General features: G+C 45.6%; 1 protein-coding gene across 1 annotated transcript; it reads left to right on the forward strand.

Moving 5' to 3' along the window:
- Positions 1–4,275: 4,275 nt before the first annotated feature.
- ASB18 (ankyrin repeat and SOCS box containing 18) lies at positions 4,276–39,171 on the forward strand. Its single transcript, XM_077829383.1, has 5 exons — positions 4,276–4,516; positions 8,885–9,152; positions 28,997–29,501; positions 33,784–33,897; positions 38,986–39,171. The coding sequence occupies exons 1-5, from the start codon at positions 4,276–4,278 to the stop codon at positions 39,169–39,171; spliced, it is 1,314 nt and encodes a 437-aa protein (XP_077685509.1).
- The last annotated feature ends 16,115 nt before the right edge of the window (positions 39,172–55,286 follow it).

The raw sequence follows: 55,286 nt of genomic DNA on the forward strand, positions 1-55,286 counted from the left end.
ATAATTTTTCTGCCGGCACCAAACCAAATTTAAAAGACAGCAGGGGACACTAGTACACTATTATTGGAGATGGACAGGAATTTTCTGTTAAAATGTGTTATATATGTGTGTGTATATATGTGTGTGTGTATATGTGTGTGTGTGTGTGTATATGTGTGTGTATATGTATATATGTGTGTGTGATATGAGTCAAAACAGAACATTGTGACCTTATCGAAATGCTTGGATAATTTCCCTTCAAAAATGTTGATGAAATCAATATGTTCCCACAAAACCAGGCAACTTAGTCAAATCAGCATTTTCCAATGGAAAGCTGTTCCACTGGAATAATTTTGACCAGCTCTGTGTATTTAACCACACTGAGCAGAGGTCTTCATTGAGCAGCCTGCAATGACAGATCTCTTTCCTGAATTAATATGGTTACTTCCGAACTTTGTAAGGTGTACGAGTCATTTAAATTTTTCCCTCCAGTGTGCATTACTTTGCATTTATCAACATTGAACTTCATTTGCCATCATGTTGCCCATTCACTTAGCTTTGCTCGGTCTCTCAGAAGAGTTTCACAGTCCTCTCTGTCTTCCCTGACCTACATAATTGTGTGTCAGATCTACAGTCCAACCAAGGGTGTTGGTTCTCCCCTGCCTTGTACTTTGTGCCTTCATTTACATATCTCAGAGTGTGCAAAGTGCTCCCAAATCACACGATACAAGACAGCAGAGAACCAGTCTCAAGAACAATAAGTTTATGCTTGAGCTGGACAAATAATTTATAATTAATAATTTATTGGACAAACTTTGCCTTTTTCTCCATCGCAGTTGTCTCAAATTTATTTATGATTCAACATCATTTCCTAATAATGTTGGTGGTAAGTTCTTAGTCTATAGCGTGTGTGCAATCAATTGCAAGAACCCGATATGTAAATATGAGCTGTTTTAATTGGATATCTAAGTCACATGAGTAATTTCCACAGGTAAATAAGCAGCACAATAATTGTAAACATATCAAACGCTATTGCAATAAAGCAAACTGTCCCTGGGAATGAGAAAAGGGCCTTAGGGGAAAAGGTACCATGCTTTGTAACAAGATAAATGCATCCTCCCTCCTTGTTTGTTCACAAACAAAGAATGCAGCCCTGAAAAAGAATGGGTTCCTTCTTCCTTTCACAGGGTTATCCATCTGGGACAGAATGGTTTGAGAGAAAAAAAACAAAGTGAGGAAGCAGACCTTACAAAATTCATCCTTACCTGGAGAACACACTTAAGACATGGTTAGAGCAGACATGATTCTCTGAAATAGCAAGGAAAAGGGAGGCCTTGGTCAACCTGCTTTTCGCAAAGCATGATGGGAAGAGACGTCTAGGAGCCTATAAAATGCAGGCTCTTCTACCTCACCTTTAGTGTTGATCACAATAGTACTAATGAAAGAAGTACTGTTCTGATAAGAACGCTAGAAGGTAAGCTCTGAAGAGATTCTTCTACTTGAAAAATTTTAACTGTATGTTAATAATGCTCATATTTATGACTGTATGATTTACATGCTGAATATTTTCCAATATTTTCTCAATTTCTTGTTTCCACAAAAACTCCTGCCAACACTAGCACTTACTAGTACTTTCATGGACTACAAATATCAGAGCTAAGATCACAGTCAAAGAGCATCTTACCTCCTTTAAGAATTCGAATGAGATTCTTATCTCCTGTGGGGGGAAGGGTTGTTTGTTTGTTTTTCTATATTTACACAACTATGGATGAAATACTCATGTCTCAATTACAATTAGTTATTTACTTTTAAATTTGTTCATACACAATCATTATAGATTACACTATTAATCAGTGTTGACACCTCTTGTAACTATCATGTTTCTCATGCTTATTTGGAATTTTTCTTAAAATATGTAAAAATCTTGAATTTCACTTAAAAAATGTCTAGTTCTCTTGGTTGTGGAGCAAGGCTTCAAAACTTAACCAGAATACACCCTAAAGGTTTAAAAGTCATATGGAGTCTAAAAACCCCCAAATGTAAAAATCTCCTGATTTTTAAGCCAATCTTGTGATTTTGAATCCTTGGGTTTGACAGTATTGGAAGTTATGATTTGAAATCTATATAATGTTAGAAACTAACTAAGCTGTTATGTAGCAGCTTCAGGGTAATAAATTAGGAAACATGTTCTCAATTTACTCTTTTTAGTTTTGCATATTGTGCTCTTTCACTTGACAATAATGAGTTTTCCTAATAATGTGAAATCAGCTCAGACAATCTGAGTCATTATTAATAGACACACTTGATCTGAAGAAGTAAAATTGCTTAATGTTTTGTTAAATGAGGTGTACTCTACAAACATTCAGAAAGAAGGGTAAGATACTACAACATATTAAAGATTAATGGTTGTAATGCTATTGCTAATGGAGGAGGCATGCTTGTGTGCTGTACCTTTGTGGGCCCTATCCTGCAAATACATCCGTGAGTAATTTACAGATCTGAGTCAGTCCATTAAGTAGAGTTACTCACATGCATAATTATTGTCAGGATCAGGCCCTAAAACTAAAACTTGTTTATTAGTCTGCCCACCCAAAATAATCCAGTGAAACTATATATCAAGGACTTTCTCTTGAGGATTAGGAGGAAGGAAGAATGACAAAAACATTGAAACTAGGACGATCACTTTGGAACACATTGTGGTACCCTTAGTCGGGTAGAGAAGCATTTTACTCCACAACTAGTGCCATTGGTTCCAATGGAATGAGACATAAGTAACTTATCATTTGGGACTGTTGGGGATTGGTCCTGCTTTGAGCAGGGGGTTTGTGCTTCGTTACATGGTCCTCTGATTCTTTGCAGTAGCATTGATGAGGTGGCACAAGAGGCTATAGTGGCATCTATACTGCAGACATGGTAGCACAATGATACACATGGGTCTGTGGGAAAGAAGGTAAAAGGAAAACAAAGCAATACAGTGACAAACTCTGGGAAACAATGGAAAGCTGTCAAATTGTAAAGAACACCCTCTACAGAAACGCCAAAATCAGATCCATCCTCACCTACATATTCTGTCAAATATTCCATCCAACTAGTGACCCTATTTAGTTTGAGAGATGTAATAGAATTGCAACACAAGGCCACAACTCCTCCATTTTTGTACACTGTTTGCTGGCTTCTTTGGGTTGCAATTTCTTTACTGTCATTGTATTTTCTCAAGGAGATTTCTTTGGATATTTACTCTGGGGGGGTATGGACATGGATCTTAAAGTTTTAGATTATATGAAACCTATTAATTGAGAGGAATGTTCTTGTGCTTAAGCCATCAGACTGGGAGTCATGAGAGCCATCGTCGATTCTTGACTCTGCATAGTCATTCTGTGTGAGCTTGAGTATATTAGTTAGGGCTTGATCCTGCTCCCATTGTAAAACTCCCAGTGACTTCAGTGAGAGTAGCAGAACTGAAACATCCTTGAAACCCTATTGAAGTCTATGGAGTTTTGCCATTAATTTAAATGGTAACAGGATTAGGTTCTGTCTCTTTGCTATAAACAGCACAAGGATATTAATCCTTAGATCAAAAGGTGGTGTGAGTTTTTAATTCATTCATGTTTGTAAAGTGCTTTGAGATACTCAGAAGACGCTATTCTGAGCACGGCTTCTGCAGCACAGTATTATCACTTTTAATGTGAAACCCAATTGCATCTAATGGCTCTTTTGTGCTCAGAAGCATATGACAGTCGATAGCACTGGAAATATGGATCATAGTCCTGAAAAAAAAAGTCTCCCAGATAAACCACTTACAACATGTATTTTTACACAGACTCCAGAAGACTCCAGAAGTGATATAAATTCATTCAGCCAGGGAAAAATAGACGTTAAAGGCCTTGGGATGGGTGGTTTCTTTTATTATGGGGAAATTTTCTTCCCAGATTAAACTGGTCTCTTTCTCCGCCAACCTGCTGTCTGGAATTAAAATGGGAGTTTAATCACAGAGGTGCTGACACAAAGCTGCACGGTGAACATTTGACCTTAGCTATCACCTTGTGATTAAATACATATGTATATGTATATATATAACTAGGCAGGCTTGCTGTTGCTGTATCCAGAAGTCCATATGACCCTTACTGTATCAAGTAACCATAATCATCTGACCCCACTGGAGTTATAAATACAACAACAATAGAGCCCTAACTGGATTATAATTGGACAATGGTAACAGGACAATGGAAATAACTATAAAAGACCATCTATCCACACAGATAGGTCTTGTACTAAAATAAGTTGCAGTGCATTGCAATGGTTGAGCTGCCGGGACCCGTTATAGAGAAGCTACAGATCCTTCGGAAAGTAGAATCAGAGCACCCATTAATGGCTCATGCTCCAGCCGACAAGTACTACACAGCACTGGTCACGGGAGACCTGAGAAACCTTAAGGTCCTGACTGATAAATATTATGAAGACGTCAATCTGATTTTTGAGATCAGTAAAAATGAGCTGGAATGGCAAGTGAAAAGCCTGGCCTCTTTTGGATTGTCAGGTACTCTTGCTTTCAAGGACCAGTTTAAAAAGTAAACAGGCACTTACTAACACTGATTGAAAGAAAGGTGTGGTGTGTTTATATTAAATGAATTACGCTCTGTTTTTAAGTAGCCTGCTAATATGTTACAGAGGAGTCTGATTTCTTTTGAGATGATTGTACAATGTGCTCGGCAGATGCACCCTTTGTGCTAAATGTTTGCAGTGCCTCGCTGTTAGCAAGTGCTCTAGACAGGGAAAATGAAGGGCCTGATTCTGCAAATTTGCACTAACAGATCTAGGGTAAAATGTTCAGTGATTGAGGAGCCTAAAGTGCCTAACTTGTTTTTAATAGGGCACTTTGGCATGTTTGAACATTGTATCCACAGTGCTTATTACCAAGGGTAGTCCCATGGGACCAGTTTGTGCCGCTCACAGGTAGCTTTGCATCCGGGGCAGAGGGATAAAGGGGTGCAGAGCGACACTGCAGCAGGGGGCGCGCTGGAGATGTCCTGCCCTGGGCAGATGGAAGATTTCCTGGAGCATGCAGTGTGCTATATCCCTGCAGCATTTTACACCCAGGCTCTGCCTATTCTTAGCCCCCCATTAGCACTATGACCCCCCGGGAAAGTAGTGAGGGAGCAGAGCCTGCAATAACCAGTGCGCACAATGCCATTCTGCACAGACTGCACCAGCTCCCTCCCTCCCACTGTGCACCTACATAATGCCTAGGCAGAACCACCATGGGCAATGGAACTATATTCGCAGTGCCAGGGCTGGGTAAAAACATTGAACAAAACACTTGAGGGTCAGAAAATGGGGCTTCACTGAAAACAAAATCTCCCATGGGAAAGGAGAGGGCTTTTCACAGAATTTTCCATTAGAGAAAATTGAAATTAAATGTTTTCCTTCAGGTCAGTGTGCTGAGCTGCCACAGGCCAGATGGGAGTTGTACTTCTGGATTTCTTATGCTCCCATTCTCCCCTATGAGCCCATCTCACTGGCTGGACTACATTTCCCATGATGCACCACTGCCTCTCCATGGCGTTTCAACCTTTCCAAATCAAAGTCTTTCTGAACTCCTTACTGTGCCACAAGCTTGGTTATTTCAGGTTTTTGTCCCAGTTCAGGACACAAACAAATATCAATTTCCCACAGGATGGAAATTCCATTTTCCAATCAGTTCTACCCAACAGTAAGCACCGCACCCAGTGAGATCACGCCCCAGGCTGACTCCCAGGTCACCCAGCAGGCCAGGAGTAGAACTCAGGTCTCCCAAGTTCCAGTCTGTCCACTAGGCCACACTGCAGAGGGCTAAAGTGCAGTTCAGCTTGTGCCTATCTTTAAAGCAGGTGAGGTTGAACTCCATGGGGCTATTCCCCTGCTTGAAGTTAGGCATATGGCTGCTGAGGCAAGGCCTGAAAAAGCAGGGCTCCTACCAGTGTCACTGAAACGGCCTCAATAGACAAAAAAGTCATTCATGTCAGAATGGGCTAAGTTGCTTTAATGAGGTTTATTTTTAATTGCTCTGAGTACATTGTACATATTAAAATATGCAGAAACTGAGAGTTTGACTTTTAGGCTGAGCCCTCACCACCTACAAACGAACACACGACTAGTATGAATGTATGCCTCCACCTAGTGTCGTCACCACTCAGCTGTAGGTCACAGGCTTGCCCCTTTAGCTCAAGTGGCCTCTGAAGCAGACGAATCTGAATTCCCTTTCTGCTGTTGCCATGAAGTGCTAGATGTCCTGGCTCAGGGAGTGGTGACAGAAATAAGATTTGAACCGATCCCAGGGGCTCAAGGGGAGACATTTGTCTAAGCAGTTCTTTAAACGCTTTCCTGCGTTTAATGTGTCACTGTGTCCATACTGAATGGGATCGGTGACATTTCATAGCGCTTACCCAGCACCTCCTTTGGTTCAAGGGATGGGAAAAGCTGGGACAAAAGCAGTCCCAAAATAGGCAGTCAAAGCAATCACAAAATCTTCCCACCCAAAACTTTGGTCGGAAACAATAGCCTCCATCCTTCCTGCAATGGAAGGGTTTGGGAGAGGAGATACACCATACGTGCATGCATCATTGACTCCTGGATTTTAATATCCTGAGTCGCTACCACTGAAGGGAAGGGGATTAAATAATTTGCAGGATTTCCACCTGTGCATCGGGAGGAAGTCTGGTTATGTGGAACTACACCACTAGAGGAAAGCACTAGCCTGGGACTTGGGCAACCTCAACGATGCCCCAGACTCCCTGTGAGACCTGGAACTTCATCACTCCACACTTCATCTCTCTGCCTCAGTTGCCCATGTCTAAAGAGGGGACAATGCTTCCCGTGCCAATGCTTCACCAGCATGCTGGGGAAATCTATTTATGTATGTTTTGGTGGCACGACTTGGGTCTTATAGAGCTATTGGAGTACCTAGAGAGAGGGTGCACCGGCTCCCAAACTAATGTAGCTCTTGATCTACAGAAGGCAGCCTGCAGGGTTTGACCTGCTATGTGTCATGGCATATTGGCTTTAGGGATTGTGTGTACATAAAGCAAGCAGGGGGCAGTGGAACTGAGCAACCAGCACATTTCTGATGGCTAGCTTCATACAGGAGCTACGAAGCAGAGAAGCCAGCCTCTTGAATGGAATGCACACACATAGTTCTTTGCAAATCCAAACTCTATCCTTGCCAGAGCAGTTGCTATGTCCAGGGTCACTGTCGTATCAAATTCCTGTTTTGGCTCTGTTACTTCAGGCCCACTATGAGTCCAGCTAACGCAGGCTTTCCCCTGGATGAACAGTAAACTGCACACCCAGGGGTCAGGCACAGCCCTCAACAGGTTACAAATCTGTATTAGATGCAGGTGGATAATTAATAAGCTGTCTTTTAAAACTTCTCAGCGTGGGCTCAGGGGAAGAAGTTAAGTCTCTGAATAAGGTACCCTTTGCGGCTCATTACAGGCATGATATTGATTCTTCCATCATTATAAGACGGTATTCCTACCATGTGAAATCCTGCCCATTGATGTGCATTCACTGGGGAATTTTCTTTTCCCCTATAGCCACCACTGCTCAGAGTGGCTAACAACCTTAAACGGGCCTTTTGAAAGCCCCAAAGTTTTCAGAGAGTGAAAAAATGTACATGCACTGCCCTGTTTTATTCAGCAAAAGGGCACTGGCTGCACACACAGAGAACTAAAAAGGGCGAAAGAAAGAGACCAGAATTGTGTTGAATGCGGAGCCAGTAATCCTTTTTGAGAGCAATGTGCATTAAAGAGCTGCAAACACTCAGGCATTTTCTGCAGCTCAGAACTTTCTCAAATTCCTTTTCCTGTGCACTGTGTGCCAGGCAGGGGAGGGGGCCCGCAGGTGCCAAGTCTCTTTGTTTTGCTTTATATTTTAATTGCTCCTCTCTCAGACCTGGTCTACGCTACATAGTTAGGTCGACACGAGCTGCCTTACATCGCTGTGGAAGTGGCTTCACTTAAATTTGGCTCCCATCAATGTCATTTGCCTGTCTATGCTGATTTAGTTTCACCACCCCCCCGAGCGGCGTAGAGTCACGGTCAATGTACACAGGTCGACGCAGCAGCATTGTAGACACTGCGTTGCGTACGTCGACTTTTACTGCCTTTCAGAAGCCATCCCACAATGCCCCACATTGACAATACTCTTGATACAAGTGCTCCTGGTGAGGCTGCCCACCACCGACACCAGGAGCTAAGTGTGCACACACAAGCTATTTTATAACTGCCGGGGCTGTATGTCGACGTAAGTTAGGTTGACATAACTTTGTCGTGTAGACAGGGCCTTAGTTTGTGCAGCTGAAAAGTATAACATTTACTGTATGTCTTGTATAAAATAACAGACCACTTCACCTTGAATGGGCCCTTAGCATAGCATAAGCAGTTAGCCGCACATATTCTGTCTGTTCAATCTTGTGTTTAGCTGTGACACTCAGAATATCTTTCCCAGACCTGAAGAAGAGCTCTGTGTGGCTCGAAAGCTTGTCTCTCTTACCAACAGAAGTTGGTCCATAAAAGATATCACCTCACCCACCTTGTCTGTCTGGTGTAAAAGGGCAAAGTCTCTGACATCTGTGTCTGCCACTCACCCCAGTCATTTATTGGCTTCCCTCTGGCGCTGTAATGATCAAAGCTGGGCAGCTGCTAATGAAGTTATCCTCACCCCTGGGAGGAAGGGAAGCATGGCTACCACTTTGAGGATCAGAAACTGAGGCATTTAAAAATTAAGAGACTTGCCCAAGGTCACACAGGAAGCCTGTGGAAGAGCTTGGATCTCAGGAGTCCCTATCCTGTACCCTAATCACAAGTCCATCCTTCTCACATCTCTCTCTCTCTCTCTCTGTCTCTCTCTCTCTCTCTCTGCCCTACAGGCCTGTGGTCCCTGGAATACAAGAGGGAACTGACCACCCCACTGTGCATCACTGCCAGAAATGGACACACTACCTGTGTGCGTCACCTGCTCTTCTGGCGGGCAGACCCCAACATGGCTCCAGGAGGCCAGAGTGCTCTGCATGAGGCCTGCGAGGGAGGCCACACGGACTGCACGGAGCTGCTGCTGGAGCACAGAGCCAACCCCAACCTCCTGAGCGAGGAAGGCTTGGCACCACTGCATCTGTGCACCAACCAGAACACGCTGGGGTAAGAAGAGGGCTGTGCCAGGCAGCACGTACCCCCCCCCCATTCTCTCCCATTATTAACCACCACCACCCTTGCAATTGTAATGTTCATTTAACCTTCGCTGTGCAGTTCTTCTCTCCACCAGTCCATACATTCTTCTCTACATGGGCCTGATCGAGAGCCCACTGGAGCCTATAGAAAGACTCCTATAGAGCCTATAGCCTCTTGGAGATTGCTCAGCACTAACCTGCCCCAAGCAATGTGACTTTCCCCTATAATACTGAGTTCAAGGGGAATTAGAGTCAGAAAAATTTACATAAAATTGACTGCTTCTTACACGCCAGATGTACTTCCTGTGTGTAGTCAGCATCTCCTCTCCTGACTCTGTTAATGACTGGAATCGGTTTTTACTACTTGTTAGCCCTGCAGAGCTAATATAGCAACAGGGAACTGGATTTTAGCTTGGCTAACCTCCAGGCATAGACTCTTTCAGTCTAATGCACAGATGTGTCCACCACAATTGCAGCTTAACTACATATATCATACCCCTCTGCTTTATCTAGGTCAGTATTTCCCAAACTTGGGACGCCACTTGTTCAGGGAAAGCCCCCGGCGGGCCGGGCCAGTTTGTTTACCTGCCACGTCTGCAGGTTCAGCTGAGCGCAGCTCCCACTGGCTGATCATGGCTCCCACTGGCCGCGGCTCACCACTCCAGGCCAATGGGAGCTGTGGGAAGCGGCACGGGCCAAGGGACGTGCTGGCCGCTCTTCCCACAGCCCCCATTGGCCTGGAGTGGTGAGCCGTGGCCAGTGGGAGCCGTGATCGGCTGAACCTGAGGGCGCGGCAGGTAAACAAACCAGCCCAGCCCACCAGGGACTTTCCCTGAACAAGCGGTGTCCCAAGTTTGGGAAACACTGATCTAGGTGAAGAGAGATTATGCAACACCAAGACCAGTTAGCCTTTCCAGCTGACAGAATAAAAAGTTGACTTGGATGGAGTACATCTGAGCAAAACCGGGAAATGTTTACATTTTGCCACAAAACAAGTTTGATTTTCATATGTTGGAATAAGGAAAATTGCAAAGCTGTCTCCAGGAGAGATCTCAGTGTGAACATGTGGCTCTCTCGCCTCTAACATGCTGTATCAACTTTGCCTCATAAATCAGCCAGGCAGATGTGATACATGTGGGGGGGGGCATGCAGGATCATGTGCCCTCCGCCCCCCCCATTTGCTGCTTGGTTTGTACTGAGCGTGCTCACACAGACTGAGCATGCTCAGTAACACTGCTGAAGTCCTCTGCCCTTACTCTTCCCCCCTCCCACTATCAGCAGGTAGCAGTTGCCGCTGCAGCCAGGCAGACTCCTTTTAAAAACATCACGGTGCAGCAGTACGTAGAAAGCAGTGTTAATAACCACAGCCTACATATGCCACAGTCCTGGAGAGAAGAATAAACATGGAACACCCAGTGCCAAGTGGATGAACATGGTAAAGCTGTGTCGCGTCCACTGATTTGGTATTCGGTGGTTGTGCAAAATGGGTAACATACATGCCAAGGGAGCGAGCGTTGAGTATAGCAGGAAGAGCAATGGACAGCAAAAGATAAAGCCCCTCCTACTGCATCGTCTGGGTCATGCTGTAATTTCCATTCTGATGGAAATAACTGAAGCAGTTCCTCCCCTGGTGTCACGTTGGCGTTACATCATGTGACTGATCAAGATTTACCTACGTGCAGGGGTACCAACTCTGCATGCCCGTTGAACGTGTGATACTGTTACTCCTCTCTGACCCTTGACATAACTTTTCACTACTGTTTACACTCAAGCTGAATTTGGCCATGTTGGCAGGGTTCTGAGTTCAAGGCAAGTCCACGCTACTATCATGCCATTCAATTCAGTGGAATTACTCTTGATTTATTCTGTACTAACTGAAAGCAGAATTAGGCACAACCCTTTTCAGGCAAACTTCCAAAACAGTCCAGTCTCTTTTCCAGCAAGTAAGAGCTTGTAGGTTTCCAGGCCAGGCTCAGTTAGCGTTTCACTGGGACCCATCTGCACTGGCTCCCTGCTCAGCCATTGCTGCTCCCCGATAAGCCTCACCCATACCTGCTCCCAGCTGTAACACCTAGCACACACAGCCTTGTTCCACATACTGTTCCTGGGGATTCCACTTTGTGTTCAGCTTCTTTGCTGCTCCTGGCTCACCACGCAGGCCAGCTGCTGCTTCCCAACTAAGCCCAGCCACTTTCAGGACCTTTCTCATTACCTAGCCAGCAGAAAGGATGTGCTGTGGGGAGGGAACTGATGGGAGTTGTAGTCCCCTGCTTAGCAGATCCAGCACACCTGCTTTACCACACTTATTACTGCCATGCGATAGTGACAAAATCAGTCTCTTTCTTCTAACACTGAACAAGGAATTTCAGCAAAAATGCTTGTTTCCTCTATTCTAATAAAGTGACTCTGCTTCACTGTAGAACTTATGCCTACAAGCTTTGTCCATCTGCTGCTTCTAGCTTACTGCTATCAATGTAAAGATGCAGTACCCATAACTTCATGTCTTTCCCCCCACCTTTTTTCCCATAAGCAATATATAACAATAATTAATGTTTAACTAATTCTAGGTCAAATCCAGTCACAATTTAGCCTTGAGGAGGATTTTGTCCAGTTGACTCACAGCGATTATAAAATCCAAACAAGTGGAGACTCATGTTCAGTATGGTTAGGACTCTCCTCTGCAGGACTACCTCCCTCCACCCTGGCTGTGATGCAAGTAGGTTCACAAACGAGCTGGGTTTGGAACCTGCTGCAGATGCTGCCTGGTCCTTCTGTAGTGAGGACTCGGGCTGATGGGAAAACAGGAATTCTAGAGATGAAAAATTTTGAGGGTGTTGTCATTTTGTTTCCTTTTACACTTGGATAAAGTCAAGAGCTTTTGAATTTTTTCATGGAGCATCAGTGAGCCACCCCAGAATAGCCCTCTCGTAATCGCACTCACCAGAGATGTAGAAGAGCCAAGTTCAAGTCACTGCTCTGGTGACCTCACCAGAGCAGGACTTGAACCTGGGTATCACACATCCCAAAGGAGTGCCATTAAGCTATTGTCAGGCAGTGTTTGCCATCTTCATATACCAGAAATTCCACCATGGAGCTGAGAAATCTTCCTGATAAATTGGTATTTTCCGACAGTAAAACATGTCATCTAAGAATCCTGGACAGCTCTAGTGAGAACCTTAGTTGGTCTCTGTCAGGTGGATTCACATGGGGCCAAGGAATGGAGCACAGCTACATCCGGTGGCAATGGGTGGTGGCCAATGTTTTGCCTTATCCAGTCTTATCAAGACTGTAAGTGTCTTTCTTTTAAATGTCAATACGTTTTGAGCTACATGCCAGCAGCTGAGGAAGACAGCCTGAAACTTCATAGATCTGGCACCTCTCAGCCTTGCACACTTTAAGCGAGGCCATTTAGGATGATGATTTACTTTTTCACATTGGCTCAGAATGTGAGCCAATTGACCTATCATCAGCTGCCATGCCCTATCACTCAGCGGAGCTAATACAGGGACCTTTTGTATGCTCTTAGCTAGTTGTACTGCTCTCTCCACCAGTCAGTTCATTCTCTCATGGTGATGAGGGCTGGAATATGCATGAAGTAACACTGTTTCCCAAAAGCATGGAATTCAGAACTGGCAAACTGTGGTCCATTATCAGGGACTCTCTCTTTCCAGAATGCCATATGAAACAAGATGTTCTGACCTGGAGAGTTGTAGATCTAGTTAGAATGTTTACAGATGTAAAAAAATTGTCACTCCACGTAGGTGCATCCCTTTCACACAGCTCTGGTGCTATTCTTTCCCAAAGGCGTATGTAGTGTCTGGAACACGTACATGGAAGATGTGACGTTCTCTATAATTTCTTCCTGGTCATTTTGCAAGACTCACGTGATTCTATCTTAAATTTTAGGCTCTTCCCTGTGCTGGGCCACAACACTGCCATTCGGGCTCAATCCCAGCGTTATCTAAAGCCCTGGTATCCTTCAGGTATCCTTCAAGGACTGTTGGAGTAATATCACCATACTTAATCAGACCTTCAGCTTCAGAGCATAGATTTCATGAGCTAGGTGTGGGACCGTGGCAAATAACTTGGCCAACAATGTCTATTGCATACTATTGCGGGTGTGTGCCAACAGTAATGGCTATTTTAATCAGTTCTGTCCTTGGTGGTGGGTCTGGCAGCAGCCAGGTCTTTTCTAGTTATTAATAGCAAGAGCAGCTTGTGGTTGTGGGCAACTTGAAATGATCAAGACTGTACAAGTAGCATATTAAACTCTTGCACACCCCTACAGAGACAAACATTCTGTCTGGGGGACAAAGGTACCTAGAATAGGCTATAAGCTGCCAGCCATATCTGTGCCACTGGGAGTAGCAACTCACCAGGGGTGTAGCTGTTGGCATCTGCTGAAATGACTGTAGGCTTGGAAACGCCGTCAAATGCCAGTAATGGGGCTATGGTCAATAGAAGCCTGCTTAAGAGATTGTTTAAATCCTCAGGTGCCCCTTACCATTGTATCTGCACCACTCCCAATGCACCTGTGAGGTAGGGATGTATTATCTCCATTTCACAGATGGAGAACAGAGCCACAGAGTCTGAGGTTACACAGGAGGGTCTTGAACCTGGTCTCTGGCTAGCACCCTAACCACTGCACCATCCCTCCTCTGGTGTCTTGGCCCACATCCTTAGGGCTTTAAGAATCACATAAGTAGCTTGGCCTTTTGAGGTATAAATTTGCCTTCTTTATAACTAGAAACAGCATCAGCTCTAATACAGTCCTATAGCTTGGCTCTAGGAGTCCTCTGGCTCTTCCCTCATCCTCTATCAAGCACATGTCCTGAAACATGCCATTGGGTTTGCTTCAGCGTACACGCCTCATCACTTTAGCCAAGCAGCCACACAACTGCCTTGGGAACTTACTTCAACCTTAAGTTCTTCCTCAGAATTCCCACAGACAAAAACTTCATCAATATGAACTTCCTCCCTCCAGGTTCCACAGAATCACATTCACTTTCCCTTGTAAGATAGCTGGCTGTGTCACCAAACAAAAGGTGACCTCAGCCATTTCTGACATTTCTAGAGCATGCACCCAGTGGCTGAGCAAATCCCATCTGTCCTGTGTCCATCCTTACCACACCGACCATGTTACTGCCTACTGCTCTTCAGAGGCCATTTTTATGGCACTTCCCTTCCTTTACTACTTGTACCTTGCTTCCATGGAACACCCTGCCTCCCAGGTGAACTGCAAAATCAGTTCATTCTTCCATAATGCCTACAACAAAAAGTTATCCATTAATAAGATAGGTGATAGGGCACTTGGATATAGCTGGGGCATTTAAATATGTTAAATATGTTAAATGTGCATACTATGATCGCATCTCTCTTTCCACCACATTTATATTGCTTCTTGTCTTAACCCCCAATCCTGCAAATACTTACACAGGTGTTTCATTTTAATGGGACTGCTCATGGCAATAAAGTAAAGCATATGCATAAGTGTTGACAGGGTTAGGGCCTTACAATCCATGCTCTAAAGAGTCTGTCTGGTTGTCTGTGGCCAGTAGCCAGAACTAGGGTGCTAGCAGGATTCAAATAGAGCAGGTCAACATTTTTCAAACTTGGATTTTTTTGACCACATTTCATTGATTGTGAATTTAAACAGGGAAATAAAGCCCAACAAAAAAAGTGCAAAAAGTAAACTTTTTGACCCACTATCCAGTTATTTTTATTTATGAAAATATTTTTGAAGTTTAAACACAGTAAACATTTTTTATTAATATTAATTGTGAAAAAATTTTGCCAGCACTAGAAAAAAATTAAGTTGTGGAAAAAAAACCCCAGGTATGAAATTTTTACCAGCAGTCATTCCACAGAGAAGTGAAATTTCAGGAGGGATGGTATGACCACACTTTATGCAAACATGACTTAACTGATAATTTACAGAGGGTCATATATTGTGCTGCACAAATCAGAGACACCACCCCACACACAGCCCTCTGACACAGGGCATCTGGAGAAGACAAACAAATGTATTGGTCACAGACATTGCCACGCCATGCAGATATTGTGAATACTCACACAAAACCACATTTGTTGGGAGTAAAAATGCTCACTGTTTCAACACTGTTGCTCACCAAAGCACAGCCCTAAGCTAAATTCACCTGCCTACGGGTCCCCTGTAGAGGGGGAATGAGTGAGGGAAGGTGCTGTGGCTGCTTTTCACAGTCACAGCCTGTAAAGGGCTCCCCACCCACTGCTACTGGTGGCTGGGTCTGGGGATTTAGCTTTTGCCCCCTTCTGATGCTTACTTGCACTACTGCCCCCTCTCTCTCCTTGACTCAGTCCTCCTTCATTGTGACTCAGCTTTCCGGCCAGGTCACTATATAGTGCCCCCTTCTAGGATAACAAAGTCCCACGGGACAAGCTGTCCAGATACTGTTGCAGGCAGTCTCCTCTTCCAACTCCAGGTCCTGTGCTACTGTGAACCTGGTCCCACCTGTTACCCCCGGTCCCAGCCCAGGGACCCTCTCACTGGCAATCCAGGTCTGCTCAGTCTCCAACCTGGTTGCTGTTTCCCTGGACTCCTCCCTACCTCACCTCTCTATCTCCTTGCCTATCTCTGGCTTCACCCCAGGAGCTTCCTCCACTCCCCATGGCTACTTCACTTCTCAAGATCACTTGTCAGACGCTCTAGGCCAGGGCAGGACCCCAGGGCTTGATCTTCTCCTGTCCCTGGCCAACTCTTTTCCCTCTGGGGAAGAGGTTTTCAAACTGTGGGGCACGCCCCCCAATGCCACGCAGCTCGTTCCATCCCCATATGGCAGGGCCTGGGGCAGCCTCTATGGGGGGTGGGGAGGGAGCGCCACCTCCCCCCCAGACTCACCTCAGAGCCACCCGGCCTGTAGGTCAACATCAACATTCGCCGTGGCCACACCCATTTCTGCTCCAGGCAGGCTCTGCCCCCGCAGACCATCGCAGATGCCTTCCCGGGGGGCAGGTATTGGCCCTGCCCGAGCAGTGCCACCTGGCTGCAAGGTAGAAGCAGGCCACTGCTGAGGAAGCCTTGGCTGTTCCATTGGTAAGTAGTTTGCCTCTAGGTGCAGCAATCTTAGGTTAATGGGCCCCTCCAGGCCCACATTAACCCCCTCAGAGTTTGTGTGGGGCAGACTCCCATCACACAGCCTCCCCTCCATGGACTTTCTGCCACTTGCCCAGAGCCCCCAGAGGCAGAAAGTCCACAGAGTGAAGGCTGTGACTGTGGAAAGCAAACACAATACCTGCCCTCACCCACTCCCGCTCTGCAGGGGATCAGCAGAGCAATGGGGCAGGTGATGACCAGGGAGAGAGTATAGCCAGGATACCAGGGAACATGATGATGATTCAGTGCATCTGCAGGAGGGTAGTTTCTGCAAGTAGTGCACCTACGGGTCCTGGCAGGTGTTAAAGCAGCCCTCTGCTGCAATATCTCCCGTAGGGGTGTGGTGATGGAAACTCTGCATGTCCTCTTCCAGGAGCGAATTCCCTTAGCTTCTGTGAGGCCCTGTGAGTAGAAGGAGATACCCACTTCGTCAGGGTTGCAGCCCCTTCTGTCTTGCAACAAATACTATACTGATTCTAGTGTGACATAGCAATAAAGTAATGTCTGGAACCTCAGGAAGAGTACACATGCCACGTGTTACAGCAGAATAGATTAAGATGCTGGTATAAATGTTTAAAGAAACATTCATCCTGGTTGTGATCTATGTCAAGTTTCAGCCCAGTATGACTTAACGTGTCTGAATCATTAAAACTTGGAAAGCTTTTTATTTAAAAAGCAAGGCTACCTTGATATCTTGGTAACAATGCTTACAAGTGTAGTGAACTTTGTTGCCTGCTAGTTTCAATGAAGTGCCATCCTGGCTTCAAACCCGTTCCCGTTAGACAGATAGAGACGCTAAACAAAACTACGTTGAGAGTCTGGGGTAACACTACAGAACACAAATATGATGGGCCACATGTTGGACAGGTGTGTGAGTAAGGCTCTTAAGAAAAGAAGGTATCCGCTCAGGGGAGGCAGATTTCAAAACTACATCTCTCAAGCATTTCCTATAAATGTGAATCTTTGCAAAGCACCAAAAGATACTAATAATTCAACCAAAATACATGGGTAGATAGAACAACAACTTGATGATGCAGGGAAGCTCTTGTGTGACACAAACAAAGCAAAAATGATTTTCCAAGAGGGTAGCTGGATGAATATTGTGTTGTGACACTGAGCCACAATTGCTAATAAAGGACCTGATTTCTCCCCCATTCATCTCTATCAGAGCAGGATTAATCCCTACATTTCCCTTTTAATATTTTCTCTCTTGGAAGAGAAAGCTTGGTCCACAAGCCTATGACCTAAAATAATTGTTAACCACAGCCTTGCAATCAAAACTATTTATTTGCCCAGACACCAAATTCACTCTCCCATACCATAAAAATTACGGGAAGGAGGGTGACGGTTTTACTTGCTGGCATAAAATATAAAAGTCTCCCACACAGGATTTTTTGCTCGGCTCTTTTAGTCACTCTCCAGCCTTAGCTGATATACGTGTTTTTACAGGAATGGGGAGGCAGGGGTGAAATGGCATTTGAGCTGCCAACTTGTAATCCAAGTTACAGACAGAGGCAATGTGGAAACAGCTGAGTTATAAGCCCTTGAATATTGGGGCTTTATAATGGAAATTTTGGCAGACCCTTAACTACAGCAGCGCTACCGGGCGCCTCTACAATAACTAAGCCAACTACCTTGAAGGATCAAAAATTAATAGACATTTCAGACAGGTTTTGAGGTTTCGACCACTGCTTTTCAATTGCAAAGACTTTTGCTAAAGTTAGACACTGAGGAGGTCAAGCTTTTGGTAACATAAACATTTCGTCTGATTAAGAGAGACTACTTGTCCCTGGTTTTGAGTAGTAGATTTTAGGTCATCCTTAATTTTTTACTGACAGTAAAGAGCAGGTCATTGACCTACATACAGAGCTATTTTATTTTTCTCCCTCTTGATAACAATGGCCAGAACACCTATGTGTCGGGTTCTTCTGTATTCCCATATAGTCGGCAATTCACCATGGGGGCAGGACTTAAAACCTTTGAGCCTCTGAGTGACTGGGATAAAAAAAAATTACCTGGGCTTCCTTCCAGCCATTTGAGCTTCAGAATCCATGAGAATTCAACCCAAAAAAAAAAGCATATCAGAGCTTTAATCTAGGAGCTTTTTGAAGAGATTTAAAAAAAAAAGTTCCAGTAAAGTTCACTCTTACCTTCTTCGCTTTAGGAGCCATGCATGCCAACATCGCCCTATTTAGTAGAGAGTTCCTCTCCTTGACCTCCTTTTTACAGCAGAGATAATTAACATGGTGGGGTAAGACGAGTCGCTAAATTCACTGCACTCGGTCCTTTTTTCCCTTTTGCTAAAGGTGGGATGATTAAAAAGAGGAGAATGGAGTTGATTTTTCCTTTTTTCTTCTAAAGAGACTAAAATTGAGGGGGAAAAAAGGTTCTTTGCTTCTAAACTTTGTCAGTGGCTCCAGGAGAAAATAAAAACAGGAGCCTGGAAAGAGTCGGGTGTGCTGGTGCTGAACTACTGGGATCTGTGGAACATTTCTGTCTGCTTCAGACCGAGATGGAGACACATTTGTATGAAATGAAAAGATCCATTGTTTTCAGTGAGGAACATGAGGGTGAGCAATGGGCTGGCGTGCTCCAGGTGAACCTGTGCATGCAGTTAGGCCCTCCATTCGCACATCTCCTGCTTTCTACATGGACGGGAGAAGAGAGATTCTGCTGTGGCAATGCCTGACTCCATCCCATTGCTTCATACAGATGTGCTTCTGGAGTAGCTCCGTGGATTGGAAGCCAGCAATGGGAGAGGGTGGAGCAAGTATTCCCAGGCCCCTGTTCCAGCTCTCCTCCTAGGTTTCTGTGTGGTTCTAATGTTCTGGGACCCCAACCCATGGCAGTAGGGAGCCTTGCCAATTGCAGCTGATGGTTGGTGCCATCACAATCAGCTGCAGCTCCTCTGTCATGGTGGCTTTTGGAGATCCCCATGGTTGAAAACGGTTCAGCCTTCCAGAACCCACAGCACCCCTATGCTCCTCTCCCAGCAGTCGGGATAATACCAGGGAAATCCAGAAGAGAAACCTCCTAGGGCTGTTCGCCTCCTGTGAATCTCGTAAGGGTTTTCCCTGTTGACCTGGCCCAATGATAAGTAAATAACAAACAACTCTGTGCCACTTGGGACAGGTACCTATGTCTTAGTGAAGGGTTCTACCAAGGAGCAGGATGTCGTAGCCAACAAGATAGTGGATGGTGAGAGCCTGGATGGCAGCTTTGGCTGTCAGGTCTCAGCAATTTTAAGAAGGGAGAAGCATCACGATTTATACACAGGGCCTAGGAAGAGGGAGGTATCACAGATGACCTGTATGCTATGGGTCTGAGAGCAACGGGGGAGGATGGTGACAGAGATGGTGGGAAAGGATTGGAAAGCAGGATAAGGAGGTGAGTTTTGGGCCATGTTAAGCTGAAGTCAATCGTAAGGCACAGGGGAGGTTTTGGAGAGACAGGCTGAGGTGTGGATATGGATAGGTGAGGACAGGTCAGGAGTGGAGACCCAGATCTGAGGGACGTCAGCATGTATATGGTACCTGACAACATATATGAGCTGAAGATCACTCCGAGGTCTATAAAGGGGAGGAGAGAGAGGTGCCAGTGGAAGAGTCCATGGGGAACCCCCATGGAGAGTGGAGTAGTAGTCATTGAACAGTGATCCCTGTTACAGGGTCCCACCTTGTTGTAACCCTAACCAGGTACTGGGGCGAGAAAATAACACATAGTCTCTTACTGTCACCCCTGCGGGTCTCATGCTCTTGTTATATGGTGTCAGAAGTAAACTGAATCTTTGCACAAAGAGAGCAAGTTAAGCCACCTGAATTCCTCAGTCTGAAAAGGAACCTGGCAGCAACCTGGAAGCAGCGATTTTGATGCTTCAAAGTTTTCCATGAAATAATGTTTTCAAGAAATCAAAAGGGTAGAGGGTGCAGCTACTTAAGATCCATGTGTGAAATTTTCAGCACATATAGGAAACAGAATGTAAAATAGCCACTGAAACCACATGTGATTTCAAATGGCTTTTGGGCAAAGGCTGGTGAAGGGCTACCTGAATTAAAGGGGAAAGATAATCCCTTTGTAACAAACTACACCTGCCATTTTTAAGACTCAGCTGTTGCACAGACATATCACGTAGCAGTGCTACAAGAGCACATGTATCACTTCTTGCTCATGGAAACCTGGTGAGCTAGTAGAGAATGGCCCACAACTAGTTAATGGCTCATTTTAGCCTTTCTTTCTGAAATATCAATTCAAGCACACCACATCATACTCTTCTGCTAATGTATTTGACTGTGCATAGTAAGAATCATTACAAATAGCAAAAACAATCATTTAAATATCCCTGTCAAATTCAGGGGACCCATATTTAGCATTGCTGGAATATTGCAATACACTTCACAACGCCTTGAGATCCACCAGTTCATAGACTGGCACTAAGGTTTTTTATTCTTCTGCCTAACAAGGCCCTTGAGCTAGAAATAATTAACCCTAAAAAAGTTTCCAAAGAGCTCTGCAACAGGAAACTAGAAGAGAAGAAATATTACAAGAATGCCAAATAGTTAACCCCACCTCTTGCTGGAGAAAAAAGAATTTTAGACTCCAAACAGAGTCTCCAACAAACTTTGTGCACCAAGGTCCTACATCAGAACGATTCCTGAGATCAGTCCCAGAGGAGGAACAGCAAACACCTGAACAAAACCAAGGAGGATACTACCTATGCTTCTGGAGAGCACCCAGAAAGCCCCTGTCCATGCTTCTGTGCTGAGAACAGCAGTACACAGCAAAGAGACGTTCCAGGTGATGTAGTCAACTCAATGGCTAAAACAAGCCTTCGCAGAAGAAGCAGGACCACCAAACCACTGAATTTTGGAGTTAGTATTGACAGATGTCCACCAATAAAAGTCAGATAAGCCTCTCCTCTGTCAGGGAGCTCAGAGCATTTACCCTGACTTTCCATCCTAGATGTCTCCATATGTGTTACATTAATTAGCTGGAATGGCTGATTTAATTTACACAAGTTTTCTTTAAAGGCAAGATGTAACAGTAACCACTGGAGAAATAGGATGCTGAGCTCTGCTATGTGAAAGGGATGTTATCTAATATGGATCAGGATAACAATAGCAGGAACAGGAGCAGGAGGAAAACATTTACTCTTACCAATACAGCTGGTCAAAAAATCCATTTTTTCCCCTGAAAAAAAATTGTAAACAAAAATTTGCCATTCAAAATTTTGATTTTCTGTGGCAAATTTTTGGAAATGGTTTGAATTTTTTATTTTAGATTTTAAAATAATCCAATTTTTTATTTGTTTTTTATTTTTCACCACAGAATGAACTATGTCATTGAGTTTTTCCACTTTTTCCTTGATTTTTTCCATCCTCTTCCCTGTCTAACTTTTCCAACATTGGAGAAGCTGTAAAAAGTTAGCTTGGGAAAGAGAGGAAGAGTGTGTTGAGGGAAGAGAACTTTGACATTTTTCATGTTATTGCACCTTGTCAAAAAGAGGAGATTGAAATTCTACATTTCAAATATGTTTTGATCTTTAAAAACCTAAACAAAACTTTCAAATAGAAACAAAATGAAAATTCTCCTTGCCTCCAATTAGCGGGACAAGGAGAGTGAAGCAATATATCTTATTGTTGGTGAGAGAGACAAGCTTTTAGCTGACACAGAGCTCTTCACCAGGCTCTCTCACCAACAGAAGTGGGTCCAATAAAAGATATTACTCACCCTCCTTGTCCCTCTAATATTCTGGGACCAACATGGCTACAACAGCACTGCATACATTGCATTAAATGACATTTTCCCACAAAAATCTTCCTTTTGACTTAAACCCCATTTTCACAGTGGAAGGTATTTTCAGTCAATATCTGAGGGGAGGAATAGCTCAGTGGTTTGAGCGTTGGCCTGCTAAACCCAGGGTTGTGAGTTCAGTCCTTTAGGGGGCCATTTAGGGATGGGGCAAAAAAAATTGGGGAGTGGTCCTGCTTTCAGCAGGTGGTTGGACTAGATGACCTCCCAAGGTCCCTTCTAACCATGATATTCTATGATTCAAAAAATGTTGACCAGATCTACTTCCCCACAGTCTTATGTGTTACTTACCTTTATTACCAAAATAGTTACTAAAGGAGTGACTGGAGAGGTAGGAGGAAAACCAGGAGAGGAAGGAGTCACAAAAGCCAAAAGAGCACAAGTATTCAAGGAGTGTGTGATCAACAGTGTCATAGAGTCTTAGTGTACAAGGCCAGAAGGAACCACCAGACAATCTACTCTGACCTCCTTGTATGTGTCAGGCCACCAACATCCACCAGCACCCATAACCTAGCGGTCAAGGAGGAGAAGCTGGCAAACAGGCCCTGTCATCTAGCTACGAATATACATTGATAACATGGACCAATCACCACACATTGGTGCGCTCTCAGGGGAGGAGGCAGGGAAGAGAAGGGGCCGGGGTGGGGATTTGGGGAAGGGGTTGGAATGGGGGCAGGGTCGGGGGGCTGAGAGGGGTCGAGCACCCACCAGCGCTAGCAGAAGTCAGTGCCTATGGAACCGCCAGAGCAGAAAGCACAAGTCCCAACCCTTGAGTGAAAGAGCCTCAAGCTGAGAGCTTCAACACACACATATCCTCTGTGGATCAGGCATAGAGGCAGGTAAATAGTACAGTAAATCCTCACTTGACATTGTAGTTATGTTCCTGAAAAATGCGACTTTAAGTGAAATGATGTTAAGTGAATCCAATTTCCCCATAAGAATTAATGTAAATGGGGGGGTTAGGTTCCAGGAAAATTTTTTTTTTTGCCAGACAAAAGGCATTATATACATTTTAAACAAGCAATTTAATACTACAATCATCATTCCTGAGTAAGAAGCTTGGTTGAGGTGGTGGAGTCAGACAGTGGAAGAGGGTGGATTGTCCAGCTGCTCCTCTTGCTGAACTTTCTGAACTCAAAAAAAACATCTAGACATTGTTTTGCTTTCCTTTCCTTTTCTTGTAAATTTCTTTATAGCAAGTCATTAGATGACCAACTCCCCTAATCACTTTGGAGCTTCGTTCGCTGTCAGGATCATCATCACTCAACCTTCAACCTGCCCACTCCACCCCTTTCCCCAAGCCCCCACCCTTGACCCTCCTCTTCTCCCCCCCACCACCTCCCCCTTTACCTTGCATGCTGCGTCCTTGCTCCTCCCCCCTCCCTCCTGCCGGGGGCGATCAGCTGGCTTGCAGCGTTTAGCAGGCAGGAGGGAGGGGGAAGGAGTGAGGACTGGGCGTGCAGGCTCCCACTCCTTCCCCCCCTGCCTCCTGCCCGGGGCAATCAGCTGGTTTGCAGTGTTCAGGAGGCAGGGGAGGGAGGGGGAGCCTGCACACCGAGTCCTTGCTCCTCCCTCCTGCCTCCTGCAAGCCTCAAGACAGCTGATTACCGCCGGCAGGAGGCAGGGGGAGAATGGGAAGGCACTGATCCATGGGGTCTGCCGGCAGGCAGGAGGCTCTGTGGGAAGGGGGGGGCGTAGGGAGGCTGCCAGCTGTGGAGAAAGCAGACAGCCAAACAACGTAATAGTGGAGCATTGCACAGCTTTAAATGAGCATGTTCCCTAATTTGATCAGCAACGTAACAATGAAACAACGTTAACCGGGATGACTTTAAGTGAGGAGTTACAGTACACTAACCAGTGGGTTACATGCTTCCTCTGGAGAGAAGACACTCATTCTCAGGCCTACAGCAGTTCAAGTCCCCATGCGCCCTTGCTATGTGATAGCCACTATCTTGACTAACAGTGGAGATTGGACCAGGGACCTCCAGAGCTAAATATTTGAGTCTCTATAGATTGATCTAAAGAACCTGGGCCTGTAGCAGACTGTGAACTGGTTACAGAGGGGGACACATAACATGCACCAAACAGTGGTATACACATATGCTTAAGGGCTTTCCTAAACCAAGACTACAGTACTGAGGTTAGTTTGATTTTCATTTGTCCTTTACAGGTCATCTTCCACAACCAAAGGGCCAAATGGAGCTACGTCAATTTGGATGAGCTGGGGATCTAGCCCTTACCTCCAATTTCCATGGAAATATAACCATTTAATGAAAGAAAAATTAGAGAAGAGAGAAGAATTAAGTAGCTACATAACATGTTGTCAGAAGGGTATCCAAACAGATTTTTCATTAGGCACCTGGTAGTCTTTAACATGGTTACAACTCAGACTGTTCTAGGCACCAAAGCCAAATGGCAATGTATAAGGAGAGCTAGGGGGAAGAAAACCTGCTTGAAGTTTGCATGAGTCAATCTGGACCTGAGCAAGGTTCATTTCAGTTAAATATAAGCACTGAACATCACTAAACTCTGTAGAAGCATATCTGAGCAAAATAGGTGCACAGTATACATAAGAAGAAACTTTAGACAGGATTTTTACTGGCCAAGCCACAAAGGAGAGTAAATATCTACATAGAACCAAATAAATCAGAGGTGGACAATATCCGTGAGATAGGGATTGCTGTACAGCTGAGCCCAATACTGTCACATCAGTCTCTACTATGAAATCTACATCCCAGAATATTTTCAAGGTCTTGCATTATTACCTGTGAGTCTCCCCTCCTCCCTGCTGCCCTCCTCTCATTACCTAATAGAAATCCTAATCACAGCATGGCCAGTTGTACTGGCATGGGTGCCAACTGCCCTTTGCATGTACTGCAGAATTTGACATTGTTTTGCCACCATGTCACCGTTACAACGGTTACAACGTCAACTTCTAGTAGAAAAAGTAGCAGTAATTTTGATTCGTTTAGACTGGCTTATCACATTCACTTACTTGCATTAAGAAACCATTGGTGTGGACTGTTTATCTTTAACCCCCTTCTGTTTGTCAGAAGGCATTCTGTGCTGTAAATAGAATATTGTAAAGGGGGGGGGTGTCCTTTTAATGGCCAAGGTTTCATGGCAGCCTCCCCGATCTGAGATCACTCTTTTACAAATTTCCAAGATAATTTGTATTACAGGAATGTTTTTGTTTAAACACAAACCCTGTTCTTCTTGAAATGGCAGGTGCTGCCACATGGGACAGTCCCCAAAGTTGGGTAGCAAGCAATTCTGTACACTGCTCACAAAATACACTCCTTTCGGTGGGCTTGAACCAAGAAAGGAAGTGTTCCCCTGCAGTACGCACAAGGAGTGAAATCCTACATTCCTTATTCAAGCAAAACTCCCATAGACATCAGTGGGATTTCTGTCTGAATAAGGAGGGACTCAGGAAAGACTGCAGAGCTTGACCAAGGAAGACAACAAACCGGAAAAGTAGTTCTTGTTGGATAATTGCCACCCATGCCCCAATTCTCTTCCAACTCAAAGTTTTAACCTCACAATTTAAACATCTGTTCTCCCATTGATGCAAGGCTATTGAGAGATTTCTCTGGCAACAATTTGCAAATAGACCATTCTAGTGTGAGTAAAGTTGCGCTACATTTGGAGAGCCAGGGAATATGTTTCAGCACTTTACTAGTTTCTGAAACTTGGAGAAGGCATAGGCGATAGTTTTGGTCACTTAAGTGGCACTGTCAGAAATGGGTGGAGAAAGCATTTTTAATGCCAAACCTGCCCATGTACAGCACCCCATGTGTCTCAAAGCAGCCCAAGTCAATGCATTAAGTAGCTATAGAAGTTTTGTTCCCTTCTAGTTATTCTGGCTCAATACCAGCGTGAACAGCCTTGACCACCAGCAGCCAAGGTCCAGACAGTGGGTTTGATGTTTTCAGCTGAGACTCATTCCCTGATTCACTTACAGCTGACATCTATATAAAGAACCTTGCCTTTCCACACTGCCTCCCACCTACCGCCTACTCACAGACCCTTGCCCTAAGGCATACGTGTCAGACAAGAGTTGGATTATATGGATAGTCTGCATAACACTGCGGGGCTGTTATCTACACCAAGAGATGAAATGACTGCAGACACATTGATTGCGTGAACTGGCTGATTGTCTCATGTGTCCTTGCAATAGTTTAATGTGTCTCCAGAGCAACATTGATTTTGACAAAACCTTTCTGGCACATCACATGCAGTGCCCGCCTTGTAACCTTGCCTGTACCAGTGGACGCGGGGTCTCCAGGAGCACCTACTATGTGGTGCCCAGAGCCCTTGCTGGGTGGCACTGGGAGGACTGGCTGAAGCATCGTTGCTTTACTGCTTGTGGCTCCCCATCCATATGAAGAAGAAACCACAGCAGGCTACACTGACACAGCCAGACCTGATCATGGCCCAAGGCATTGCAACCAGGCACTTACATTCAACATTTGTAAAGTGCCTGGGGTTGGTATTGAGTGTGAACCTTTCCAACCAGTGCCCTTCCTTTCTCCTTGTGTGGACAAGGCTCTGGACCTTAGCCCAATGTTTGCACTTACAGCAATCAGCCAGAGTCACAGCCTTAACTTTTAAACAGCTGGGGATAGAAGACTCTTTCACATAAGCCAAAGAAGACCACCTTTCTCCCCGTGCCTGGAAAGCACTTGTGGGTGGCTGTGTGGACCACAGTCCTGAAAGCTGCAGAGGTTAGCTAACTGCTAGGCACAGCCATGGCATGCAGGAAGCGAGCTGCTCTCACCTTGCTCCAGTGTTAATGAGGCTGCAGATTTGGAGGATTATGCAAATAGTACCCCAATATGCATGCTCAGTGAATATGCATGACCACATTTCCATAATCCTCTCTAACACCCCCCTCCCCTATGCTCCTGCTTCCTCCTTGACAGGTTTCAGAGCAGCAGCCGTGTTAGTCTGTATCCGCAAAAAGAAAAGGAGGACTTGTGGCACCTTAGAGACTAACCAATTTATTTGAGCATAAGCTTTCGTGAGCTACAGCTTACTTCATCGGATGCATTCAGTGGAAAAAAACTGAATGCATCCGATGAAGTGAGCTGTAGCTCACGAAAGCTTATGCTCAAATAAATTGGTTAGCCTCTAAGGTGCCACAAGTCCTCCTTTTCTTCCTCCTTGAGTTTCACCTTCCCCCCTCACTCCTGATTTTCCTGTCTTGCCTGAGGCAACAAGACCTTTTCCCCTAAGCTCTGGCAGGGCCAGGGGATCCCCCCTTCTCCCTGTGGAGTATTTTCTGGGGAGGGAGAGCAAGAATCTTGCTCCCTCCCCATCTGCTCACCTGCTGATGAGCTTCCTGTCTGCCCCCTACTCTGCACTGCAGCCTGCTGTCCCCATCCCCACCCCCACCCCCCACTGACCAGCTGGCTCTGCAGGGAAACCACAGCTGTTGGGTAGCTCTGCCAGGGAGACCCAGGTCCAATTCCCTACTCCCCTACAGCCTTCCTGTGTGGCCATCGCTTCGCCTCTCCTTGCTGCAGGTCCCCTCTGTCCGGGGGTAACAGCTCTGCACTACTACATGAGAGTGTTGTGAGGATAAATGCTTTAAACGCTGAGGGGATGGAGGACATGTAAGTACCTTGGATAGATAAGGGAGAGGGAAGCAAGGAAGCCATCCCTGCCAGGATGCAGAGCCTTTGGGATCATTTCAGGCTCCCCCTCTGGCGTTCCCGAGAGGTTGCCTGAAAAGCCCAGCAGAGGGGGCTGGAAACTGGATGTCTTTGGAGGAGACTTCCCAGGTCTGATGACTCACAGCTTTTAACAGCCCCTGTTTGAAGAACAGAGGGCGCTCTACACCGGGCCACGGGGTGTTTGCCTCAAGGTCAAGTCACCAATGCCGTGCTGTCTGCCAGGCTCCGAGAGCTCTGCCTGCGCATCACCCTCCGTGCTTATTCTGAGCAGGCTCCCTTGTGTGTGTGGAGCCCCTTCCGGACACAGCAATGTGATGACGCAGCCTGGTGCTGGGCTCCATATCCTGGGTGGGACAGTGTCCGAACCCCGGTCCTGGCCACCACCCCTTTCAAAACACAGTTATCTCACCCACTGATTTGACCACAGCATCTACCCCCATTTAATGCCTCCATTGTCTCTCCTTTCCTCACTGTATCAAGCTTAACCTTGTTCTACATACCACTCTGTATGTAGTGACCCTACATACCACTCTGTCTCAGACCTCCTCTCAGGTCACATCCCAGCCCACCCAGGATGCCCGCCTCGTTCCTTTCTCCAGTTTCATCTCTATGCTTCCCCCTGCTCCTCCACACCACCCTCAATACACAGGATGCCCACACAGCGCTGGCTTGCCAAGCGTCCCCCACTCCCTCCTCCAGAACTTGCCAAAAGACTCACTTCTTCTGCACTGGTGAAAAGTAGCAGGTTAAGAGTGTTTTCTAAAACAGCATACACACCATTTTTTCCCCTTCTGGTGGCCCAGCATGTGCTGGCTGCCTTGCATCTGCCACCATCTCAGGCAGACATGGCAGATTTTTCTGTGCATTGCTCTTAAAGAAAACACAATTTACGGTACATTTCAGTTCATTTTTAAATAAAGGCTGCTCATATGAGCGTCGGCACCCCGTCAAGGTGGGCCACCCCAGCCTTAACCACATTGTTTCCATTCCTTCAACCTAGTGTCCCATCATGCCAATAGTACCTAAGTGAATTAGGAGCACAAGTCCCATCAGAAGCCAGTGGAGGCCACCCAAGAGCTTTCTCTAATCTTAGTGGTCTCGTTAATGGGAGGTGGCAAAGATGGCCCAATAATAACCAAGTCAAACAACTCAGCTTCCATTTCTCCTTCAGTAAATGGCCGTGTCACTTCATTACAGATGTGCAAAACTTCTGGTGAAGTATGGCGCGATGGTTGATCTACCAAGTGAAGAAACACAGGAGACACCCCTTCACATAGCAGCTAAACATGGCCTCTATGATCATGCTCTCCTGTACTTGAGGTATGGCGCTAGTGCGGATAGGAAGAACAGTCGGGAAGAAACGGCACTCAGCGTGACTTGTGGACAGGCAAAAGAACAAGCGGAGCAAGGAAGCTACTTGCAGATGTGCAGATTGCTAGTAAAGTACGGAGCAGATGTCAACACCACAGATGAAGAGGAGAAGAGTCCACTCCACAAAGCCTGCAAGAATGCCAGTCACAGCTTGGTCCAGTTTTTGCTGCAGAATAAAGCGGATGTGAATGCCATTGATTACAACGGAGTCTCCCCCCTGTCCTGTATCCTACAGACCGCAGCCTTCAAGCAGCAACTGAGGCCACATCTCACAGTGCAGACATTACTGAACCATGGCTCCCAAAAAATCTGGCCTATGGCCTTCGGGAAGGTACCGTCTCACGTATTGGCTAGAGGCAGAGGCAGTTAGCCAGCTTAAATACCAGCGAGCCTTTTCCAAGGGGATCGGTAAAGGGCTACAGTAAGGTTGGCCAACTGATTGCTAGTTCTAATCCAGGCCAGTAATGGCTGAGGGCAGTTAGCAGCCCAGGGCTGTGTAGTGGCCTATGTGAAAAGGATTTGGTGGTTTCAGGCAAGTTTTCAGCAGACAGGAGTTCACATCACAGCACTGGCATCCTTGTTGGCCATCTCAGCAGAGATTGACCAGCTCTCTTAGCCCCCTTTGAAGTGACCCTTTTGGCTGTGGTGGGGCGGTGAGGGCTGAAACTTGCAATGTAACTGCCTGTACTGTCCCTGGTCTGTAACTAAGCAGAGGAATTAGCCCTCTGAGGCCAGCCACCCAGCACCTTGCCTGAGCACTAAATTCATTCACACGTTTCTTTTAAAGAAGGGAGGACAAAGCCTCTTTCAAAAGGCCGATGTCAGTACTCAGCTGGCCGCTGAGAGAGTGGTGAGCAGTTCTAGTCAATGTAGGAACAGGAACAACAAGCTAACAGCGCCCCACTCACCTCATGTGTAGTGACAGTGGGTAACAATTTCAACAGCACCTAAGTGACTTAGGCTCTGAAGTCCCATTTTCAGAAGTGACTTACACCTCTTTTCAAGTCACTGGAGATTTGTAAAGTGGACTTAGAAACCTGAGCTCCACTAGTTTGCAATGAGATGAAGGTTCCTAAGTCACTTTTGAAAATGGGCCTTGTAGCAGGGTCGTATGGGAAAAACCCAGGAGGTGGGCGGGCGCAAGCCCACCCACAGCTAAAGACCCCTCCCCCAGCCTAGCGGGAGGGACCACTGGACCCAGGGACCAACTGATTACGGGGGACAACTAATGAAAAACAGGGACCGGAGTAAGGGTCAGAGGTTCAAAATGAGGATACCGGATGAGGACACCGAGCAGAGAACCCTGGACAGCGCCCACTGCTCCTCAAAGCTGTCAAGGGAGCCAGCGGACACTGCCCAGTGGAACTCTGCCCGGATGCGTGAAACTAGGGAGGAACGGAAATAGGCCCTGCAGTCACAGAGCACCCCCTCGTCCAACATCCTCCTCCTGGTATTGTAGATGGAGACTTTGGCCAGAGCCAGGAGGAGGTTGACGAGGAGATCTCGCGACTTCATGTGGCCATGGATAGGGTGTGCAAAGAGGAACAAGTGTGGGGAAAAGTGCAGCCAGAACCTCAACAAGAGGTTTGTAGCGGGGCGGTCACCCGCTCCCAGCCCAAAGGGGTTAAAAGCCAGCCTTTGGAGAGGGCTGGGGCTGGGAGCCTTAGGCTGGGCTGATTGGGAGGCAGCCTCAGCTGTGGCTACACCCCAAGCAGACTCGGCTGGCCCTATAAAGCCTGTGAGAGGGAGGGACCTGGCTGCAGGGACCTAAGCAGAGTACCTAGATTGGAGCAGGGCTGGGGAGCTCCAGCCAGGAAAGCCCCAGGCTGTGGCCTAGTATTAGCCCCCACAGGTACTGGAGTTGCAGGGGACAGCCCAACGTTAGACAGAGGCAGCAGGTCCGAACCCAACCTTGCCTGTGATGAGTGGCTCATACTGCAGTCTGCCCCAGGGCGCGGGGGCTAGCTGGTGACTGGCAGTAGCCTACAACTGAGGCGAGGTAGGGATAGAGGGTGGGGGTTCTCCAGGGAGGGGAGACCCTGCAAGTGAGGGGTTACTGCCAGGGTGCAGCACCCCAACATACAAGGGGTACTGCGTCCGGGAGGGACACGGGGGTCCGGCGTAAATGGGACACCGGCCTGCAGAGGGTGTTCCAAGGCTGGAAGTAGAGCTAATTCCCAGGACCCCAGCAGAAGGCGCTGCAGGGGTGAGTCCCACATGCTTACAGGCCTGAAGAGCCTAAATCAACAGAGGCGCTTTGGAAAATGTTCCCCAGCATGATAATAGTGACTGTTAGCTTCCATGTTGAGAGGGAAACATTTCTTGCGGTAGATTTACATCCTTTTCTTAAGAAACTCGTCATTTGAATACGGCACCCAAAGCAGGTTACAAACTTTAAATACGTTGCCAACACGTAGTCAGTTAACTTACATGTTGAGGACTAAACATTTCCTCTGGGTAACTCCAGTGAAGAAAACGGAGTTACCCTAGATCTTAACCTGGCCCTAGAAGGCTTCTGAGTTATGAACTCTGTCCCATGTACACGGGCTACTCTGTGCTCACATATGTGTAGGAAGAACCAACAGAGCTGGGAGCATCTAGCTGGTAAACTCTAAGCCAGGTAGGGCATCAAATAAAAGCTCTCAAACTGCAGCAGGATGTCAATTTTTTTCACAAAACAAAAAAAAGCCCAAGATAAATTAAACAGGTAAACCATGTCCAGCTGCTTGGCCCCTTTCTAGGGCCTTCTCCCCTGAGCTGGGGGCCTTGTGCAGGTGCCTACCTGCTCCTTGCAAGCAGCTAGAGCTGTATCCGCAGTTAGCTGCTTGTTGGCCTTTGATCTAAGGACCAGGTGACCTGCAGCTATGACCTGAACCCTGGGAGGCAGCTAATTAGTTCCATTGGGGACTTAAAGGACCATCGCAACCCCTGACATGAACAAATGGTTCTGGGTTTGGGAAGGAGGCAAGGTTGGGTTGTTCTATTTATCCATCTGTATCAAAATCTGTGATGTTCCTCCCTAGGGTAACTTCACTGAAGTCAGTGCAGCTACACTAAGAATTCATGTGAACAACTGTGTACGGTGTGATTTTTTTTTTTTGCATGCCCAATTCAGCACTGCGTTAGTCCAGTCTGATGCTGGTGTGCCTCCTCTAAGGCTTTGTCTACACTGGAACGTGAACAACCAAACTTTTTGTCGGTCAGGGGTGTGAAAAAACACACACACCCCGAACGACAAAAGTTTTGCTGATGAAAAGCATCGGTGTGAACAGCGCTCTCCAGCCGACAAACAGCAGCTGCACTGCGTGCCTTTTAGCGGCATGGCTGCAGCACAGCCATGTCACTGAAAGGTGCGCGGTGTAGACATAGTCTAAGTCACACAGTAGTGAATCACACCCTGTATATTTTTTGCCGCCTCATTTGGGGCCTGACCTTGAGAGGCGCTGTGTGTCTCTCAGGATCAGGCCCTTAACGTCACGCATCATTTGGCTTTAAATCACATTTTAATGAGCAATGTTGGTCACATGCAAACAGAGGGTAAAGTTTTCAAAAGTGCAGGGGCTTATTGCCCTCCATGTTTGTGTTAATTAAATACATGCTGGAAACTTATTTCAGTGATCAGAGAGGTTCCTATCCTGCTGAGAATGTTTCATTGGCCTTAGACACCTAAGTCATCTAGACACTTCTTAAAATTTTTACCCAGAGTGCTTTGCTTTGTAAAGGGATGACTTTTTGATGGCCTCTGAACGTGCTCAAATTCAATCTGATTTGAGAGGGGGGAACCTTTCACTGGGATCATGCTGCCTGGAGTAATGAACATTAAAATGTGAACGAAATGCTTTGTGGTGATGGGTGTATGAAGTCTATAGGAGGGTAAGGGGGAAAGGGTTAGGATAGGCTGAAACTAGCTCTGTTGTGGAGGCTGAGAAACAGAGTGCCCAATCTATCTAATCTATCACAGAGCCAGGGCATATCAACTTGGTATTTTTGTCATCAAAGTATCTTGCTATTGCTTTGCATTTCATTGATTTTTACCTCAAAGCATAAAGAAAATATTATCCTGGCTTATGTACAAGCAAAGAGTGTAACCAAAAAGCAAATGGTTTCAGAGTGGCAGCCATGTTAGTCTGTACCAGCAAAAACAACGAGGAGTCCTTGTGGCACCCTAGAGACTCTTATTCTTTGGGCATAAGCTTTCATGGGTTCTGATGAGCGTGTTCTAGCCCACAAAAGCTTATGCCCAAATAAATCTGAGTCTCTAAGGTACCACAAGGACTTCTCGTTGAAAAAGCAACTGGTGCATCCAGTGAAAATAACCTCACAATAAAAGCAAGCCTTCCAATGATTTTTGCATATGAAGGAGATTTAGGGACTTGCTACAGAGCAGAACTTCTTCTTTTAATGTTGTGTGCACCATTCCCAAGTGCCTTGGCTAAGTGGTTTACACAGATAATTAGGCTGTCATTGGTGGAACCTCTGATCCTTTCATCTAGTGACATGATGAAAAGTGAAACCTCCAGTCGTCCCAGTTGGGATTTTTAAGAGTTTCGGCACTGCGGGTACAGGACCCCCAGTGAAACCTCACAACATCACCTCTACATTTGTTCTTCTAGGTGCTGAGGTCTTGTGCATCTGTGCCAGAGATCATTGAAATCCTCTTCAATTCCTACTCTCAAGTCCCCATCTCCGAGCAGTGGCGGGAGGCTATTCCAGAGGAGATATTTCAGGTAGGAAAGCTGTGGGCTGGTTTCTTAGATAGGCATATAGCCAGTGGCACAGTTTTGCCTCCTAAGACATGAGTTCATATCCCACAGTGCCTGAGGCCGTGCCATCATGAGACCTTGAGCACTGCAGGTTCCTTCCCACACCACTCCCACCATCAGAATGGTTGCCTCTTACACCTACCCTGCACAGATGTAAATAACCAGATAAGGTGCAAGGCAGTGAAAAATTGAGCCCCTGCTTTGCACCCAGTAGCTTAGGATCCTGCTCTAAAAATGAAAATAGCCAAATGGCATCAAGGGCAAGTACAGTTTCCAGTGGATGGCACAAATGGAAAGGAGCAACTCCAAAATGAATATTAAACTTTGTTAAAACTGACCTTAAAAAAAGAATGTTTACTCTGGGAACATTTTATATAGAACAGACCTAAATTTCATCTCTTCAGTTTTACACTGGATTAACGCCATCAGTTCAAAAAGCGTTACTCCTGATTTACACCAGCATGAGAGCACAATAAAGCCCAACGTGGTAACCAATACGTGCATTTGTAACATCACTTCCCTGCAAGTCCTGCACTGATGACACAGGAATGAGTGGCGATGGACAGTGCAAATCCAACCATACAAAGTTACAATCAAAAGGGCCAACAACCAACCGCTTGTTTTGAATGTTCTTTCCAGTTTTCTCCATATTGAGAGTCTGTACAAATCCTGTCCTTTTTAGCTAAATGTCAGTTCTAAGAGAGAGGGTCAGAATAGCTTTAGTTTTCATTTGTTTGGTTTTTTTAAATGTTGGAAAGTAACAAAAATAATGGAGTGGCAGTGAATAGCTGAGGGTAAAGGGGAATACACTGAGTCCTCTAGGTCAGATCTACCTCCGATCCAAGCTGGAGGCAGCATGGTACAATGGGTGTGGCACTTACCTAGGACTCAGGAGACTGGCTGTGCCACTGACCTGCTGCAGGACCTTGCACGAGCCACTCTGTCCCTTCCCACCCCTTGTCTAGTTAGACTGTAAATGCTGTGGAGTGAGGACTGTCTCTTTACCATATGTTTGTACAGTACCGAGCCCAATGAGGTCCCAGTTTTGGTCTGCATCTCTAAGCATTACTGTACTAGAAATAATTGCACACACAAAACCCCTACATTAAAGGAACATTGCAAAGGCAAGCATTCAATAGTTAGGCAATGCCTGGCAACTTTAACTCAACCCCTCTTGGACATATGCATTATGATAGTCTTCATTACATTCTATTTTTTCCACAGGACCCTTGCCAGGCATACCTATAATAAAATTAATAGTGATCAAAAGTTGTTACCCTCTGATGCCTGTCTGTGAAATAAATAGATGGTCTCAAGCCCGCTACTAGTATGCAGGTTTCCACATCATGAAACCATTTGGCTTTATGTAGCAGGGAAGCCAAGGACTGAAATCTGAACGACAATCTTGTTCCTAGGAGAGATTCCTCCAGGTCCCAGCTGAGGTTACGTTGGTGTGAAGAGTGGGGGAAGCACGTGCACTTCTAGTGCTGTCTCTCTGCCGTGGACATACAGAGGAGTCTGGTCAAGCCTGTCCCTTTCATACTGGATTCACTCAACAAAATTTAGAAGTTCAGGAAGAATTCAGTGTGAGCCTTTTTGCTGCTGTTTCTAGAAATGAGGTTGTCCCTTCCTGGTGAGATTTGTGAGTGAACACTGAAAAGATGAAATACTGAAGAGTGAAGATGGCAGAGACCCTGTTAGAACATGAGATGATTATGGCACCTTTGCAGCATTGGTATACAGAAACTCATGGCACTATGATCCCTAGATAAGAACATAAGAGTGGCCATACTGGGTCAGACCAAAGGTCCATCTAGCCCAGTATCCTGTCATCCAACAGTGGCCAGTGCCAGGTGCCCCAGAGGGAATGAACAGAACAGGTCATCATCAAGTGAAATCCCAATTGCCCGTTCCCAGCTTCTAGCAGAGGCTAGGGATACTTCAGAGCATGGTTTTGCATCCCTGCCCATGCTGGCTAATAGCCATTGATGGACCTATCCTCCATGAACTTAGCTAGTTCTTTTTTGAACCCTGCTATAGTTCTAGATAGTTTGCACAAGCAATCTCTGGCATATGGTCTTGGGATGACAAGTTTATGGAGGAGATGATATGATGGGATAACAAGATTTTGGCAATTAATTATTCTTTAAATATTCATGGTAAATAGGCCCAATGGCCTGTGATGGGATGTTAGATGGGGTGGGATCTGAGTTACTACAGAGAATTCTTTCCTGGGTATCTCGCTGGTGAATCTTGCCCACATGCTCAGGGTTCAGCTGATCGCCATATATGGGGTCAGGAATAAATTTTCCTCCAGGGCAGATTGGAAGAGGCCGTGGGGGGTTTTCGCCTTCCCCTGCAGCGTGGGGCATGGGTCACTTGCTGGAGGATTCTCTGCACCTTGAAGTCTTTAAACCATGATTTGAGGACTTCAATACCTCAGACATAGGTGAGAGGTTTATCGCAGGAGTGGGTGGGTGAGATTCTGTGGCCTGCATTGTTCAGGAGGTCAGACTAGATGATCATGATGGTCCCTTCTGACCTTGATATCTATGATAGCTATATCTGAGTAGCTATTATAGCATCTGAGCACCACACAATCTTTAATGCAGCTAGCCTCACAACAGAGGGGGAACTGAGACATAGGGACTGTAAGGGAGTCACCCAGGGTCTCACAAGGAGTCCATGGCAGAGCTGGGAACACAACCCCGGTCTCCAGGCTGCAGCCTTAATCACAGGGCAACCCTCCCTCCTACTCTATCTCCTCAGGGAACGTCTACATTACAGTCTAAGATGATATTGCAGTTCAGCTAGGGATACCCACACCAGATTCGATCTAGTTAGCAGGGATAAAAACAGCAGTGTAGACACAGGCATTGACTTTTCATTGTGCCAGGGGCTGCTCGACCCCCGGCTATGTCCCAGGCCCCGCCCCCACTCCACCCCTTCCCTCAATGCCACACCCCCACCCCCACTCCAACCCTGCACCACCTCTTCCTGCCCCATCCACCCCCTCCCCTGAGTGTGTCCCATCCTCACTCCTTCCTCCTCCCCCCCCCACCTCCTGCACACCGCGAAACAGCTGATTGCAGTGGGAGGGAGGTGCAGGGAGGGAGGGGGAGGTGCTGATCTGTGGGGCCCACGGTGGTCAGGAGGCACTTGGGTGGGGGTGGAGGAGAGCTGATGGGGGACTGCCAGTGGGTGCTCAGCACCCACCATTTTTTCCCATGGGTGCTCCATCACCCACCATTTTTCCCCATGGCTGCTCCATCACCCACCATTTTTCCCCGGGGGTGCTCCATCACCCATGAAGTCAAGGCATATGAGTGATGCAACAGTGTGATCTGTACATGCCTGCCCAGGGACCCTGAATATGTACTCATGTGCCACCACATCTTCACTGCCACTATTTTTGCCACGCTAGCTCGATTAAAGCTCACCCAGGTATTCCTACCCATGCTCCAATCAAACCTCCGATTTACCCTTAGATGTGCTCTCATCCCCTCTCCCCGCTTAGTCCTGCGACCGTGGGTCAGTCCTCAAATATTCTGAGTTCACACTTGGCATAGGTCAGGGAAGGAAGGCAAGAGTGGCTCTAAGCCACTGTTACACCCGTCCCAGTCCCGGAAAGCCACTGCACAGCTCTAGCTCTAGCTAGCACCAGCCAGTATTGTTCCCTAGGGACTGTTCCTTCAGCCAGAGCTCAATGAAGCATACTGCACTCTGATTCCCCCCTCTCTAGTCCCCATCATGTCTCCTATTACCTGGAACCCCCCTCCCTACTCCTAGCCAGCCCCAATATGCCCCCTGCCTAAGGAGGCAAGTATCAGAGGGGTAGCCATGTTAGTCTGTATCCTTAAAAACAACGAGGAGACCGGTGGGACCTTAAAGACTAACAGATTTATTTGGGCATAAGCTTTCATGGGTATTTCATGCATCCGAAGAAGTGGGTTTTTTACCCATGAAAGCTTATGCCCAAATAAATCTGTTAGTCTTTAAGGTGCCACCAGACTCCTCGTTTTTAAGGAGGCAAGAAGGGGCTGGCATAATGCCCCATACCAGGTCAATCATCAGCTGCCTCTTTATGGCAGCATTCAGTCTCTGCACTGCTCCTGTAACCACAGCAGAGATCCATCATTTGTTGGTTGGTGTATTTGTGAACTGCTTTGAATGGATGCAGTACGTCACCCCCTATTTCTGTTGCTTCCTTCCACTAACAGAGTTGCTGCTTAGCTCACCAATTTCAGGCCTGTGGTTTCTGTGTCCTCGGGTCATAAGAACCAAGCTAGCTGCTGTGGGATAAGGCTGGGGTTTACAAAGCACAATCCTGGCCTTTGTCAATCTTTTGAAAACCCCCAGCCTTGCCCCACAAAGTCAATGGGCTCTGGGCAACAAACTCCTTCGAAGCCCTAGGGCTACAACATTTAAAATCTCCACCCCTTCCTTTTCTGGGGGCACATCAAATTGTTAGACAGGGAGACCAGGTTTCAGCCCAGCTAAAATCTCACCCTTGTGTGTTTACAACTGGTGGATGGCAGCATATAGGCAGCAATGAGCACTACAGTGGCAGTCGTTGATTGTTACTACATCCTTTGATCCTCGTAGATCTACCCCAGCCACACTTGGAAAGAAAAAGAAAGCTGGCACATAAGGGCTGTTCTCTGTGCGTTCTGCAGTTGTTTCTACCAAGGATTAAGCAGCAATCTTAGAAGCTCCATGCCTCCTATACTTCGAGTCAGCATGCTAATGCTTTATGAAGAATTCTGCTGTCAAGTATATTTAAAATCACAAAAAAATAAAACTGTTTTCCACAATGAGGTGTTGTACCTGCAGAAATTTTGTGTGTCCTTTCTGCTGGGAATTACTTTTGTAGGTGTGTTTCATCTCAGAGAATCCTACCAGTACCTAAACTTCTTAACATGCGAACAAGTTTCGGTAATGATGTTACCTTACTTAATCTAATCATGCTATTGATTTTCAGTTTGAAAATTCTCTGTTTTATCTAGCTTATCCAAAAACTGAATTCAAGGTTTACTCTCTCTTGCTTTACAGATGCATCTGCCCTTTTACGAATCCTTTTTCATGCTGTCATGCACACCTCGGGGTCTGCAACATTTGTGCCGTTGTGCCATTCGGAAAAAGTTTGGCATCAAATGCCACTACCTTATCCCCTTATTGCCTGTGCCCAAACCCCTACAAAACTACCTGCTGCTGGAACCTGAAGGAATACTGGTTTGAAGTGCTGTCCTTTTACTAACTGATCCTCAGTAGTATATCACAGTATATTTTGTGTGTGCCTTTAGAATTACAGATCTGTCATTTCCATTATAAATAATTGTTTTTCAGGGATTTACACTGTAACTTAAAAATTTGCTTTCAGTTGAAAATTTGTATGGAATGTTTTTTAATCACATTATATGTTCAGGTTACACTTATTAATAGTCTATGACGGGTTAACAAATGAGTAATCGCTGTTATAAGCATATTACAGACATGAGTAGTACGTGTTACAAAAACTTAATTGAAGTCAATGAGATGACGCATATGCATAGTGTTAAATGGGTGTAAGCATCAGCAGGATCTAACCCATGTGCACTCCTAATGATTTCAGTGGTATCACTCCCAGGAGTAAAGAGAGCCAAATTTGGCCCTTAATAGAGTCACTGCTGTAACCTTTGGCAGAATGCTCAAACTGATGAGGATAACCTATAATATAGAAAGGCTTGGCAGAATTCTATTTTTTAAATCATTTTGATAGATAATATCAGTATTTTTGAGCATCTTTTTAATTTTATATATGTAAATTTTCATGGTTAACCAATTTATGGACTTTAAGCATTTTTTATCAATTAAAATTTTCAAAGTTGCAGGAAATTAGGTGAGGGCAGACAATTAATTAATGACAGTGGCTGTTAACATTCAAAAAGTCAAAGCATTATAAGCCACTCAAGCACAAACTGTCAACATCACATGTCAAAATATACAAAGCCTTAAATCAGGAAATCACCCCTACTTTTACTATTCATTTGCTAGTCCATTTGTAACAAGCCTAATTCTAAACTCTAAATTGCTGGACTTTGACTCTAATAAGTTCTCAAGCAATATTTGTCTGTCTTTGCCTATCTGTAAATTTTGATTATTATCAATGGAAATATTTTTTCATCACTTTGTGTGTGTATGGTGAAATCAGCATTTACTGACATTTGCCAATAAAAATCTAATTCTTCCAAGCCTAAATAGAGACCAAACCCTATTAGCATTTTAATTGTCCTTTAAAGACCAGGCTGTGGCTGAAAGCTGGCTACTCTACATACACACAAACTTTTTCTTTGATTCCTATATTAAAATTAAAATGGCTCCATCCTACCACAAGCAGCTTGCAGTATCTCCAAAGATGCTCTTGGCACCACATATGAGTGCAGCTCTGCTCTGAGCATGTGTCACGATGTACTGAGCCTAATCACATGTCGAGGCCCCTCCGATCACGCTGGTATGGACTAATGCAGGACAGCTGGGGAGTGTTTGTTTGAAAATTAAGGGAAGACGTTTAGGATCCTTTCTAAATCTATTTAATACAAATTTAAAACAATAGTGTTCTGACCAAAACATGGCGCGTTAGACTAATGGCCGTTGCCCTCTCCTTAACCCTCTTACATTCAGGCACTGGAGCAGGGATTTTCAAAGGACAGCCAGGTGTCCAGCTCCCAATGAGTTTCACTATTTCATGTCTGCCAATGGGAACTGGGCACCAACCTCCCTTAGGCTCCTTTCGAAAGCATCCCAGCCTACAGCAAATAGGTAGGTGTAGGTGAAATCCTGGCCTCATTGCCATCAATGGCCAAAAACTCCCACTGATTTCTGTAGGGCTAGGATTTTACCCAGTAAATGGGGATAAACTCAGAGATTCCAAGGCCAGAAGGGATCATTGTGATCATCTAGTCCAACCTCCTGTATAACACAGGCCAGAGAACTTGCCAGAATTAATTCCAGTTTGCCTACAGCATGTCTTCTAGAAAAATATCCAAACTTGAGTCTTGAGTTAAAGATTTCCAGTGACAGAGAATTCACCACAACCCATGATAAGTTGGTCAGTGGTTAATTACCCTAACTGTTAAAAACTAATGCCTTATAGTAGTGGTTCCCAAACTTGTTCCGCCGCTTGTGCAGGGAAAGCCCCTGGCAGGTCAGGCCGGTTTGTTTACCTGCCGCATCCGCAGGTTCGGCTGATCGCGGCTCCCAGTGCCTGTGGTTCACTGCTCCGGGCCAATGGGAGCTCCTGGAAGCGGCGTGGGCTGAGGGACATACTGGCCACCACTTCCAGCAGCTCTCATTGGCCTGGAGCCGCGAACCACAGCCACTGGGAGCCGCGATCCGCCGAACCTGTGGACGCGGCGGGTAAACAAACTGGCCCGGCCCGCCAGGGGCTTTCCCTGCCCAAGTGACGGAACAAGTTTGGGAACCACTGCCTTATAGAATCATAGAAATGTCAGGCTGGAAGGGACCTCAAGAAGTCATCAAGTCCAGTCCCCTGTGCTGAGGCAGGACCAAGTAAACCTAGATCATCACTGGCAGGTGTTTGTCCAACCTGTTCTTCAAAACTTCCCTGATGGGGAGATACCACAACCTCCCTTGGAAGCCTGTTCCAGAGCTTAACTCCCTTAGAGATAAAATGCTTTTGCTAATATCAAATCTAAATCTCCTTTGCTGCAAATTAAGCCCATTATTTCTTGTCCTACCGTCATTGGTCATGGAGAACAATTGATCACCGTCCTCTTTATAACAGCCCTTCACATATTTGAATCAGGTCCCCCTTAGTCTTCATTTCTCAAGACTAAACATGCCCAGGTTTTTTAATCTGTCCTCATAGGTCGGGTTTTTCTAAACCTTTTATCATTTTTGTTGCTTCCTCTGGACTCTCTCCCATTTGTCCACATCTTTCCTAAAGTGTGTCACCCAGAATTGGACACAGCTAAGGCCTCACCAGTGCTAAGTAGAGCAGAACAATTACCTCTGGTATCTTACATACAATACTCCTGTTAATACACCCCAGAATTTTAGCCTTTTTTGCAACTGCATCACATTGTTGATTCATATTCAATTCATATTTTGATCCACTATAACCCTCAGATCCTTGTCAACAATACTACCACCTAGCCAGTTATTCCCCATTTTGTAGTTGTGCATTTGATTTTTTCCTTCTGAAGTGAAGCACTCTGCACTTGTCTTTATTGACTCTCATCTTGGTGAAATCAGACCAATTCACCAATTTGTCAAGGTCATTTTGAAGTCTAATCCTGTCCTCTAAAATGCTCACAACCCCTCCCATCTTGGTATCATCTGCAAATTTTATAAGCATGCTCTCCACGCCATTGTCCAAGTCATTAATTAAAATACTGAATAGTACTGACCTCTGCAGGACCCCACTAGATATGTCCTCCCAGTTTGACAGCAAACCATTGATAATTACTCTTTGAGTACAGTCTTTCAACCACTTCTGTGATCATCTTATAATAATTTCATCTAGATCAAATTTCCCGAGTCTGTTTATGAGAATGTCCTATGGGACTGTGTCAAATACCTTACTAAAAGTCAGGATATATCATATCTACTGCTTCCCCCCATCCACTAGTCCAATAACCCTGTGAAAGAAGGAAATTAGGCTGGTTTGGTACGATTTGTTCTTGACAATTCCATGCCTGATATTCCTTGTAACCCTATTATCCTCTAGGTGTTTACAAATTGATTATTTAACAATTTTTCCAGTATCTTTCCAAGTAGCAAAGTTAGGCTGACTGGTCTATACTTCCCTGGGTCCTCTTTGTTCCCCTTTTTGAAGATAGGTACTGTTCCAAGATTGCTAAAGCTAGTGCCTGATGTACCCTAGGATGAATTTCATCAGGCCCTGCCAATTTGAATGCATTCTTTCTTTAAGCTGTTCTTTCCCTATTTTGACTTGCATTCCTTCTCCTTTGTTGTTAATACAGTATTAGTTGGGTTGAGTATCTGGTTACCGTCAACCTTTTTAGTGAAGACTAAAGCAAAGTAGACATTAAACATCTCCGCTTTCTTGGTGTCATCAGTCTTGTTAGCTCTCCTTCCCCACTGTGTAGAAGGTCTACACTTTCCTTCATCTTTCTCTTGCTCCTAATGTATTTAAAGAACTTATTTTTATTGCCTTCTATGTCCCTTGCTAAACATAACTCATAGTGCGTTGTAGCCTTTCTGATTTGGCCCCAACATGCTTGTTATTTTAAGTCTGAAGTTGTCTAGCTTCAATTCCCAGACATTGGATCTTGTTATACCTTTCAGAGTAGCAGCCGTGTTAGTCTGTATTTGCAAAAAGAAAAGAAGGACTTGTGGCACCTTAGAGACTAACCAAGTTATTTGAGCATAAGCGTTCGTGAGTCTCTAAGGTGCCACAAGTCCTCCTTTTCTTTTTGTTATACCTTTGTTTGCTAGACTGAAGAGGCCCCTATTACCAAAATTCTGCTCCACACTTGACGGCTTAGATAATAGCTGGGGCTGTTGCCAGTAGCATATATGCACAAGAGAATGGAATGACAACAGGCATTATGCCCAGATTTTGCGAAGTACTTAAACATGCAATTGTCTGTAAGTACCCAAATACTCCCAGCGATTCATAAGCATCCATAACTTCAACAGGCGTCGCCCATACTGCTGCCCATCACCATTCTATCTGAGCATCTTTTCATGTAAAATCTATAGCAATCCTAAAGTCTGTGGTGGACTTCATGAAGTCTCTGGCACCCTATTAAAGGTAAAAACTCTGTCTGGTGGAGAGTGTTTGTTTTTGATTTGTAAGATTTCATTAACCTTTTTTAAAGGTTGATTGTTTCAGGGGGGGTTGTTTGTTTTTTGTTTTGGGCTGGGTTTATCTGGGGGCTAGGGGAGGTTGGGTATAAGGGGTGTCAGAGCTGAGTACCATTGTATCCAAGCCAGCAAAGATAGGGCTGGTTTTCACCCCATCTTATTTTTCATATTCCATCTGCATGGTTGCATATAGAAGAAAAACAGTTTCACTGTAGCAGTCACATATCCTACTGGCGCTTTTTAACATAATTAGCATGGCAACTTCTCAGAGGGGCATACTCAATAAAACAGTACATATTTGAGTGTTCAACACATATTTCAGAATGAAAGCACAGGACAAGGTAGTAAATTGGCAGCCCAGTGTATAAGCCACCAGAACGTATAATGAGAAGGTAAACTGGGCTTCACAGATAAGAAATATGGCCTTAGCAAGAAAAAAGGAGATTTGCATGGCCCATGACTTATTCTAGTTTATTTCAAGGCCCCTGTCTTATTATCAATGTTCTCCTATCCTGATTGACCAGTACATCCAGAACCCAATAGGTTCCCACCTCACTCTCTTTAAATATCTCTTCCTGTGTCGTCATTGCCAATCCAGGTATAGAACAGGAGACCCGTGTCAGCCTCAGATCTACATGCATCCACAACCACTGCAAAATATCTAAGAGGAGCCGACATCCAGAACAGCATAACCCAGCTTTCTAAATGGAGTGAAATTGCTGATTGCTGTATGGTTTGACGGCATCTTCCCTGCATCCTCCAGGTGGCGCCATACGCACAACAGTCGCACTATTAGCCTGGCTGGTGGTCTTTACCTGCGTGTCATCCGAATTAAGGCGTTTGGCGTGGGGAGCGGATTGTTCTCCTTAAGGGAACATAGCAGCCTTGTGTGGCTCGAGTAGAATATAGGCCTGTCCTGCCCAGCCCAAGACCAGAGAGCTTCAGTCATTAAAATATTGATTATTGGATTGTGGCCGTGCCTTCTCTATTAATCACGACCATTGTCTAGGTTATGAGTTTGTGCATAAATGCAGGGCTAAGCCGCCTCTCTGTATCACGATGTTATAATGACAGCACCATTCCCGAGCGTGTGTTCAACCAGGCCTTTAGCAGAATTATACACTTAACCCTGCGGGGGTAAGTACCTAGGGTTTGCAGGCGTCATTTTTTGAGATCGGGCATTTCAATGCCTCTGCCATTCTAAAAGTGTTTGCTTAAGCACTCCAATAAACAGAGTAAATTTCTTTTGTAACGTAATTTGTAAGCAATAAACAGGATTGAAAATGCACCATTGGCTGTTGCCTATGCTAAATGCAGTGGTTTTTAACTCTCTGCGTAGTTAGGCAGTTTTCTGTACATATTTTGTTCCCCATCTCTGAGCAAAGTTAGCAAGTTTCCTCGGAACATTTTGAAATGCACATTTCAGTATTTTCCTACCAGCCCCTGGTTTTGATGCAGATGTTGTGGGAAGGGATCCGTTTTTTCATCAGCTAAAGACAGGAGGTCACATTAACTTATAATACAGAGACACATAAAAATGCGATGATGACTGCTAAACAGAACACAGTAGGCTGCTAGTTAACACAATGAGATTTCTAGGAAGTGATGCATAAATTCTTCAGAAATGACACATTTTTCACGTTTCATTCCAATTAAGTTACTGAGGCAGCTAACCCAGCAATGAGCACACAATACGTTTGGGTAAAATGAGGCTTTTTCGGGCGGTGTGTGTGTGTGTGTGGATTTTTTTTTACTCTGAATGCTCGTGTGTTTTATGAGATGCAGTTAGTATTAAGCTGCTATTATGGATGAAATGTCAGTGACCTTAACACGTCTCCCCCTCTCTTTGCACGAGTTGCTTACCCAGTGTGTGCCTTGCAACGAGAAACATAGGCAAACCCTCAGAAGAGACGGCGTGGGGCTGACTCAGGAGCAGCGAGAAGGGAGCCTTGAAGGGTTTGGCAGCCACACGGTAGATTTCAATCGTGAGACGCTGCCAGGAAACGTTAAACCCCAACTCGTCTAAATAAGATCTATTCAGGGCTTGGGAATCCACCCAGCGACGGTCTCCGTGTGTCTTCTGATCACCCAGCACATTTAGGAGGAACAGCGAGTTGCAAGGCCATCTTGGCCACCTCTTACTTCCAGGGTGACTCGGGGTTTTAACCTGGTAGGGGCGGATTCTGGCCCATTCCCAGCGAGTGGCTCCGGACACGGCAACCAGCGAGCTGACCTCACAGACACAACAAATCTCGCCTTGTTGGCCCAGGCAGGAGCCCGATGGCACTGAAATGCAAGACCCCTCCCCGCCACCCCCACCCAAGTGCTAAACTGGATCTGGCAAGACCCCCCCCCCTTTGGACATAGAGTGTCCCATTGTCCTGTCCTAGATTTGCATTGTGGCGGGGGGGGGGGTAGTTTGCTTTACTTAAACTACTGGCGCCGTTAGCCTTTCAACCACATCCGCACGACTGAACAGGGCCCCGATCCAGCCCCCCGGGAGGCAATGGCGCAACTCCCCATTGGGGTTCAGGAGCGGGTCCTCAATTTCGGGGGGGAAATATACTTACAAAATTACCTGGGGCTGAATGGGTAAAACGCTAACCACCACAACAACCCCCCAAGCTGGCCGTTGTAATGAAATACCGTCTGATTTTAAAAGCAGAGGCTTTTCACAAGCTGCACTGAGGCGGCTGATCCACAAAGCAATACAAATCAGAAATGAGATTTCGGAGTCCTAATGAACCTGATTGCATGAACATTTATAATCCCCCGTGGCTTTAGATGAAATCAGATATAATCAGGAGCTCTGGGGAAAGGGAGTGTTTACAGGCTGAGATTGGGAAGTGCCGCAGTATTAGTAAAGATGCTGTTCCTTCTATTGATGTCTAAAATGATGGATAATGTGAGAATGGCAAATATACTATTTGTCTAATGGCTCTGCAATTAAATTCCCCTGTAAATGACCCATGCCTCATTTCATCCTAATCTATGGAATTTTGATTGAATTCGTCAGCTCTAATTGAAAAATACTGCACTTTAATGTCTGCATTGCAGTTTCAGGACCATGGTGGTTTTAATGAGACAGTGCCCCCCTGACCTGGGAATATTTTAGATTTTTATTCGGGATTTTAAACCAGCAGATTCTTCAACTCTAGTCCATGAAGGAGTGAGTGTATACGCGTTTGTTCCTAGGTATATCTAGAGGGGGAGAGAGAGAATTTTGCAAACCACAGGTTTATTAACCTCTGCTTTACTTTTCTTACAGTATTTTTACTTTTACTGCTTTCCAAAAATCCAGTGAAATATATTTCCAAATCTGGGTCAGCAAATTATCGGAATTAATTAATGTAAGAACATAAACCAAGATTATTCAAACCATCTCTCATTTTTCTGCCATCCTCTGATTTTTTAAAATCTTTTAAATCTTTTTCATTAAGATCAGCATCTATGGTTTCCTTTTATGGCAGCAAGTATGAATTAAATAACAAAACAAATGTATACAGTAGCCAGGAGCCATGTAAAGAAGGAAACCTACAACCCTCCCCGAAAGAGACAACACTGAGCACAGAATTCATAGATATGCTTTCTATGCAAATAGGGAAAGCAATCCGGGAGAAATTAGCTAGTTGTTGAAGCATAGTCACTAGATTGAAATGAGTTAAAGAGAAACATGCAAACGAGCTAATTGGATTAAGCATCGAATGTTTTCTCTTTTCCTGAAGAACAAAAAGAGAGAGATTTCAATCAAAGGGGCTGACAAACAGTTTGATGGGGAGCATTGGTGCTGGAACTAGCAGTGTTGGGAGAACTGCACCCCCCTGGCCTGAAGTGGTTTCCAGCATATACAGGATTTACAGTTTAGTTCAATGGCTCTCAACACCCCCCACTATTAAATACCCAGCTCACTCTTGTAATACTGGTTAAGAGTTTTTGCAGGGATCCTGCTTTGGGGGTCACATTCTGCTGTGAGATCTCCCAGTGTCAAAGAGCAGCAGCCTGATTGCACTTGACAGGGGGATAATTAGCAGGCCTGTCACAGTAACTGTGATTTGGTCACAATCAGCCCTGCAGAAATCAGTGCAGAACAGCCTTCCACAGCCTTCTGCATAGAATCCAATCCTGCCTCCCTCATGCAGGCAAAACTGCCAGGAGTGAGGCCTGCAGGATTTGCCCTTTGAGCACAAAAGGGAAGTGGCTAAGGAGAAAGAAGGGGGATAAAGCAGGAATTCTGCCACATGCTAGACACCAAAAACACTTCTCCATATCCAACTGAGCATAGCAAATCACAACAGAGCCATCCCAGGAGTAAATATCCATCGGATGAGTAGCCAGTGCTATTATGGTGAAGTGGTGAAAATGCAGGTATAATCCTGCAATCTTCAGTCAGGCAAAATTCCTAATGAAATCCTGAGGACTAAAGGATACTATTTGTGTCTCTTTCCTATTTTAAAGTCCTCAGTGATCACATGTAAACTACATATCATTAAACATTGCCCTGGCACATTAGGTTATTTTCCCCCCTAAAATTGATTTAATTGCATGTAGTTTACATATTAGTGTGAGGAGCTTTAAAATGCATGTACTGTGTAATTACAATTTCAGCACATCTCCCAGATGAAGGCAAGGCTTGTTTTAAATGATTGTCTTGTTAGGGCCTTCGTAAGTTAGTTTTGCTCTATAATTTGTTTATTTATTTTTCGCAGTATTTGGCTATTTTTTTAACTCTACCGAATGCCAGGAATTAAACCTACCAGATTTAAAAATAAAAAGCTGATGTTACATGATCCGAAAATGTACAGCCCTGCACAATGGTGTAAGATTAGTTTTTTGGTTTAAACCAAAAAACATAAAACAAAGCTCTCCAGGTGGTCCCTTAGGCTTCAGTTCTGCAGTTTAAGTCAGCAAGGCTGCTAAACCTGATCCAAAGCTCATTAAATCTAACACAAGTCTTTCGATTGGCCTCAATGGGCTTTGGATCACACCCATAGTTAGGAACAATGACTTGCCGAATACAGACCACATTCATGTTCAGTACAGCCCTTCCCATGGCATAGTGATGCTCTTCATATACCAACACGATGAGTCTCCACGTTTGGAGGAGTTGGCCCTTAAATTGTATAATATTGTGAGCATGTTCCTACATGAGCTAGGCCTTGTATGGTCCCTCTTAAAACCCCCTTGCACACCCCTTCCAGGACGCAAGAGCCTTGTCTACATGAGGAAAATTAGAACATGGAATGCAAAGCACTACAAAGGTGGCAGCTGTAATGTAGTCAAGACTCCGGCGTTCTAACCTCTGACTCATCTAATCCTGCAACGAGACTGCCCAGTCGAGCCTGCAGAGGCTCTTCCCACCCCTTTTCTACCCACCCTGCCTGTACAGTAGAAGCAGCATTGGGTGGAAAGAAGGCACATTGGAGTTCAGCGCAATAGACTCTACATGCTGGATACGTACAGCACTTCATCCCCACAGCCATGGAGTAACTGCCTGCAGAGTTATTTCAGTGGAGTTCTGACATCAGGGGCTGTAATGTTTCTGTGCAGTTGGATAAGGAAAGATAAAAGGCTCAATTCTCCTATCACATCAATGTGACTCCCTTGGTTGGAATGGGATTACTCCCCATTTACACCCATGTAAGTGTGAGGCACAAAGTTAAAGATCCCAGTGCAGTACAATTCCAGACTTGGCAGTGTGTACCGCCCTGTAGCACAGAGTTTTGTCTGCATTTAAAGGGGACATGTGCCACTTTCTCTTGCTTTTGGTTCTTGTGTATTGCAAGTTACCTTTCTATCCATTTTCCTCCATCACCATTTCCCAACCTTCCCCTCTCCCCCTCTTGGAAAAACAATGGCTAAAATCTTAATGAACCAATGACTGACATGGAGACAAAAATCCTGTGCTACCCAACTTAGTGCATACCCTGTAATGCAAGTGTCAGGGCTCCTTCCCCACTCTGAACTCTGGGGTACAGATGTGGGGACCTGCACGCAAGACCCCCTAAGCTTATTTTTACCAGCTTAGATTAAAAACTTTCCCAAGGCACAAATTCCACCTTGTCCTTGAACAGTATGCTTTCACCACCAAGTGATTTAGACAAAGAATTAGGGAAAGGACCACTTGGAGTTCCTGTTCCCCCAAAATATCCCCCCAAGCCCTACACCTCCTTTCCTGGGGAAGGCTTGAGAATAATATCCTCACCAACTGGTACAGGTGAACACAGACCCACCCTTGGATCTTAAGCCTTCCCCAGGAAAGGGGGTGTAGGGCTTGGGGGGATATTTTGGGGGAGTATCTTTTGTCCCCATTGGTTCCTTTGGTCAGGTGCCAACCAGGTTATTTGAGCTTCTTAACCCCTTACAGGTAAGGAGGAATTTTAGGCTACGCTTATGGTTATGACAGCAAGGTTGATGACTGGTGCAAGACACCCCACATGGAAGGACAATCTCCCACTGGTGTCCCTGTTTTGTTGTTTAATTCTAAGATGGATGGTGAGATGAAGGCTTACTTACTACCAGGAATGTACAGGAAAAGGTTCCACAACCCCAGTAAATCCTGATCCTGCTCCCCAGCTGAGAACTGGGAAAGGGAGCAGCAATGGAAATCCTACATGAAATGGTAGCCCCCATGATTTTCAAAGCAGGCAAGATCCACTCCCTGGAAAGGAAGTTACTGTTATTTAGCACTGATGTGCCTCCCCCTTGTACAGTGCTCAGGCATTCCCATATTAGCTCACGATTAGTCCAGCTGTCTTGGTTACTTATTGTGAAGTACTCTCTTTCATGTAATTTTTTTCTTGCCTTTTCTGATTCCTCTCAAATTAAACCTCCTCCTCTAAATTGTGTCCTACATAGGATTTTCCTGTTTCCCTTACATTTGCTTTTATGGGGGATGATCTGAGCAAACTTTTCAAGAGTGCCTCAGTGACTTAGGAGCCTGAGTGCCACTGAAACTCAATGGGACTTTGGCTCCTAAGTCATTCATGTGTTTTTGAAAATTTTACCCTTTGCCATTTTTACGCACTACTCAAAGGAATTTGCAAAGATACCTGGATATTTTGATCCTCCTGTGACATTGCAATGCTGTGCTTGGGGCATTGCAATCACTTCCTGGGCAAGACTCTTTGATGCTATAGGGCTTTTGTCACTTCACTGCAGCTGCAAGGGCAGGCAAAAAGAGAAGCCAGGTTGTAATGGAGAAGTCGCTTATTCAGATACAACTACCTTCCATAACTGAGGGCTGAATCATTCTCTGGTGGCTTATTCCTATGCTATGGCCTGATCCAAAGCCCGGTTATGCTAATGGGAGACTTCTAAAGTGCATGGGACTTCTATTAGTGAGCCCTGAGAGAATACTGGAGTAAGGATTTGCAGAGTTTCCACCAGGTCATTCGCCCAGGGGAGTAGCATTTACCCCATCTCCTGTTCCACAAAATGGAGAGGCAGTGGATGGGATACCCAGGAACCAGGCGATCCATCAGGCACCAGAACTATCCACATGAAGGAGCAGAGCCTCCACATCTCTCACTCCAATCTTGCAGAGGAGCCGGGCTGCCAATTGCCGTGTGGTGGGGACAGCCACACACATTAATGCTGTCTGACTTGGTGCGACAGAAATGCCCATGCGGCTGAGGGAAGGGATAATGCCGGGGAAAGCAGCCGTTCTCTCTGCCTTTCTGTGAGGTTCTATTTACACAGAACCTTAACTTACGGCTACATGTGACCATCCCAGGGGAAAAAACCTATGGAGAGGGCCCACAGCTCCATGCATGAGACTTGGGAGGAGGAACTTATCGTCTCATAGAGGAGAGAGCAGCAGGGCCTGTAGATCGCATGGCTCCACCAGCTCTGCAAGGGACTCAGGACCAAACACTGCAGAACTTGGAAAGGGATACAGCGCTCCTCGGGGCCTGGGTCAGCATGGCTCTCTGAGGAGCTCCCCTGCCATACTCCCCTTCAGCCCATGAGCAGCTGGAAGGGTCATTGCATGTATATCCAGTGAGTTAATACTTTCTTGTAGCTCTCCGCCATGTTGTTCCCCTGGCTGGCCTCAGCACCACTGGCCATTAGGGAGGTGATGGAGCTGTAGCATGAAACCACAGCCAGCTTGGCCCCTTCTGCAGAAGGAGCCTGCAGACCACACCACAGAGAGAGAGTCCTGAGCACCACAGCTAAGGCTGATCCTGCACTTGAGCACATGAGAGCTGAAGGGAGCCAGGGCAGCCACAGCAATTCCAAAGTTAGAACACAGGCAGGGTAAAAAGCCAACCCAGCCGGGGGAGCCTCGCCCAGAGCCCAGCCCGGGATAGCTCATCTGGGCACCATAAGTGGGGGAGTCGTGCTGTGTAGGCAGCACTTCAGAGAATGCCACCCCTCTCCTTCCCACAATATGACCCTAGGCACTAGCCTCTTCCTGGGGGTGGAGGGTGTAGAAGACATAGATGGAAAGTAAGGCTGGTTCCCTACTGGGCCCAAAGCACTGCAGTTGCTACCCACCTCTGCTTCCCTCCCCCCATCTTGCGTCAGCCACACCACCCTAAACCCACAGAGCCCTGCCACGTGCTCAGGAATAAGGATGACTCCCCCCATTCCACAAGTTTAGCGGCCTTCCCACGCTCCCTTGCACCCTGGTATCCTCTGCGGCATGGAATGGAGAGAGCAACTTGGCCCTCCTGCATGGGCGCAATCACACTTGGTTCACTTCCTCACCAATCAGAAATCATAGCAGTTCGCTAGAGAAAAATCAGCTAATTATGTGGAGCACAAAAGTCTGGTCTCGTCTGAACTAATACTCCTGTCTGACAAGTGCACTTGTTTGTGGGCAGATTCTTAAGGGGTCAGACAATACAAGAGCTGGAGTGTTGGTGCACAGTGCCATGTGCTGACAGATTACCAGGTCTAATTATCTGGCATGCCAACAGTCCAATGTCCTTTCCTGGAAGATTTTTTAATCAATTATATGTTCATAAATATTTACTTTTCTGCTCTTCACAGCATAATGCGGTCTGCTGGGCTTCGGATTTCTGCATTGGGTAGCCTACCACAAGGAGGAATGACACTCTGGGCTACCTACAGTGCTGCATCTCCTGAGATTGGAAACGCAGACAGAGCAGCCTCGGGAGAAGAGGTAAGAAAGGTGACTTTTACACTACTTTTGCACTGATTCTGGGCTTCTGCAGTAGCCAACCTGGCCCCTAAGGAGTGCTCTATCTTCCAGCACCCTCCTCAGGGTTGTCTACAGGCTGCACCAGAGCCCAGAATCCTTCATAGTGCCTATGAGACACACACCCTTCCACCCCCAACACTTCCCTACGCTGGGCTTGTAAAGCAGCACAGAGCCACTTGCACCAGTCTGGGGAATTGTTTCCCTCTACCTCTGCAAACTGCCACAGCAGCATACAGAGGCCAGAGTGGAGTGCAGAACTGATTCCTCTGAATTCAGGCTACACTGATACTTTTGATTCATCTGAATGTAGCTGTGCTGCAGTTAAAGTTATGGACAAGCTTTTCGAAAGCAGGGCCTTAATCTAACCTCCTAATTCCATATTTTGGCACCTAAATTGGCAGCCTGATTTCCTAGAGTGCCAAGCACCCCACATTCTGCAGCCCCGATGACTTCAGTGCGGCGACACAGGGTGGAAGCCAGAAGAGAGTGCAGCCAAAGGTTTGTGAGATTAGAATGCCTCTGTTAATTAAAATGGGCCATATACACTTCTTTGTTGTCAAGAGGTATAGAGAAGGCTGAGGTCATCAAATGATCACACAAAATGAACATGGAGAGATCCTGCAGTCACAAGAAAAAAAGAAAACATCTGAGGGAACTAGCAGTGGGCACGCTAGAAAACACTGACTAAAGAGATCAAAAAGTTACAGACTCTGTGTTGGGGAAGCTACAGAGCCCTGAACTATTACACATATGGCAGCATCTGTAATATGGGGGCGGGGCGTATGGAAATGAGTAGTAAAAGAAAACTTTTCCAAGCCTCTGAAAGTCTCAGATGACTAAGCTTGAGGCTCTTTGGTGCAGATTTTTAAAGGCATTTAGATGCTGTTCCACTGTGGAAGGGGTGTAATTCTACCGGAAGAGTCTAAAAGTCACTTTAGAATTGAGTGTCCGAATGTGGAGTTATATCAGCATAGCTGTAGCAGGATAATTATTCTATTATAGCAATGCCTTTCGATTTCCACCATGTAGGCAAACCCTTAATCTCTCTGCACCTCACTTTCCCATCTGTAAAATGGGGTGGGAATCTTTCCTTTCTTTCCACCTTTTGACCGTCTTGCTTAGATTGTAAAATTAGATTATATTAGTCTAGATTGTAAAATTAGATTAGATTTTGAACTGTCTGGGGGAGGGACTGCTTCTTACTGTGTGTTTACACAGCACAATGGGATCTCTAAGAACTACCGTACATAATAGTAACTCACCACCGGCCAACCTGAGACTTGACCCTGGGTTCTCTGAAAGTTGGAGGCTAACAGAAATGATCAAGGCGGACATCGGTATAGCCAACGCTGCAGTAATAAGGGCTACAAGTCAACAAGTGGACCTTCAAGCCAATCTACAACTTTGCAGGCTAAGAGTGCAAAGGACAGCCCACTGAGGGGGTCACCCAACTGCGGCTGTTCAGTTCCATGAGCCCGCATGCTGCAGCCCCCTTCTGCACCAGCTGTGAGGGAGGCCCTGAACAAAACCTTTTTATGAGGAAACCACAATAATCTTGTGGTCCTCTGGGCATGTATTGCAAGGTCATTGTGGGGTAAGCAAGGGACAGCCTGCCCCAACTGCAGGGCCAGGAAAGACACAGCCCTACATAGCACAGCATTGACTTACTGTCTGCTTGGTGGAGTAGGTGAAGACCAAATTCTCTCATTTACAGGGATTGAGCTCATGACTAACTCCATTGATTTAAATGGATCTGGACAGAATTATTCTGAGTCCCACCCTTGTAATGAGCAGTATTTGGCCTTTACATTGTTTTTCCAAGGTAGCAGCAACAGTACATGCCCCTAACTCCTCCCACATCTTTTCAAGCCACGCCCCCTTTCCCAGGGGTTGCCGTGTCATATTACCTTGTGCGTTGTAATTTACATGGCAGCTTCCCAAGGAAAAGCTTATTTAGCCTCTGCCTAGAACATGGAGGCAGATGTCTAGCAAGCTGCTGGGCTTTACAGCTTGCAAGCCATGGGAGCATATGGCCCAGCTCCTTAGGTCTTGAGAGGACTTCACCATGTCTGCTTCCCTTGTGCATTCAGAGCTCCTATTGAAATCAGTGCAGGGGTGGAGAGAGAGAGGAGATGAGCCCCCTACCCTACAATATGTGAATGTAAAGGGATATATTGATGTACCTAAGAGAATACCCCTTCACACTGAAAAGAAATCCTACTATATCATGAAACTTTGTCCACCTAGACCCAGCTCCACAAAGTGATCCACAAAGAACTCAATGGAAGTTAGGGGCCTAAATACCTTCCTGACTCCAGTTGTTTGCTTCTGCTTTGCTTCCCTTCTCCCTCTCTCT

This window comes from Eretmochelys imbricata, chromosome 11 (genome assembly GCF_965152235.1).
Source record: "Eretmochelys imbricata isolate rEreImb1 chromosome 11, rEreImb1.hap1, whole genome shotgun sequence".
Taxonomy (NCBI): Eukaryota; Metazoa; Chordata; order Testudines; family Cheloniidae; genus Eretmochelys; species Eretmochelys imbricata.

Bases quoted from the DNA above. Each gene is read 5' to 3' on its own strand.
- ASB18 (XM_077829383.1), top strand. From the start codon at position 4,276: ATGGTTGAGCTGCCGGGACCCGTTATAGAGAAGCTACAGATCCTTCGG. The intron at 4,517-8,884 runs GTACTCTTGCTT...TCTGCCCTACAG, and splicing joins GGCCTCTTTTGGATTGTCAG to GCCTGTGGTCCCTGGAATAC. The intron at 33,898-38,985 runs GTAGGAAAGCTG...CTTGCTTTACAG, and splicing joins TTCCAGAGGAGATATTTCAG to ATGCATCTGCCCTTTTACGA.